This window comes from Vanessa cardui, chromosome 19 (assembly GCF_905220365.1).
Source record: "Vanessa cardui chromosome 19, ilVanCard2.1, whole genome shotgun sequence".
Classification (NCBI taxonomy): Eukaryota; Metazoa; Arthropoda; class Insecta; order Lepidoptera; family Nymphalidae; genus Vanessa; species Vanessa cardui.
Genome location: NC_061141.1, coordinates 8158886 through 8230974, shown reverse-complemented (window position 1 = coordinate 8230974; position 72089 = coordinate 8158886).

The following is a 72089-nucleotide window of genomic DNA, read 5'->3' as shown; positions in this document are numbered from 1 at the left end:
CACCCTGAGTTCCCGGGTTCGATTCCCGGCTGAGTTGATGTAGAAAATTTATTTTTACTTTTCTATATTGACTTGGGTCTAGGTGTTTGTGTACACGTCATTATCAATAGATAAAGCAGAATATCGCTCATACTGAACACACGAAAATAGATAATATTAATGTGACGAACCTTTTCCTACCCCGACTGTACTATAAAGTATAGTAAAATACCTTCAGGCAACACCATTACGCTATTATTTTCACTGAAACCAATTTACATCTAAAATTAAATACCTATCCCTTACTTTTCCTCAAAGTTTTTATATGATCCTAGAATGTCAATACTTCGAGCGTTATATTTTTATCTCCAACAATCTCCGTCCCTTTATTACTTCATTAAAAAGTTGGGTCCAGGTGCACATACTTTGAATTTTTCAGCGACCTCGTGGCGATATTAAATTTCACGACGGGTACATTATTGCGACCCTACTCTTTATACAGGGACTTCCACGGAAAAATGTAATATTAAGGTTATTCTAAGAAGTATGTTTTCAACGATGAATTTTGTTAACTTTTAGTATATATTTGTTTAGGATGGTCATACCGCAAGTGGTCAACATCGGACGTAGACATCGACTTCGTGGAATATATTAATCATTAACTTACCAACTTCATGATAACATCTAGTTCCTTATGCCATACTTCCACTAGCTCACTCTTCACACCAGAAAAGTAATTAATTTGACAGTAGAAATATATACATACCATACCCACACAACGGCACAAACGGCCTTACTACCAAGTGAATATAGTTAAAATTACAGAATTCATTTTATGTATCATTGAAATAATAAATAATATGTAAACCAATTAGAATACATACCAAACCACAATTAGTATAATACCCTCTAAACATATACTTATGCTGCCTATAAACATCCTCACATCAAGTTGAAGACTTGAAACCTCGCGTAAATTGGAAGCCTTACATGATTATACGGAACCATATGCCATTGTTTTATGTATATAGATATGTATAGGGTGGAAAACTCGTCATTACCGAAAGACTCTTTATAAATAATTAGCATGCAGACCAGGTTTTTTAGGCGAGCAGGATTAGGTATAATTAGTGGTTCTACCCACGCTAGCAAATTTTATAGCAAATTGTATGTCCACTTGGGGGCGAAATAAGGTTCAACTTATTGTATTATGATGTATCATAAAATTGAAAATGAAAAAATTAAAAAATGTTGTTTACAAACTTCTCTGTTGCAGAAAGATATTACGCATTTTGTTATTATTTTTACAAAAAGTTTGCAAAGGAATGAGAATGTTTTGAAAGACAACTTCTTATATAAGTTTTATGTACATTGATTAACATATTAGATAGATTGTATTGACCTTCCGCTATTATCTCAATTTATTTGTGGTCGGTGCAGCATATTTTCATCTTCTATACTGCTTTGGCTGACGTTATCTCACAAGTAACATTCTTTCCGGCCATATCGTTTCAAATAATCCCTCCATCGTATCTTCGGCTGACCCTACCTCAATATCCATCCACGTCCATTTATACAGGTATTGATTTATATTATAGCGTTAGGCCTTGCCGATTTCGGCCACAGCGACCATTCAGGAGGGAGGCTAGACTGACAGGATATTTAATCCACAAATGTGTGCGCAAATAAGATGCACTCTACTGCATCACCTTCATAATCCGATGGGTCAGCAAATTCGATATTCGAACTCATTAATTATTCTACCGCTAAACATAAAATGCAATATAACTTTATTTATTATACATATCTGCTTAACAGTCACAGTATGAAAGCTTAAAATTGCTTGCTGCTTAAAATGTTTTTTTAAGTATAAAAACTATTAATTATAGTTATACAGTCAAGAAAATAATGTTATAGTTGTATTCAAATTGAAATAACTATGCCAATATGACATATGTTACAAAAAAATTGTAATAATTGGTGCTTACCACTTGTCATCTATAATAAAATTGGTAAGTCTGTTTGTAATATTGAAAAACCACTTTATATTTAATTCATATGTATATTCTACACGGTATTTATACCAAAAAAAATATTTATTACAACTTTTATTTGTCTGTCTGTTGTTCCTTATAACTTAACTTAAGATACTTTTATTTTAGAATTATACGTAAATAGAGCCAGAGCTGAGTTGGTTCAGTGGTTAGAACGCGTGCATCTTGACCGATGATTGTGGGTTCAAATCCAGGCAAGCATCACTATATATATGTGCTTAATTTGTGTTTATAATTCATCTCGTGCTCGGCGGTAAAGAAAAACATCGTGAGGAAACCTGCATGTGTCCAATTTCATTAAATTTCTGCCACATGTGCATTCTACCAACTCGCATTGGAACAGCGTGGTGGAATATGTTCCACCTCTCCTTAATAGAAGAGGTGATCTTATCCCAGCTGTGGTAAATTTACAGGCTGTTACTACTTATATAAATAATAAAGTCACAGTTCAAACGCGTGCAAAGTCGCGGGAACAGATAGTTAACTAAATAAAATAAAAGATAAAACTAAAGTCGCAAATACTGTTCCTAAAATAAAGATGTCAGAATATTCAGAGATGAAATTCAATTCGAAGATAATATAATTGGACTGATTTGATTTTAAGATTTTATCTCGAATTTGCTCTTCTAAATCGGAAATACGATTCGTGCCTCAGAACAAACGGCGCGATTATTCGTCGATTTGTAAATAATAACATGTTATTCGAGGTAACTTGACGAAGGCTACATTATAATTTATTTATTTATTCAATGAAATATATTTTATGAATACAATTATTGTGTAGACAGCCACGCTTGGCGTGTCTTTCAGCAGTCAATGCGTATAATTACCAGTATTAACGTACGTCATAACGATCAAACGCTGTTATTTCCTATTACATTAAAATTATTTGCATATTATTGTTTCATTTATTTCCCTACTAAGTACATTTAATTTTAAAATAATTACTTCAGTTTCACTTGGTAGGTTAGTAGTTGGTAGGGCTTGGTGCTAACCCGTCTGGATTGGTTACCCACTCTTCAGATATTCTATCACCAAACAGAAGTATCTAGTATTGTTGTGATCTGGATTAAAGGATGAGTGAACCAGTGTAACTACAGGTACAAGGGGCATAACATCGCAGTTCCCAAGGTTGGTCGCACAGGAGCTATGTAAGGAATGGTTAATATTTCTAAGAGCGCCATTGTCTATGGGCAGTGGTGAACACTTATAAGGTAACAATTTTTACACTTGATGATTTATTAATTTTAATTATTTTAGTAATATTTATATGTAAATATTACAGTATATTCGTAAAAATCATATTATATAAATTTAATTGTGTTTGATAAGATGAAACGTATCAACTTAATATGACTAAATCTTTCAAGGATTGATAATTAAAAGTACAAAAGTAAAATATTAACTATAAATCTTATTAACTAGCTAAATTATTTTCTTAAATATTGTACTAGTGGCAGAGCTGTGCAGATCGAAATGGGTATTATTTTTATAATAATAATAAATATATTTTCCTATATAGCTATTATATAGCTGAGATGGCCCAGTGGTTAGAACGCGTGCATCTTAACCGATGATCGTGAGTTCAAATCCAGGCAAGCACCACTATATATATATGTGCTTAATTTGTGTTTATAATTCATCTCGTGCTCGGCGGTGAAGGAAAACATCGTGAGAAAACCTGCATGTGTCTAATTTCATCGAAATTCTGCCACATGTGCATTCCACCAACCCGCATTGGAACAGCGTGGTGGAATATGTTCCAAACCCTCTACTTAACGGAAGAGGAGGCCTTTCTCAGCAGTGGGAAATTTACGGGCTGTTACTTTACTTTACTTTACTTTAATTTTTCCTTTAGTGAATAAAATAATATCTTAAAACGAAGTTTTAAATCACTTCGGCGTCAATTATTTTATACAAACCTAGAAAAACAATAATAACAAAACTAAGCACTCATCCAAATCGTAAATTAAAATGTAACAGTACAATATTCATTAATGTTACAAAGAAAAACACTCTTAAACTTTTTAAATTCAACGAAAACAATATCTAAATACCAGAACAATTATAATTCAGCTTTACTTAACAATTTCTTGTTATTCTGGTACTCTTGAGTCTTGAATCTGAATTCAAGACAAGAGTGAAAGCGAGCGAAAATACGGCTGGTGTTTGTAATTTGAATTGGTAATACATTCGAAATGAAATCTAACGCGGCATGAACGTATACAGGTGCTGATATAACATACTGGAATTATATGTGAATTGTCAAACATTATGATTGTTTTGTGAAAATTTGCTTTAATACGAATGGGTATTCCATGTACTATAAATATACACTTTGTGACGAAGGTATGTACTAATATTATAAATGAGAAAGTATATACATATGTCTGTTGCCTTTCCAGGATTAATCAATTTCGATGAAATTTTGTATGGAGCAAGCGTGAATACAGAGGAACGACAGGCAAATTTTTATGCCTAAAGCCTGACTCAATAAGAAAGCGACGTTTTAGACGTGTACTAGTTTAAAAAGGGAATTTATTTTATTTTGCACTGTGATAATATATAACTTATAATATAAAATAATTATTGTTGATATCATAACAAGTTGGTTGAAATTTCAGACATCAATCACGAATCAATTACAGAATGAAACATAAAAATATGAACTACCAAAGCTGATAATTAGTTACGAAGAAAGAAGTCGTAGTCGAGTATTTTAACAAGTGAAGTCTAACTCATAAAACGCAAGCGTGTCCGCGGGTGACAAATAGTATACAATAGGTATATACCTAAATAACGTATGTATATTTCTGTGCCTATAAATATAACTACTAAATTGTTTACTATACAAATGAATCATACAAGTAAGCTCTGCTGAATTTTGATGTGGTTTATTTAATAATATTAATAACTGTATTGTACCTTGCTTTTACAATACCAGGCCCGACTTTCGGAGTATATATTTGTGTTTACAATATTCATCTAGCTGATCGCGGTCAATTTGTTATTCCAATATAACTGAATAAATACAATATGAAATAAAAATAGACGACCTCCGTGGTCGATTGGTGTGTACACCGGGTTTCAAGGGTACCCCACTCCGAGGTCCCGGGTTCGATTTCCGGACAAGTCGATATATGTAGATTATCATTAACTTCTATGTTGTCTTGGGTCTGGGTGTTTAGCTACTTACATTGGAACCGGAGTAATGTTTGTGATCTTGTCTCAATGCTCTGTAGTATACTACTATAAAAAATTACGATCTATAAAACAACGAAATGCTCAAATGGCCTGTAATAGTGTTTATTTAACTTTACATAGTATTTGTTTGAAATTCAAACAACGTTAATGAACTGAATCTTACTTTGTAGTTTACAGATAAAACATTAAAGTTAGATGGTCGTTTCAACTTTCCTACTTTTATTCAAATAAGCAGAATGAGCTTGATTTGCATAAACTTAACAACAAAAATAAAATTCATTGTTCATTCATAAGTTATCAATGGTTTTTGTGATCGTTTATAAATTTTGTATTGTATTTTAGTGTTCATTTTTCGTTATTGTATAAAATATTTATTTAGTTTGCTGGCAACACAATTAAAGTAAAATAAATATAAGCCTTTTATATCCTACTCATATATTATTTTAAATAGACTATAATTATCTTATCTATATATTCGAAACCTTTTCATATAATAATTTTCTTTGGCTGCTTAATTATAACTAATGGATTAACTGCGAAACTTCGCGTTAATCAATTTTTTTTTTTCTAAACCTATATCATGTTTTTTTATTATTTAATTTTCTATACTAAACTAAACTATTTCAATTGAAAATTTTAATTTGAGTAGTATTGATAGCAATTTTCTTTAGTTTTTAAACATATTATATGTTTGTATAATAAGCCAGTTACTTTTTTCCGCTCTCTAATTTTTTTATACATTTAACCACTTTAATTCTTTTAGCTACTTTACGTATTAACTAAATTAAATTTACAATTTAGTTTATCTAAGTGTCATCACTGTCGTCCAATTGTCCTTAAAATCTCATCATCCCAACGTCAACGGCCTTCCTCTGCTTACTTTTCCTTGGGGACCCTTCCAAAATGTCATCTTTAGGGTTATCTTATCTGTAAGCATCGCGACATGTCCTGCCCATTTGCACTTGATTTTTTGTCTGTTCAATGTCATAAATCAATGTATTTGCTTTTAGAGCTGTTGACCTTATTTTTGTGTTTGGTATTTTTCTCTAATTCATTTGTTTTAAATAAGTAATGTTTGCTAAAACATTATTTTCATTAGCTTAAAGCTGGGTTTGAATATTCTACTCCTGACCAGCCAATTCTTGATAACCATGAGATGTCTTATTTCACCACTCAATTTTTTACTTGTTACATACATATGTTAAGATATTAGATATGTTACTCTTTAAGAATTTTCCCTTTACAGCTGAGAAAGAGAGTGATTTTAAACAATAGTAAAACGTATGAGCTTGTAACCCGCCTTGTTATATAAAAACCCCTGTTATAGCCATTCGATTCGTTTAGTAGTGAAAAAGATGGATATTTTTTTAGTTCTTAATAAATAGGATAAGATCAAGAGAATGATAAACGATGAGAATAGTGATGTCTCTTTTCACTTTTCAAGTACTTTTCCTTTTCCTTACTGATGGTTGACTCGTGAGGGATAATACAATTAAAACAACCCAATGCAAACTCTTTACCAACTTTCAAGGTTACGTAGTACAACAAACAACAATAGCCTGTAAATTTTTCACTGCTGGGCTAAGACCTCCTCTCCCTTTGAGAAGGTTTGGAACAAATTCGGTATTCAAACGCGGGTTGATGGAATATACACGTGGCAGAATTTATATGAAATTTGACACGTGCGTTCCTCACGATGTTTTCCTTCACCACTGAGAAAGAGATGAATTACAAACACAAATTAAGCACATGAATATTCAATTGAGATGCACGCGTTCTAACCACTGGGCCATCTCGCCTCTGAGGTTACGTACGTACGACCTAAATGAATGTTTTTAGTATCCCGTAACGAAAAACGCAATCACTTAGCTATGTATAGTAACGATTATTTCTTAACATTATCATGACCTTGTTTTTTATCTAAATGTAAGTTTTATTCCAAGGTCAGAATATGCATAAAGTTAAATTTTATACGATTGTTTAACTATTTGTCAAGCCATTTGTTTATCTGTATCTGGCAAATTGCCGCATCTGACTCATTTGCGTGCCAAGTTCCTGTTGCACTGCCATTTGTAGTAAGTTATGAATACTGTAAAATTTATATCGAAATCGAATACTGCATATAACATATATCGTCATTTCTATTGAACAATGGAAATAAATTTCCAAATAACATGCTTATATTGAGTCAGTGAGACCATATAGATGTAATAAGTTCATATTATGGAAACCCTCGTTAGTCACAGAATCACGGTAGTAGTTCTGCCAAGTCAAACAAAAGGTCGCCTCTAAAAACTTCATTGTAGTCGCAAATTTTACTAAATGTCACATTTTGAATAAAACAGTCATCTGTTTTATTCAAAATATGATATTTAAGAATATTATGAGTTACTTCGTAACAATATGGAAACCATACGATTCTTTTCTAAATATTAAAATTATTATATTAAAATTAATGATATAATTTCAACATCCGTTACATTTTACAGCTTTTTTGAAAAAGCAAGTTGGGTAGGTACTGTGCATTTGATTAATTTACTCATTGTTACATTCGACTAGATGGCTTAAGATTCGCTAATAATTTCATATCGCAGAATGGAAAGCTAAATATTAAAGAACCAGTGACACTGTAAAGGCCAGTAAGACCAACAGCACAACTACACAATTATTTACTTGGTGGTAGGGCTTAGTGCAAGCCCGCCTGGGTAGGTACCCATCAGTTATTCTACCTAACAACAGTGCTCAGTATTGTTGTGTTCCGGTTTGAAGGGTGAGTTAGCCAGTGTAAATACAGGCGCAAGGGACATAACAACTTAGTTCCCAAGCTTGGTGGCGCATTGACGATGTAAGGATTAGTTAATATTTCTTACAGCGTCATTGTCTATGGATGATGGTGACTACTTACCATCAGGTGGCCCATATACTCGTCCGCCAACTTATACCATAAAAAACTCACACAAAGCGACAAAAAACATACTAAAGATGTTTGTAGGTGACATCTTATTGTTTTATTTGCTACCTGTTCAGGAAGGTAAAAATATCTATTCAATCTGGATTTAAGAATGGCAGACATGTAGAAAATTACCATAACCTCTAAAAACACAACTACGGATAACATCTTGCTTAAAAAATGAATGTGTGTAAGAATTTTAACTTAGAAAATTCGGTGCTCCAACCAGTATCCAGTAATAGTTTATGCGACTTTATAGACATCAATGGTGAGAAAGCATTAAAAAAATAGTTGCCAACAGTTGGACACCAAGTACACGTACTATGTAAAGTAGTTTTACGGGTAGCAAGCACAAGATCCGAAATGACCTAGTAGTTAGAACGTCTTAACCGTTGATTGCGGGTACTAAACCCAGTTAAGCACCACTGAGTCATATGCTTAATTTGTATTTATAATTCATCTGTGAAAAAATAACGTGTGAAAATCTGTATCTGTCTAATTTTAACGCAAATACTGCTATATCTGAATTGAACCCGCATTGGAGCTGCTTCTAATTTTCTCCTCAAAGGAAGAGTTTTCAGCTTAGTAGTGGGAAATTTTGAGACTGTACATGCATATGATTACCTTCTCAGAGGGAGAATCTTTAGCTCAGTAGTAAGAAATTTTTAGGCTGTACATGCATGTGTGAGTGTGAAGCGTGACTACTACGCATTCCGAGATAATAAAATCGACTCATCTGTTTTAGTTCCAGTACGTCACTCTCTAGATATATAAGTAATCTAATCGTTTCTCGTTTGTTACTATTCCTTAGAGCGGGCGATGTTAAACATATTATGCTCCACATTAATTTAGTTACAGCTACCCTTTCAGAAGGTTATATCACACACCTGATACGATAAAGGCGTAGCTCGAAATGCCAATTTTACATAACAGCTCAAAATGTTTTTTTTTTTATTATATTTAATACCAAAAAAAACAAATAAATGTTTAATAACCTCGATTATGATGACATTTATAACTTTTAAAAACTGTCTATCTGTTGCAACTGATTATACAAGGTTATATAATGATCAATGATTTATTGATTTATTACTTTATTTAAAGTAAAATGCACAAAACATTGCTTACATTCATGTACATATGACTTTATTTCATTTAGGATTATCAACACTTGTGTGTATACGCTTTGCTTACACGTTATTATAGTAAAATTAGATATACCGACTTACATTCAAATACCAAATTGGCACGTAGTTTTGCGTTTGTGTTATAACAGAATGTTTCTAAGTGAGCACACCTTCATAATTAGTATTTCTAAATAATAATAGCCCATAAAATTACCATACCATTGATAGTCGTGATTTGTATCTACAAACGTCTATTGCATAAGCTAAGGACAACATATTATATTTCGATACTTTTTATCCGGGAAACAGTGAATACAAAATATGAGGAATATAAATGAGATGAATACGTAACGATCATTCAAACTCATGAGAGTTTCGACACGAAAAGTTTTAAAATACTTATAGATTTGTTGGTATAAAAAATAGCTGAATGTTTTCTTTCACGTGCAATTTGCACAACAGGAACGCAGACGAATACAATTCATTCCTTTTGTAAATAAATAAGACATCAAATTATATAAATCATTGGCAACGAACGAAAATAAACAATTCAAAGAAAAACGACGTTTATTCTCAATAAATTGTAATAATAAAATGACCTTTTTGAAATGAGGATCGTCAAGAATCTTATAAAGAGAAGATCTACTTTTAGACAAATTACTTTTGATCCGACCAGGCACAGAAACATCTTTAACTGATAACCATTTATTCAATAATGTAATATATGAACAATACATAAATCACTTTGTATTTCAATCGTAAAATGTTCGTAACCGATATACGATGCTACACAATTATGGCCCAGTGGTAAGAACTCGTGCATCTTAACCGATGACTTCGGGTTCAAACCCAGACAAGCACCACTATATATATGTGCTTAATTGTGTTTATAATTCATCTCGTGCTCGGCGGTTAAGGAAAACATCGTGAGGAAATCTCCATGTGTCTAATTTCAACGAAATTCTGCCACATGTGCATTCCACCAACCCGCATTGGAACAGCGTGGTGGAACATGTTCCAAACCCTCTCCTTAATGGGAGAGGTGGCCTTAGTCCAGCAGTGGGAAATTTACAGGCTGTTACTGTTTTACTTTTACACAATTATGATACACGTATTCTTCAAATGTTTTATTCCTAGGGTCAATTTCGCATGGTATGGGCTTGTTATGCCGAGGAATCAGGACCATGTTGTCAGTCTGAGCTCTTGAGTATAGACGTGAAAAACCGATGAAACAATGGATAGATTGCGTGAAAGGATGGAAATATCTTTATAGCATTAGTAATCTAGATCTGAACCAGTATTCATCAATAATCTAGACGAGGAAATCGTCCTGATGGTGAGCGGTCACCACCGCCCATTGACAATTTAAGAAATATTATCCATTCCTCACATCTGCAATACGACATCAATCTTGGACCTTCAAATTTTATGTCAATTGTATTTGTTGTTACACTGGCTCATTCACCCTTCAAATGATGTCCATGAATGTTCAATGTCCAGAACTCTTATCAAGATTTTACTTAAACGTACCACGTAATAATTCTCGTAGTCTTAGTAATTTCTTCTATATGCGACCATATAGAACGCAATTTGGTAAAAATTCTATTATTCCGAGGTTATCTTTATTATATATTAGTATTTGTAAGCAAATTAAGGATTTAGACATATGCTATGATACGCGCTCTCTGTTCATTAAAAAAATAAATGAATTTATTTGTACAGCCCAGTTGTAATTAGTGTACTGTTAATGTTACTCCTAAAATAAATTAATTCAGTGAAATGTTTTAATCTAGAGAAATATAAAAATTTATGTTAATTTTTGCTTTAATATTTATTTTCTAATTATTAATTAATAATATTTCTTGATTATTTAATAGTTTAGTCTAATTGTTATATGTATTCGTTTTCACTTAAAAATATTTTATAAAATGTGTATTGTAATGTTATAAGTGCATGCCGAGACTACCTGTAATTAGTAGAACATTTTCCTTGATTCAAGTTCTTATATTGTATGTATTCAATGTGTTATTGTATCTACTGTTGGTTGTCCTAAGTAAATAAATAAATAAATTAATCGAAACACAATAATACTGAATACTGATTTTTGGCGATAGAATATTTGATGTGTGAGTGTTACATATTCAAACGGTATTGCTTACATTGCGAAAATGTCTTTTCCAAGTTATTAATTATATTACAATTGATATATTTCTTTTCTTCTATTAAAATTATTCCAATATTTTTATTAATTACCCGAGGAACCGGTCACCCGGTGTGGCTGCAACATGAAAATATTTACCGAAAATTGCAGGCTTAAGCTCGACAAGCCCTACTGAATTTTCATCTGTTTATAATTCATCTCGTGCTCGGCGTTAAACGAAAACATCAGTAACCTGCATATGTTGATTGCAATCCTGTTACATCAACCAACATGAATTGGAACGGCTTTCATCATAATAAAATTTCACAGACATTTTTAACTTTGCCGTTTCATAAATATAAATCAATCGTAAAAAATACATCGGTAAAGAAGGCATATTTTTCAATACAAGATTAAACAGACGATAAAAAAGCATGGAATTATACTTGTTGACTACCAGGCAGGATATATTACATGCATATATAATTGTAATTAACTAACATGACTGTTTTATTAAATATTCAAAAAGAATAACTACTAACTTTCTTGCCAGTTCTTCTCGGTAGAATCTACTTTCTGAACCAGTGGTAGCTTCACTTAATATAAAAAAGTTGTTAAATAACAATTCAAAAGTACTTGTAAAAGCCTACATGAATAAAATATATTTAGATTTTGATGCCAATTACCGTTAATCCATTAATGGTAAAAAAAATCGCGTTAAACTTACTATCTTAATTTAAACTAAATAAGAAAGCTATTTGTGAAAGTAATGGAACAGCTCCTTTTATTTTAAGAGAAAAGTAGACCAGTGAGATTACTGAAAAATACCTTTATTGCTAAATGTCCCAAGCAAATTTTATTGCTCGAACTTCAAGGGTTAGGGATCACTGTCAGTTTAAATTTAAAATAGCAACCTGCTTTCATCGTTGTATAATCCGCCGTTTGTAATTTGAAGGGGATTTTTATTTTCATTAAAATTGGTTTTATTTTCTCTTTTGAAATATAATTGGAGTTGCTGTAGCTTAATTCCTCACAATTTCTGATTAATTGTAAATATTGTTCGAATAAATTGGTGTCATGACTTCGCATAAGCGAGTTGGTAACGATTATTATCCATTTCGCTGATTCAGCAACATAAAGTGACCCTTGGGGTCCCTTGTTTTGGGTTAGAACTACTAGCATTGCACAATTTCTAACCAGACGTTACTATATCAAGATAGTCCAAGAATGTTCACGAATTATTTTCAACTGATTTTTGATTGACTTACCGATTAAGACAAAAAGAGTTTTTTAGTATGCGAGTTTCATCTGAGTTCGACATTAGTCCAAACAGAATCGAACCACGGTCATCACAATTCCATACAACCAATACAACTTTAAGTAACATATGCTTTATTCATGATCTTGGAAACGTGTAACTCTATTATAAAGAATAAACCTACGAGTAAGCATTTGAATGTAGGCCGTAATAATATTATAAGCTGGTATGACGAAACCTTCAAGTGCATCGGACCTACATGACTCGTGTATATGAGTTTGTAAATGTCCTAGCGCTGGGTCACATACCGACTGTTCCTTTGCTACATAAATAATATAAAACCCCCATCTCTCTTGTATCAATTGCATTAAATCGATATGGATTTACGAAGTGAACAGTTTCATACAATTGCAATGTCTAGTGCTTTTAAAATTTTATTCGTCAGATTGAAAACTTCGCAGCCAAGAGTGAAGTTCGTGCTTTGAAAGGGAAGTAAATTTTTAAGTTATCTAAGTTCAAGCTGACAGAAGACATACTAACTTGTTGGGAAGTGTTTTACTTTCGTATTCTTCGGGATTTTCTTATGTATAGAATTGTGCTCCGTACCTTAAACCGATACATATTATGTATGTGTTATACTCGGCCATTGTGACTGGCTCATTGGTGTATTGGCTAGCTCGTAAAAACATTGGTTCAAATCTTGACCCATTAATTTTTTTTTACTTGTATTATTTGTCTAGTAATACAAGTAAGTGTATTTTTTATTCTATGTCGGAACGTATTTCTAAGTAAAAAAAAATATGAACTTAATTTTATTAAACGGTTTTACTTAGCATTTAAAAGAATCGACTTGAGATAAGCAAGGGTTGCGAGTTTATATAAACGTTGAAATAACACGTTTATTTCTTTTTTCTTTATTTATTGGATTAGCATGCGATTTAGTTTGAAACACGCGATACGTAAAACTTTATTGCGTGAGAAACGCTTTATTCCAATGTTAAATATAGAAAACCTTTACTCAAATATGACCTTGTAATTTTTCATTCATCATACCCGGACCTAAATACTCATAAAATATTTGTCGTCAAAATATTACATTAATATATATCACCGTAAAATTATTAATAAATAAAATAAAAAAATAAAAAATATTTTATTAGGAACAAGTAAAAATTACATAGTAGGACAAATGTGACCATAATAACTGCATTAGTTATTAAACTGTGTCGCAGTTATTAGGCCCTCCGCGGAACAATACAATACGATGTTCCATGCAAAAAGAAAAATAATAAAACGAAAAGAAAAATTATAGTTAAGCTTAAAATTAGGCAAAAACGTGTGTGTATGTGTGTGTGTGTGTGTGTAATACCGTTAGATTATAATAATCTATCTCGCGCAACTGTAAACTGTCCAAAGATTGTAAACGTCTACTTATATAACTTACAATAACCCAAATACAATTTCGATAGTTCATAATATTTCGTTTAGGTTAGTTTAGAGTTTTTATAATTTAATGGAAATTTACCTCGATAGACTATAATCTACCGAAAAGTAATTCGTTAAATTGTAAGCAGTATGTTACGGTTCACAATCTTTCGATAGTTCACAATCTCGCAAGTTAGATAGATATTAATGATGATAAAGATTATAATCTAACGGTATTCACAAATCTCCAGGGATTCTGACAATGTTCTTTTAAGTATCCAACATGTGTGATAATATCACAGAGCTAAACAACAAGCGAAAATAAAACTACGAAAATGTTACAAAATAAAAACAAAAGCGCTTTAAAAATAAATTAAAGCATGCATTTATATACAAGGTCTATAATTATTCTAAGCCTGTTATTAAGGTTTGCGATTGTCGGATAGAGTAAATTCGACAGAGGTTCATCTCTGCGTGCTCGTCAGGAATATTAATGGGCCGGTCGGCTCTGCCTCACCAACGCGGATTAAATAGATTGTCCTTTTAAATTTGATTTTTAGTCGATTTTGGCATTAATGTAGGGCTTTATCTTTCCTATATATTTGTCCTATAAATTTCAAACAATGTATAGATTATTTTCGAGGTGTCAGCGTGTTGCGACTTGCATTCTAACGTTCGAGAATTTGAATAAACCCTCTTCCTATGTTAATTCCTATTGAAAATACTGTAGTATATTACTACAGATTTGTTTTATGGTATAGGTTAGCGGACGAACATATGGGCCACCTGATGGTAAGTGGTCACCATCACCTATAGACAATGACGCTGTAAGAAATATTAACAATTCCTTACATCGTAAATGTGCTACCAACCTTGGGAACTAAGATGTTGCCTTTAGTTACACTAGCTCACTTTCCCATCAAACCGGAACACAACAATACTGAGTACTGTTATTTAGCGGTGGAATAACTGATGAGCGGGTGGTACCTGCCCAGATGGGCTTGCACAAAGCCCTACCACAAAGTGAACTATAGATAGATAAAAGTTTAACTAAATTAAATCGTCACAAGGACATATAGTAGCGAAGATCTAAGCACGGTAATAATGTCTTCCCACGCACAAATGTCTAAAATAATTAAAATTTACATTTCTATCACAAATATTAAAAAAAAAAAACTCAATCATAGATTTCTTTTAAATATTTAATAAATTATAAATATGGAAGATTAGAAAAATAGTTAAACATCATCATCATCATCATCATCATGAAATTATTGGTTCAAACCTTGCTAATTTTGAATCCTCTGAAAAATTGAAGTGTTTCACATTCCATCAAGTATACAATAGTTATTCTTTCAAATCTCATTAAGCTTATGGACCTAGTCATTTACTTAAATATCTCTCCAATCCTTTCAATTATCACCGCAATGGATTATGAAATGGGACTAAATGGATTAGCTGATAAGGCTAAAATGAGAAGTAAAGAAGAACAGTTATTTAAAGCTGTATTTTGATGACCTCCATGGTCGAGTGGTGTGTACACCGGTTTTCATGGGTACGCCACGCTGAGGTCCCGGGTTCGATTCCCGGCCGAGTCGATGTAGATTACCATTAGTTTTCTATGTTGTCTTGGGTCTGGGTGTTTGTGGTACCGGCGTTACTTCTGATTTCCATAACACAAGTGCTTCAGCTACTTACATTGGGATCAGAGTAATGTTTGTGATGTTGTCTCATATTATTATTATTTTTATTATTTATTTACACTCATATATTATTACATTTTTAAATATAAAATACAAAAATATAAAATATATTTAAAAATATAAGATACAGAGGCCAACCAGTGGCGGGAACAGGGTCCAAGCCACCGGTGGTCAGGGCTCCAGAGAGAGGAACTTCCTCACAATACGAGACGTGCCGAGGAGTACTGCCTTCTGCATCAGGCCCTTGACCCAGCTACCTAACGAGAGCCTCTTAAGGTGTTGGTCGAGGCTCTTGGCCATTAGGCCATTCGCTGAAACAACTATCGGCACAATAACTGCTGTATCCACATCCCACATGTCGACAACCTCGTGAGCTAAGTCAAGATATTTTATTTGTTTATCTTTCTCAGCCTTCACGAGATTCTCGTCATGAGGGATGGTGATGTCAACAATTATCGTGCGGCGCTCTGACCGATCTATCACCACTATATCAGGCTTGTTGGCGACAACAGTCCTGTCAGTGATTATAGATCGGTCCCAGTACAGTGTGATATGACCATTCTCGAGAACTGGGTCGGGCACATACCTGTAGTATGGTACCTCTGATACCACAAGACCGTATCGAAGTGCAAGTTGTTGATGGATAATCTTGGCCACTTGATTATGTCTGTGCAGATACTCTCCGTTAGCAAGAGGAGAACAACCGGAAATAATATGTCTAAGGGACACGCCCGACATATGTCCACCGTGCCATCCCTCACAATATACTTCCGGTAATTGTTCGTCATGATAACTTCGTCCATAATCGCACAGACAAAACCTTCGGTTTCACCAAATAGGTTACCGAACCGTAGCCAAGATACGGACGCCATAAAGTCCACATCGGGTCCATGAAGGGCCCGATAGAAGCGTCCGTGTAACTCCTTGCTCTTCCATACCTCCTTGCGGTTCTCAGTACTTAGTACTACAGGTTTGCGCCAGTTCTCTTTGCCTAAGGAGAGCGGAGTTAGTCCCTTGTCCATTGTAACTACATCTCGGTGCATATCCAAGTCAGTGTGGAGAAAATACTCCCTGAGTTTGTATACCTCACGGTTATGTAGGGTCTTGGCATTTAAAAAGCCACGGCCACCACATCTCCGTGGGATGTACAATCTCATCACCGAAGACCGAGGATGATGCATTCGATATGCAGTCAGCAGGACACGGACTCTCCTATCCAAGGCGTCTAGTTCTTTTTGAGTCCACTTGAGTATACCGAAAGAGTACATCAAGACCGGCATGACCCAACCATTGAAGGCGCGAACCTTATTGCCACCTGATAAAAGACTTTTGAGTACCTTTTTCAGGCGACCAAAGAAACGCTCCTGCAATGATTGTTTCATGTCGGTCACATTGATGCCTAACGCTTCCGACATACCCAAGTATTTGTATGATTCGTTTGCGGACAGTGACTTAAAGTTTATGGAATCTGAAAGTTGTAATCCGTCAGATTCCACAATCTCTCCTCGCTTTACATGCATAACCGCGCATTTGTCAACTCCAAATTCCATTCTAATAGAATTACTAAAAGTTTCTGTTACCTTTAGTAACTCCACTAGTTGTGAATCTGAAGGTGCAAAGAGCTTTAGGTCATCCATGTAAAGTAGGTGGGATATTACTTTACCTCCTCTCCGCAAACGATAGCCCAGCCTTGAGCTCTCCAACAGAGTACTTAGAGGGTTCAAGGCTAAACAAAACCACAATGGACTCAAACTATCGCCCTGGAATATTCCCCGCTCAATCCTTATCGGTTCATCATTACTATGAATCGTTCGGCATCCTGGATAGCGAAGGACTGTCCGCCATTGTCCCATACATGATCTCAAGAAACTGCATAGAGTTGTATCTAATTTATACAACTCCAGCACCCTCAAGAGCCATGTATGCGGCACGGAATCATAGGCCTTCTTGTAATCTATCCAGCATGTCGACAGACTCTTTCGAGAACGACGAACCTGTTGGCTAATGGTCATATCAATGAGGAGTAGCTCCTTAGTGCCACGTGATCCACCCCTACATCCATTCTGAGAGACGGACAAAATACTATTATTTTCTATGTGACTATTAATCTTATCTCTCAGAATGGAGGTAAGGAGCTTATAGACCGTCGGTAAACAAGTAATCGGTCTATAATTTTTAGGATCTGTTGCACTACCTGACTTATGGAGCAGGTGGGTGACTCCGGTGGTAAGGAACTGTGGTAGCGACCCAGACTCTAGAGCTGACTGGAACTAAGATGCCAAGCATTCATGCGAGCTGCGCAGCCATTTTAGCCAAAAGCTATGAAGCCCGTCCGGTCCTGGAGACTTCCAGTTTGGAACGGACCGAACTGCAGCGGCTACATCTTCAGAAGCGATGGAAATTTCTCCCATCGCTTCCAAAGGCTCGCACGCTTGCCTGACTTCCCGCATCCAGTCACCTTCTATGTGGTCGACGGGTACCGACCAGATGTTGCGCCAAAATGTATTCGTGGCATCATCATCCGGGCGACACCCATCGCTCACACCCTGGTCGAGTCGCTCCCATGTTCTGTACACCCACCTTTGATCGCTCTGAAACATGCGATTCAAGTAATAACGGTCCACTCGCCGCCTGTACCGACGGATGCGGCTCGCCCATGCATAAACTTTTTGTTTTAGGAAGTCAATACGCTCCACGACATGGGACGGGTATTCTTGCGGACTGATACCAGTCCCCAAGAACGCCCGCTCCACAAAACGCATTACACGTGGACGCGTATTCCCTTCCTTAAAACAACATAGTTTTCCAATGAGCACTCTGGTTTCATTAATACGTTTCTCAATCCTGCTCTGCCAGGCCGGTGCAACAGTCTTTGGTCGTGTAGCTCGTTCGGTGTCTTCAAATGTAACACCAGCTACACGACATGCTGCAACAGCCGCACAAAACAGAATTGAGTGCGTATCCTCGAGATTTTCACTGCTCTCGAAATAATCTGAGAGCAGTGAATCCAGAGTGCACACTAGGTCCCTATTCCGTTTAGTCATGGGTAAACGTGGCAACCATTGCTCGTACGGCGTTCGTACGAAAAGGTCGCGTACAACAGAGTTACTTAGCACCGCGCACCGTGCAAGTGTCCGGTGTATTTGTTTGAGTTATCGACGGCGGTCGAGCTACTCTCGGCTGCCTATTGCGTTGTCAACTTACCCGCATTTTAAATCGTTTATATTATGTCGAGTATTGCATCGATAAGTGATAACGAAATGGCGGAGGAACAACAAAATGAGACAGATGCACAGGAAAAGGCACAGAAAAGAAATAGAGAGGACAGCGAAGGTGAGTGGACAACAGTGGGACAGAGAAAGGATAAAAAACTGAAGGAGAACGATAAAATAGAAATATATATCTCGAGCAATGAAAAGTTACCGAAGCAGTTTACTTTGGCGCGGATTTTTAAAGAACAAAATATTGTAGATATAATTCGTGTTAAATATTTAAATGCCTACAAAGTGCGAGTAGACTTTATTAATGAGTTAAGTGCAGAGAAGTTAGAGACATGCCTAGAATTTAAAAATAGAAACTGGCGTATCCAAAAGGCCATGGAAAGAAATATTTCATATGGTATTATAAGAAACGTTGACCTCGAATTGTCAAATGAAACAATTTTAGAAAAAATTTCGTGTTCCAAACCAGCTCAGTTAATTTCAGCTAATCGTCTCAATCGTAGAAAGTCTAATGAAGCTGGATGGACACCTAGCGAAACGATAAGATTGGGCTTTAAAGGTACTTTTATCCCTCCATATGTCTTTGTTGAGGAAATGAGAGTAAAGGTAGAAAAGTACGAATTTTCTGTAACGCAATGTTCAAATTGCTGGAAATTTGGACACTCAAAAAATCGTTGCACTTATAAAATAGTTTGTCCGAAATGTGGGAAAAATCACGTTAATTGTGAAAACACGGAATATAAATGCGTTAACTGTTCGGGCAAACATATGGCTTTATCCAAAGTATGTCCTTTATTTGTTAAAGAAAAGAAAATTCGAGTACTAATGTCAGAATTTAATTGTACCTATCGCAAAGCTCTCGAATTGTACGTTCCACCAGAATATCAGTTTCAAGAAGAAGGAAAAGAAGAAGAGGTAAGCGTTTTGGATATGCCTGGTGAACCAGAAAACGAAGAGTCTTTAACTTACGCAGACATATTAAAAAAGAAAACTATATCGAACAAAAAAAGTGTACATTCGAAAAAACAGCTAAAATCTCATTTACACACCCAGTATAAAGACGTTCAATTTGAGGATATAAATATGGAGGGCACACATTCCAACATAAGTAAACATCTAGCAGAGAAGGAGAAAAAGGAAGATTCAGAGAAAGACTACAATTTTAACGAATTACTGAGAAAACTGAAAGAAATAGTTTTTCTAAAAGAAATTACATTACAATCAAAAATTTTAGCTATGTTCAAATGCTGCATGGAATGGTTTATCCTGGCGTGTATCGATATTAATAGATCCGACTGGCCGTTTTTAAATGTTCTGCTTGATTTTTTAAAAAACATCAATCTTCAAAGATAAACTAATCAAAATTAACCTAATGCAATGGAATTGTCAGAGCCTTAAGCCTAAATTAATTTTATTAGAAAATCTTTTATATCAAGAAAAAATCCATGTTGCTTTGCTTTGTGAAACCTGGTTAGAACCCGACAGTGAACTAAGACTTAACAACTACAATGTATACCGAAAGGACAGATGCGATTCCTATGGGGGTGTTGCTATACTGACGCACAAATCAATAAAATCACAGGTATTTAATTTTCCTACTCGTAATTCAAGTATAGAAGTTATCTCAGTGAAACTGTTCAACTGTAATGATATTGAAAATATTATATCTTTATATTGTCCCCCATCTGCCAACACTTGTCAACTAGATTGGGAACATATATTCGCTTCCTCAAGCAAAAAAACGCTGTTATGTGGCGACTTCAATGGCCACCACTCAAACTGGTCTAATAAAATTGACTCTAGAGGGAATCAAATTTTAAACGCATTAATGTCAGGTAATAATTTTATTACACTCAATAATGGTCAGGTAACTAGAATTAAAATGGTGAATGACGTAATTCAACAATCGGCACCGGATATTTCGTTCGCATCTTCGGATATAGCTCTCAAATTTAATTGGAAAGTGTTAAACGAAACGTTAGGCAGCGACCACTGTATTATTAAGATTGACACAAACGTCAACATACAATATAAAATTATGGTGCGTAGAAATTTTAAAGAAGCAGATTGGATTTCTTATACGAAATTGCTAGACAACTTATACAAAGACTTCAATTTCTCTAATGATTTGCAATATGATTTTAATAAATTTATAGACTACATTAATATGGCTGCAGACATTCACATCCCATTCACCAAAATTTGCAAACACCCTAGTAATCATTTTATACCACGACCCTATTGGAATCAAACGCTTTCCAAATCTGTAGCTGAGCGCCGACTAGCTCTTTCGCAATTTCGCCGAAATCCAACGCCTGACAATCTAAGTCTCTTACAGAAAAAAATAGGAATATCCCAAAATGTAATTCGGAAGGCACGTTCTCAGACTTGGCAGAATCTATGCTCTTCCTTCGATCAATCGTCATCCCAAAGTGAGTTGTGGAACAAAATGAAATGGTTAAAAGGTTACAAGCCCCAAACTAACTATATTGACCAAAATATAGCTTGCGAATTGTTAAGAAACCTAACCCCAGACTACGCACCAACTCAAAAGCAATACTTTAGATCCAGAAATGACAAATTAGAATCAAAAATAACTTTACATGAATTAGAAAAATCTATTAAGTCAAGGGACACTTCACCTGGAATGGATAATATATCTTACACAATGATCAAAAATCTACCACAAAATGGCAAAGTTTTACTATCAACGTTCTTTAATAAGTTCTTATTAAATTCTTTCGTGCCGCGGCAATGGCGAAACATTATTATTGTGCCAATTCCCAAACCTGGACGTGACCTACAGCACTCTTCGTCTTATCGACCAATTTCAATGATTTCGTGCTTGTGCAAGGTTTTCCATAACATTCTATTAAATAGAATAGAATGGTTTATTGAAAAAAATCACGTTCTGCCGGAGTTTGTTACAGGTTTTAGAAAAAGCCATTCCACTCAGCACAACCTGTCAACCTTAGTTTCCAGGATTCAATTAGGTTTCGCCAACAAACGGAGCACAGTATGTTGCTTCGTAGATATAGATAATGCATATAATAACGTTGATATAAATTATTTACTAAGCACGTTAGATGTATTAGGAGTTGGATCAAGAATTGGCAAATATTTAGAAAACTTTCTATCGGATAGGTGTTTAACAATACGTATGGAAACCTATGAAATTGTTAGATGCACAAGTCGTGGACTAGCTCAAGGAGATCCGTTATCGCCATTGTTATTTAATGTTGTAACAGCAAATATATATAAAAGCTTAACTAATGTATATATTTCACAATACGCGGATGACTTCGTGCTTTATTCTACTTGCGACTTCATCAACCAATCTGTCGACAACCTACAGGTGGCACTTAATCTCTTATCTTTAATTCTGTCAAAAATAGGTCTAAATATATCAAACTCTAAAAGCAAAGTTATGATTTTTAAAAAGAATTTTAGGCAAGATTTTATTGATTTAAAGCTAAGTGGAGTATCTTTGGAGATAGTTGAACATTTCAAATATTTAGGATTGTGGTTAGATAGATCATTAAGATGGTCTAAACATTTAAATGAATTAAAGAACAAAATATTTAACTTTACAAAGATTTTAAAAATGTTGTCAGGTCCAGGATGGGGCATGCACCCGTGCCAGTTAAAACGTCTGTATATATCTCTTGTCAGAAGTAAAATAGATTACGGCAGTTTTCTATATGACAATAGCGCACAGACTCATTTAAAAAAAATTGATGTTATTCAAAATCAGTGTTTACGAATTATTGGTGGTTTTATTAAAAGCACAGCAGTCCATGTGATGGAATCTGAGCTGCACATTGAGCCACTATCAATGCGGAGGCATTATTTGGCAGGAAAGTTTTTGTTAAAATGTAAGTCATATTCTTTTTGTGAGATTACTTCTATAATAGAGGACTTAAAATTAGCCTATCAGAACGCTTATTTTAGAAAAAAGAAAAAGCCTCTGTTAGTATTAGTTCACGAGTCGCTAAAGCAAATACCTATAAAAACTAGTGATAACCAAGAGATGTTCGATTTGGACACCTGGATGAGCAGTGTGGATTTATCCTTTTCAATTAGTACTAATTTGGACACAGTATTGGAAGCTAAAAAACTGTACAAACCACAAATCCTTAAAAGAATATGTAATGATTTTATAAAACTAAGATTTCCACACGACTATTATCTTTTTACGGATGCATCAAAAAGTCGGGAGGATGCGGGAGCTGCATTCTTTGACCCACAAAATGCAAATTTTGTTAAACTCAAAATAGAAGCCAAAATATCAATTATGCATGCGGAATTAATAGCAATTCTAGAAGCTATATCTTATATAAATCATATAAATCATCGTAATTTTGTTATTTTTACAGACTCAAAGAGTGCACTTCAGCATCTATCCCGATGCACTTATCCTGGTTTTCGTGGAGTACCCATTGCTTACGACATTATTAAATGTATTATAAAATTGCTTAAGAGTGATAAGAAAGTAGTCTTGCAATGGAAACCCTCTCATGTTGGCATAACAGAAAATGAAACCGTCGATAAATTAGCTAAAGAAGCGGCAGGGGATGGTATTCCGTTCAGTTGCCTTCCAATTTATTCAGAACTGTTATATATTATTAAATCTAATGTTATACAACTTTGCAGTGAGCACTTCGATGAAAGGTCACTAACTAAAGGAATCTGGTATAAAACTATACAGCCAAGTTTGTGCCAAAAACCATGGTTTGTCTTTGCCAATATGAGTAGAAACGAAGTGATTACAGCTTTTAGGCTTCGTTCCGGCCATATACCACTTAACAGTTTTGCAGCAATGATGGGCAAAGTCTCATCACCTGCCTGCACTGAATGCAATGTAGTTGAGGATATTATTCATATAATGGCGGAGTGCGTTCGGAACGAGGCTGAACGCCTTGATTTTTTTGTACACAATTATGATGTAAATTCTCTAAATGTAGGGGTCTGGAACAGCATTCTTGCCTTTCCGGGGACTGAAAAAGCAAGAATGCTGTACAAACTTGTAATAATAGGTTTAAAGCGTAGAAAAGTAATCATATAGCTTGTATAGTAATAATTTTAGCTCCTACAGGAGTGACATGATCACTATGTGACCAAACTCCTTAAAAAAAAAAAAAAGATTAAAAAAAAAAAAAAAAACGTGGCAACCGTGGCCTAAGCTCAGCGGGAATGTTACGATACTCCCGAATCGCATCCTTCAGTGCGCTCCTCAGTTGATCACTGTACTTACTTGTTGCAATAGCCATGTCACCCTCGCCCTCATCATCATGATCTGGGCCCTGTAGTGTTGCAGGAAGTGGTCCCTGTACCACGGGCTGTGACGGAGCGGAAGTGACACCGCCATTACACTTTTCGGAGCGAATTCGATCAAGCACGGTGTCACTCAGCCTGTTGTTACGCAGAATGACCCGCACCTGATCCGACAGTCGTTGAGCCGAGACGTTGATAGCTGGTTCAAGCGCCTGAAACAGAGAGAGCATCCTAACACGGTACGCCGTGAGGTTAGTTCCCCCCTCTGTAGCCCCATAGTATGCGCGCATGACATTTTCATTAATGGATTGTGTCCATCGCATGCGCTGCACACCACCACCGGAAGCGGGGATCCCGTTCGAGACCGGTTGGCCTCTGGCTCCCAAGCCCGTCGGTGGCCGGCGTCTCCCCGCTCGACGTACAGGTGTTGGCGACGTCGGCGGGGAGAAGTACTCGTCGCTCGAGCTCGACGCAGCTGCAGACATCAGATTATTTCCCTGTGCGGGGTCCTGTGGCTGTGAGGCGGAGCTGAGCGGCGGGTCCGGAGATGGATTGTTGTGCGCTTGTTGTCTGGCTCTTGTCAACATGATCTTAGATTTTTACATTATTTATTGTGTTTTGACACTGTCATTTTGATTTTCTGCATATTGTAGTTATATATTTGTTCATACTGTTATATACGCATATTTTATTACTGTTTTATTTTATATACTGTCTGTATTTTACTTTTTTGGGTTTAAAAATTAGATTTAGATTATTTTAAATAAATTTCTTTGAATAATTCTTTGACAGCTCAATTTTTTGCATGTTGACGTATTCGTTGGTTGCCTGTTATTTTGATTATATTATTATTATTATTATCTTACAAAACATGAATCGTATGAAACATGCATCAAGGGATATTGAATCCACTCCACACCACAATATCATCATTACAAGTCTGGAAAACTTCACTTCACTTCACTTTGTAATCCAGATATATATTTTTCGTATCGACGATACGATATTATCCCATAATCCTTCCGATTAAAATCAATCAAATATTAATTAAATATTAATTATTCACTTTCAATCTTCTGTTGGATGCAGGTACGTTGTTTGCTTTCAATATTCATAATCTGCTCGGCTTATTTCATTTGCACTGCGAACATTGAGACTAATGGCATTATTCAATTATAATAATTTACTGAAAATCTAGTTTTTATCAAAATAATATTAATAAATTGCTCAAAATTGTATTTCTTAAAACTTAATTATTAAACTTTATATAGCTGTGCCCGCGACTTCATGCAAAATCAAAATCAAAATAAACTTTATTCAAGTAGACTTTAACAAGCACTTTTGAATCGTCATTTTACAATTAAGGGAAGCTACCACCAAGTTTGTATGTGCGAGTGCAAGTTTGAATGTAAGAAAGAACTCCTTCTTACATATTTTTTCTGCCAGTGAAAGTACCATCAAAATCGCTTTACCATTCCAGACATTAAAAAAATATAATATAAGAAGAAAAAATAATATTTTGGCATGTATACCGTATATACATATATTATATACTCAGTATTTCCTAAAATTTATTTAATTATTACAATCAATATCGCATATCAGATAATTAATGTTCACGATAAATAAATGGTACAAGAAGTGGAATTAATGTCACTTAAATTCAATGCTGACTAGCAAAGACTCCGATATTATCCGATACATAACTTGCTATCGGATAATTTGTGTCAATAAAGCCGAGGATCAAAAGCAATCAATCCACAACAGACCCATTTTTAAGACATTTTCTACTGCTGTTTTTCCGACTCGATACTACCTACCTATGTTAAAAACAAATATAATTATTCATCATCATCATCTGATGATGATTAAGCTGATGCTTAACAATGAACCCTGAAAACTGAAGATGACAGTTTGGCTTGGTTAATTAAGAAACGAATACATAGCGACATACATCTGTCAGTGATTGGAAAGTATCTTTGCCGGATATATTTCGCTTTGGCGTAAAATCAAGTTAAGCTTTTAGCGTTATTAATAATACTTCAATCTTAATTATATCAATATAAATATGACGTGTTAATGTTATAGCTATTTATTTCAACAATAGACTTGTAGATATATAGTACATTTTTAAAGGATTGGACGGTTGGCGATCTTGAGGCACCTGATGTTAAGTGATCACCATAGCTTATAACCATTGACTCCGTAATAAATTTTAATTATTATTTACTCTACCAATGCATCGATATAATAAAATTCCACAGATATTTTTAACTTTGCCGTTTCATAAATTCAAATCATTTGTAAAAAATACGTTGGTAATAAAGGCATATTATTCAATACGAGAATATACAGTGATGATAGATATATTACATACACATATATTTAACTGACATGACCGTTTTTTTTAATGATAAAAATAATAATTACTAAGGTTTTTTTCTGGTTCTCCTCGGTAGAATCGGAACCGGTGGTTCACTTAATATACTTACTTGAATAAAGTAATTTTTCGATTTTCTCGATTTCAGAACTGATATGTTATGGTCATTATACATATAAGTCCAATCTATATAAAAAGTTACATATAATAATGAAAATAACATAGATGTATATAGAATAATTTAAACGAAGCCACAATCTACTATAAATTGGTGCATGTCGTTGTTGAAAATGATTGTTTTTCAAGCTCGATAAATTATAAATGAATTGTGTTTAATTAACATATTTTATAAATTATATTAAATCATTTACATAAAAAATTATCTCTTAAATTTTTCTAGTTTTCGATAGAATAAAATCACAAATTTACTTATTTATTAAAATTTACTTCTTACTTCACAAATTTTAATCTAATTGAATCTTTTCTTTCTCTATTTCTTATTTTCATCTTTAGTATATAAAGTTTAGTGCCTAGGTTAGCTTGTTCTAATTAACTTATTTCAATAAAAAAAATTAATAATATGTGCCAATTCTGTTCAGATGCAATACTTCGTATTTTTGTGTTCCTGTTTGAAGGACGGCAAGCAAAAGAGATTTAACATCTTAGCTCCCAAGTTAACGCATTTGCGAAATATTAATGCATATTTAAGATAGGTGACTACCAAACATAAGAGAAAAGTTATTTTAAAATGAAAATACCGATATACACCGACAGACCTCGAAGTATACTTCTTTTTGGGACAGTTCTGTATAAATACGTCATTTGGCAGAAAATACCTATTTTGTAACTTTTTATATTTTTTACACCCGGATATTAAAGATAAAAACGTGAATGGAAATAAAATAACTTTATACGTGAATCTCTGTTCGTGTCAGCTGACAGTATTCCTAATAGAAGGCTCGTGAGGCCATACGTGAGGACAATACTGGATAATTTCTGGATACTTCGACATATGTATAAGTGTACCTTAGCGTTTATATAATATTTTTATTCCTTATTTGTTACATACTTTTTCATTTATTTATCATTTAAAATTAGAACTCGCATGCATTAACACTGATTTTAATTTAAATGGATATTTGTCATAATTGACCGTTTTAAATTTTCGTCTGCCTGATTTCAAAATAATAAAAATTAAAATTGAATAAAGTTCTATTTTTTCAGAACAGATGCAGGGACGTCTTTTAATTAAGATTTCAATAACAACAACAACAGCTTCTTCTTACTGCTGGGCTCAGGCCTCCTTTCCCTTTGAGGAGAAGGTTTGGAACATATCCCACCAGGCTGTTCCAATGTGCTTTGATGGAATACACATGTGGCAGAATTTTAATGAAATTAAACACATGCAGGTTTCCTTACGTTATTTTCCTTCACCGCCGAGCACGAGATGAATTATAAACATAAATTAAGCACTTCAATATTCAGCAGTGCTTGCCTAGGTTTGAACCCGCAATCATCGTTTAAGATGCACGCGTTCTTACCACTGAGCCATCTCGGCGGCTAAGGATTTCGTTTCATGTAATTTCTATAGATAATGTAGTCGGCAGTTGTGTAATGTTACATTTTATCAATAAAATCTGTATTGCTCAAATCGCAGATTTTGCTATAGATTAATTTTATTGTTAAACGCCAATATATTTATATTGCAATCTCTCGATGGCGGATGATAATATCCCTTTAATGGGAATGAGACGAGAAGTAATATCGTAAAATTGCCATCTCGTTGCAATTGGAGACAGCATACTAACTTTTATTTACATTGGAGAACGAGTATTTGCCTGATTTTGTTCGTTATAATTCAGATCGAAGTCGATTAACATTTTTTTTTTATTTCAGCCAAGTGTATGTTGTCAACTTTGGAGCACATATTGTAGAAACATTGATATACAAGCGTGGGAGCACTTATCGATCCACTTTACATTTCTCTTACTCTCTGATATAATCTGACGGTCAATGTTTAGATATTGAACCAATTGTTTCACATACTTTCTGAGGCATGCGAAACGTTAACGTATAGGTACACACTTCTTAAACACAGATTCCGGACATTTACAAAAAAAAAATCGTCTTAAATTTCAATACATTTAACGACCCGACTTTGGATCTCAACTTCAGGATATACCAATTGTATCCTACTAGCTACGACGCTAAAATATTTTTTTTTTAATTTTTTGATTTTGAATTTGGAAAGCAATATTTAATTTATAATTTGTTGCCGATTTATTTATTAACATAGGAATTAACAACATTAAATGCTTAATTATATATACAAATATGAACTAAAACTAGTTACTGTATAAATCTTGACCGCGAGGAATGGTGGCAAGAATGCTAGCAGCATTTCCCCGTTGAATCGCAATTCCGATCCTCTGGGCAAAAAACGAACCAGCCCTCCTGTCACCAGTGGAGGCAATGAGGCGAGGTGTTATACTTTTGATGAAACTTTTTGCACAACTACTCCAAGGGCCAAGCGTTTCGACAGCAAATGGAACAAAAAATTAATTAGATATAATACACGAATATTTAGTTATTTTTTATTTTTTTATTTTTTTATTTGTTGCCTAATTCAAAACTCTACTCCATTATGAGGTAAAGGTATTGCTTGGTAAAAATATGTTACTATGTACCCACAATATTCCATCATAATTTATACCTTTTGTCTTCTGAGTTATCTGGACGGATAAACAAAGTTTTGGGATTTGAAAATACTATTTCTAAATTAGCATGCTTTATGCTCAGATCATATGGTTTGCAACAAGCCAGTGAGAAATACAACGATTGTTAAGCGACTTCAATAACTAAATCAATTTTAGGTAGTCGCTTTACCACGGAACAAGAATACTTGGTAAGAGTACTTGATTGTTAAATCTTTGTACACATTCTGTAAATAATAAATTTGCTCATAATAACCAGCAAAATATAACTGCATACTTATATACTATGACATTTTTTAATATTGGGTAATATTGTTCACGAAATTAAAAAATCGAATCTATAAAAGGATTTAAAAGCGGTTTTGGATAATTTATGAGTTACAAAAAAGTTTTAAGGAGTAAAAGGATATTTGGCGCCTCGAAATATTTTACGAGAAATCGCACTTTAAAATTTATTTTCTGGTACCGCCGACAATACTACATAATACATACTACTTAGACTATATAGAAATTATACTATAGACACACACATACACACATGCAAACATATAAACGCACGAGTTGTGGGAAAAATGTATTTTGTGGTAGAGGTCTGGTCCTTGCTGTTCTTGATCACAACATTACCATCTATATCTCCAGACAACATACTGTTATCGAGAAAATTAAGAATATCTCTCCTATAAACGTGCAAATAATATGTCCAGAAATACATATCGCTGTTAGAGCAGGATGAGTAATAGATTTAGCTTAAGTTCGACAAGGATGCAACATACAAAACTTTCTCATATGTCAAAACACTTAACGAGTGTGTCAAATAACAATAATATCGAATGTATTCTATTGTCTTGTGTGTATATCTACACACAAAACAATATGTGATCTTTTCGGTCTTACTTAGTATTTTCAATGAAATCGTGAATGAAATCCTTCACGTAGGAAATGCAGGCCTAGATTGCTATAGTAAGATTCCTGGTTTACGCGTTGGTGGGTGTTAGTTGCTGAATGCCATTTGTGAAACAATTGCAGAAAATATTGTTTATAATTTTTGTCGTTATTTTTTAGTTGTAACCGTGTCTTAAATAAACGTTTCTTATTCTTATTGCGAAAAATATACTCTTCGAAATTCGATTTCTAGAAAAGTAATAAAATGCGCTAAAAATATTTTACAGGGAAGTCTTATAATATCGAAACGTAGCTGTGAGATAAATTTAATGACGAAATTCTGTATCCGCTTTTCGGAGTTTTATTCCAGTTTTGTATCTTCATTTCACGGTATAAATTTAAAGCTACCATCGGTTTTCAATAATGTTTCTACCGAGAAAAATCGAAAAAATTTCAGTATTTACCCTTTTCAGTTATAAAAATTTACGCCGTCAATTCAACGTGGAATCGTTCCTTTGCGTATGTGTGCAGATCATTATGATTATTTATTATTATAATTATCTTTATAATACTTTATAGATATTTATTAGAACGTTTAAAGTAAAAAAATCCAAATCCATTTTGCGTTAATAATTTTCCCCTTTTTAAAAGCTTCTTTTGTTATTAAAATTGTTTTTTAAGATTTCGTAGTTGAAGCGTTAATTTTTCTATTGAGTCAAAAGCGTGTGTTAGAAAAACGGAAGTATATATATCACGAACCTATTAAGCTATTTGTTAGGTACTGGAGTTTGAAACATAACTTATGGGCTATAACTAAAATATGAATACCAATAGTCTAGACTAACCTCGGTATCGAGAATACAACAGCTGCTGTAAATAATTTCGTGTCAATTAAAAGGTCTTTGTCGTAGTATTTATTAAAATTTGACATTTGTGACTCGCCTGATCGAGGGTCTGGCTTTTACTTAAAATAAGTATTTAGGTAGAACATACAGACGAATCAAAGTATGTAGATGAACGTATGGCTCTTGAAGTTGACGTGCATATTAGTTAATAATGTTATATTCATAAATTTGTGAATGTGCTGCATGTAAATAAATGTGTCATTACCCTTTAAATTAAAATAACATATAAAACCTCTTTTATTAAATCAAATACTATAATTACGACCTCCATGGTCGAATAGTGTGTACACCGCTTTTCATGAAGACGCCACTCCGAGGTTCTGGGTTCGATTGCCGTCCGACTCGATGTAGAAAATGTTAATTACTTTTCTTTTCTTTATGTTGTGTTAGGTTTTTTTTTATGACATAGGTGGCAAACGAGCAGGAGGCTCACCTGATGGAAAGTGACTACCACCGCCCATGGACATCTGCAACACCAGGGGGCTTGCAGGTGCGTTGCCGGCCTTTAAGAAAGGTGTACGCTCTTTTCTTGAAGGTTACCATGTCATCGGACATCAAAGTGATGGTGATGATGAAGGTCTGGGTGTTTGTGATGTAGTCTTATATTTATTTAATGATATATAGTTTTTGATATTTATTTCCATTCTATGATAAATCAAAATACTTGTCACTTAAAATTCAACATAGCAAAGATAACTGCGTTTCAGGCCACTCGACTTTAAATAGGATGACATCTATCAACCGACTGGTTTGGATTTAAAAGAATAGCGCCGGACGTAGCCGGATCCCCATTTTTTACTTTTACAAAGGCCAATAAATTGCTTTGGTTAAACATTTTACGAACTGACTTAAATTTATGGAACTAAAGTTTAGTCTTTGGGGTTTTTGTATTCGAGTTTTCGTTGCTCTTTTTAATAGGTGTTTTTGTGGGGAAATCTCAATCATCCTTTTGTGAAGTAAAGTAACAGCTTGTAAATTTCCCACTGCTGAGATAAGGCCTCTTTCATTAAGGAGAGGGTTTGGAACACATTCCACCACGATGTTCCAATGCGGGTTGGTGGAATGCACATATGGCAGAATTTCGATGAAATTAGACACATACAGTTTTCCTCACGATGTTTTCCTTCACCGCCGAACTCGTGATGATTTATAAGCACAAATTAAGCACTTATATATAGTGGTGCTTGTCTGTGTTTGAACCCGCAATCATCGGTTAAGATGCACGCGGCCTAACCACTGGGCCATCTCAGCTCACGCATTCTTTTACGTTATATTATCTACTTATTATTTATTCTACCGCTTAACAGTAATACTTAGAATTTTTCACGGGTGAGTGAGCCAGTGTAATCACAGGCTTAAGGGACTTAACTTCTTAGTTTCCGAGATGGCGCATTTACGACGTCCGGGTGTAATATTACTTACAGTGGTGGTCCACTAACCACTTGGTTAGCCATTTGTCAGGCAACCTATCTATTATATAAAATAGCTCAAGACAGTTTACAAAAACAAAACCATTATTATTAAAAACAATTCTATACAACTCAATAACAATTTGTGATAAAACGTCAAATATATATATGTACTGAGATTCAAAGTTTGCTTCAATTCCAAGTATTACGTCATCAGAACAAATAAAAGTTTCCTTTATTGAGAAGTTTCGTTATACGAGAGCAATGTTTACGAATAGTGTAATCAGCTTATCTGTCGCATTGGAAGATATTGTTATTGAATCGTAAAATTGGTTGCTTCGGTGATCGTGTATTGTGTACTAAGAAATACGTTTCAGAAGATATATTAATACTGTCTTTATTACTTTACTGCAACGTTATGAGTATATATATATATATATATATATATATATATATATATATATATATATATATATATATATATATATATATATATATATATATATATATATATATATATATATATATATCTTTTAAATGTACTTAAATAATTTAATAGGTGTTTAGGTGAGTAGAAACGTATTCTGAGTTCATTATTATCATTACATAGTATAAAACAAAGTCACTTAACACTGTCTGTCCCTATGTATGCTTGGCTTTTTAATATTAGGCAACGGATTTTGCTGTGTTTTGTTTTTGAATAGATAGAGCGATTTGAAAAAAAGGTTTTTGGTTTTTGTATATAATACATGGACAATATAGTAGAGCACTGATAATTTCGAAGTTTCTAATATGATGTCGTATAAAAACAGATATTTATATATATAGTACACACATATATATATATATACAGTATCTGTAATGCACCCGTGAGAAGCCGGGCGGTCGCTAGCTACAAATAAGTTTTCATTATTGTAATCATTTATATTGATTTGGAGGATTTTTATTCTTTTTTTTCTCTTTTAAAAGTAAAGTAATAAAATAAAGTTATTACCCTACAGCGTCACGTCAGAGAAGCTGCTTAAGAATATGGATTGTCTACTCCACCACGCAAAAAAAATGCAGCTTCATGAGGTCGCAATTACAAGCAAACAAAAATTAAAAGAAGATTTGCTTTCTTGAAGCAAAACTGGAATCTTCTGTTCACATTCCACCACTAAGCATGTATGCCAGTGAAATGAATAGCTTTAAATAGTCTATACAATATTTTACTCAGCTAAAAGTTACTTTACCAACTACAGCATCGAATGAGGAACTTACAACGATATATTTCAGGATCTCTGTGTATAAGATTTATCTATGCGCGTGACTAGACTACGTTACGGCGTGGATGAACGTTAGTAAAGCCGGCCGCACACTGAAAGTTTCACACCCATTATCTAAATGATTATCGATGGCGATACCGCTGTAATATATCATAAACTAATCCTATGATCGTATACTTATGGAATATCTATATATATTTTAGAGCTGACTTGAATAAAAGGTTTTCCATCCGGTCTTTTTTATTTATCCGTTTTTGAAATCAATTTGATATGTCGGTCTTTGAAAACGCAGCTAATTTTAAGCTTTCCATATATATGTATAAATTTTTATGTTGGTACTGGTTGGTGGACGAGCCTATAGACCACCTGATGGTAAGTGGTCACATAACATCGAGAAATATTAATATTTTTTTAAAATCACCATTGCCTTGCATAGGCAAGGGACGTAACATTACTTTGAAGAAAGAAATATAACATTTAGCTTAGAAAACAGAAGGCCTTTCAGCGACAAGTGAATCTAATAAGCGTTTATAAATGATAATTAAGTAGATGTCATCTTAAAAGTTAACTGCAAGGAATTTACGTCAGTCGTTAACCTTTGTCAAGCTATTTTCATGTATGTATTTTAATCAAACTCCAACATAAAATATTAAAGATATAAGATTATATCTAATGTAAGCAGACAATTTATTAAATTAAATTTATAAACACTCTTTTAAAATTCATGTAAAACTTGAATCTGTGAGAAAAAAACAAAATGGCGTAAACATCAGACTGTTCTGAATAATGAATGAGTAATGAATGCAGGACCGGTGTGATGAACGAACGAAACGACCTCAGCACATATTACAGGGATAGCTTATTTATTTTATCGTCTCATTTGGAGTCTGGCATGACATATACATTTTAACTATATGTTAATATAAAGAGCACTATAATAACGCGACGATGATACGAAATTGCAGTGGAGGAAAAAACTCCAAACTTTAAATTTAATAATTTCAGAAGATACTTTGACTCAAAACTCAAAAAGAATTGCGGACTATTTTATATATCTTAAGACTTTTTGGAGCAGTACCCTAGACACAACACCTATGTAATTGTCATGACGTTAATAGGCGTCTTCGCTGAATGATTAGGTAGCTTTTTCTGATAAAATAAATATAATTATTATTCGGTGGAAGGTTATTGTGCCAGCCAATCTGGATTACTCGTATCATAATTAGTTCCTAAGGAAGACAACCGTTTTTGTATAGTTCTATTCCAATTTAAAGGTGAGTGAGTGAAAAATTAGGATATATACATTATTATAGACATGGTGGTAGGTTTTTATGCAAGGTACCACTCACTCACAATATATAAGCAATACTATTGTTATGTTCTGGTATGAAGGCTGAGCGAATTAGTGTAGCTACGGAAACAAGAGGTATGATATTTTAGTTCTGAAAATTCGGAAAGTTTAAAATTTAAAGTGTCATTGAGCATCATTCACCCTCTATCTTCCTGAATATTAATAAAATAAATGTCAAAGTAACTCTTTCTGTATCTCTGCCTGTCGCCCTTTCACGACCAAACCGCTGAACCGAATTTCATTAAATTTGTTATGAAGCAAATATGAGCTCCAAGAAAGGACATAGACTATTTTTTTGTGGCTAACACTTGACAACCAATACTCTAAAACGCAAGCGAAGCCACGGGTGACTACCAGTATATACAAGACTTTGTATTTTTAAATGTTGAAGACAAAAAGGAAGATATACAAAAACTACTGAGCTTCTCGCCAGTTCGCCTCATTCGAATCTTCTTTCTAAACCGGTGGTAGCTTCATATAATGTCTTTGTATTTAACAAAGATTCAAAAGTGCTTAGAAAAATTACTTGAATAAAGTTTATTTCGATTTTGATAGATTTAATATTGTTTGAGAAGCTCTGCAAAATTCACTAGAATTTCAAAAACCAACAACTAAGTAACAAAAAAAACAAATACTTGGTACAACAGAATGTCTTAAAAGATAATTCGTTTCAAGAAGAAAACCGATTATATCTGAAAGTTTTCTCTAAAAAGATAAGACAAACTATAAAACTTTTATAATAAAAAATATGCACTCACTTTAATAGAGTTTGCTAAGTCGTTGAATAAATAGTCGTAGTTATAATAAGAACTAGTTCTTATCTCGAATTAGTTATTTAGATAAAAGATAGATTGAATATAAATGTTAATGCTATGAATTCGTAAATGTAAATTGAAAATCTCAAAGTACCGTATCGTGCTTTTGTAGAAAAAATTATGCTCAACTAAATTATTTTAAATGAAATCTGCCATGTTTGGTCGTATGGTACGTACGTGCTTATCTCAGAATCTATCTTTGTGTACAATGTTTTTGTTTTCGCCGATATATAAAATGGTTCTTGAGAATTATATAATTTTTTTAATTTATAAAAAATTGGTTCAACTTAGCTAGATATTATACATAAGGTACACTATAATTTACTTGGTGGTAGGTTTAATCCAAGTCCATCTGGGTAGATACCACATACTCGTCATATATTCTACCGCTAAGCAGCAATGCTTAGTATTGTTGTGTTCGGGTGCTGAAGGGTGAGTGACTCAGTGTAACTACAGTGACAAGGGACATAATATCTTAGTTGCCGTGGTTGGTGGCGCATTGACGATGTAAGGAGTTATTAATACTTCTTACAGTGCTAATGCCTATGGGCGATGGTGATCATTTAACATCGGGAAGTCTATTTGCTCGTCCAACCTATAAAATTAAAATGACATTTTGTAATAATTTATTCTCAATTTCATTTAAACAAATAAAGTTAATCAAAAATCAATATTAAGTGTTAATTAATCAGAGCTGTATCTAGCTGGGGTTTTAGTGGTGATTCTTTCGCGCAGCTACCCGGAATTAATTATAAAATAAAATTTGGCACATGAAAATTCGAAGCTTGTTCGAACAAGCTTCACTCGAGTCAATATTAAAATCCTGAATTAGGAAACACGTTAGAAAATGTATTTCCAATGGAATGACAAATAGCTGAGATGGCCCAGTGGTTAGAACGCGTGCATCTTAATCGATGATAATGTTGTCTTAAGTTTTCGCGATTCAAATCCGTTATAACTAGTTTTAATCGATGATTTCGGGTTCAAACCTAGGCAAGCACCACCATATATATATATATGCTTAATTTGTATTTATAATCGTGCTCGGTGGTGAAGGAAAACATCGTGAGGAAACCTGCATGTGTCTAATTTTATCGAACTTCTGCCACATGTCTATTCCACCAACCCGCATTGGAACAGCGTGGTGGAATATGTTCCAAGGAGAGGAGGCCTTTAGCCCAGCAGTGAGAATTTACAGGCTGTTTGTTTGTTGTCTGTTTGGCTGTTTTTGTTGTTGTTTCTGCAATTGTTTCACAAATGGGTACCATTAAGCAACTAACACCCAGCAACGCGTAACCCAGGAATCTTACTATAGCAATCTGGGCCTGCATTTCCTACATGAAGGATTTCATTCACGATTTCATTGAAAATACTAAGTAAGACCGGCGAGATCACATAATATCTACACACAAGACAATACAATACATTCGATATTATTGTTATTTGACTCCAAACCCTCAACTTAATTGAAGAGGAGGCTATGGCCCAACAGTGGGTAATTTACAGGCTGTTACTTTACTTTTTACTTTATAGAATGACAGCTATATCCACAATATAATAGTAATTAAAATTAAAAAAAATAAATAGAACAGTTATAATGACGCTAAAACTATTTTAGGTATCACTTATATCAACTGCCACGTTTAATTCAAAGTGTCGCAATAAATATTCTCTCGGTTTATATAACCGCAGTCAAATATGAAAATGATGCTGGGTCGACACTAAACATTTACCACTAACAAATATGCAAAAATGTCTATAGTGTAACTCTAGAGCGATCTTATTAGTTTTTAAAGCTGCGCTGCAAATAAATTGTACTGTTAATGTATAAAAACATTATTAGAATATTTTTTATTTATTGAATCTAAGTTCTTTCACATGGCTTATAATAAAGACAACTCTCTGAGGTCATCTCGCAAGGAAAAAGCTTTACACCTCCTGCTCTTTCCTTCTCTCTCTCTAATTCCAACTTTCCCTTCCTCTCTGTTTATGCGACTTTATTGACATTTCTTATTGTTTTATTTACCCAGGACTTTCAATAAGAATTAAACATTTAATTGTTTAATGTAAAATGTCATAAGATACCTCTTCATATTTTCTACCGACTTCAAAAAGGAGGTTATCAATTCATCTGTATTTCTTTTTCGTTCTTTCTTTGAATGCCAAGTTTTATCTGATTTCATTTTCTTCTTTTCTTTTATTATCATGTAATATTTATGTACCGTTAGAACAAACATGTAAGTGAATTTCGTTTGATGGAACAAGCTGTAACGATATTTCTCTAACTTCTGAACACGCGGTGAATTATAATCAGGAATACTCACACGAAATCTCTATTTTTTGCGAGTCGTGAATCAAGCCCAATCATTATTATAGTCAGGTATACTTTTAAAGATATTTTTACTGACGTATATTAAGGATGGAGTCCGATCATAAATTATTATTATTTTCTTATATTAAATTATCGGTTGACTCTATTAATTAAAAAAATGGCCAAGTGCGATTTGAATTCGTGCATAAATGGTTCCATACAATTACCTACAAAAACGGCAAAAAATATATAGTTGTATAAAAGCCTCCTTAAATATTTATTTTACTATCTTTAGTATTTGTTGTTATAACGAGAAAAGAAATACATCACCTGTGAAAATTTCAACTGGGTAACAATCACAGTTCATTTTTTTATGACATAGGTGGCAAACGGCTCACCCGATGGAAAGTGACTACCATCGCCCATGGACATCTGCAACACCATGGGATTTGCAGGTGCGTTGCCGACCTTTAAGAAAGGAGTACGCTCTTTCCTTGAAGGTTCCTATATCGTATCAGTTCGGAAAAACCGCCGGCGAAAGTTGGTTCCACAAAGTGGTTGTGCGAGGCAGAAAATGTCTAAGAAATCGCGCTGTTGTGGATTTTCGGACATCAAGGTGGTGCGGGTGAATTTTGGCGAGATGTCCGAAAAGTGAAATTTAGCAGCCGATTAATCCGAAAAATGATATATCATTATACAGCCTGACATACAGACGGACGGACAGTATTACCAATACATTAAAATGGGTTTATACCCTTTAGGCAAGGAATCCTAAAAAGTATATTAAAATGTAATCCTTTTCTAGCGCCACCGGATTCGTAATGAGTTTAATTACAATTAAATGACAGCTGACAGCGTCCATATTTTATTCCGTAGCTTGAATAGCGCAGTGGTTTACGACATGTCTAGTAATGTAGAGGTCGCAGGATCATTGGTCAATGTTCAGACCATTTGGGCTAATTAACGACTACCACACTTATATTGATCTTAGATATCAAATGTTATTGGATCATTACCACTCGTATACAAACTATTCTTTAAGAAAACACTAAAATCTCACTTCAGAATATGAAATTAACTATAATAATAACATTTTGATACATTATTATTAATGTAGCATATCACGGTAATGATTTTATCATTTCAAAAGTGAAATCAAAAGTGGGTGCTTAGAGGATCTCAGAATACAGAAAATTTCAGTTGTATGAATTTCGTCACATTATAAATATGTATTAAAAATATCCATACCATTTGAATTTATTCCATCTTAATTATTTTTCTGAAGAGATAAAAAAAGTAAAACAATTTGCTTTTCGTAGGGAATTAATTACATATATCTAAGTAAATTGTAATCTTGATTATACAAACCAATCTTGTTAAAGTTTGTTCAGCGTTTGAATGGATTCTTGTGTTATATTTACTATAGATAGTGGAACTACTTTGATGTTAATTTGTGTCGGTCTGTCATTCGTAGCCTGGGTACAATTCCTAATGCATGTAGATTTATGTTTGAACCAATTTGTGTATTGGATGTAATAGTATTTAAAAACATATTGTCGTTTTAGTCCCTTTTTCAACCGACTTCAAAAAGGGGAGGTTATCAATTCGTCTGTATTTTTTTTATGTTGGTTACCTCATAACTTTTCACTGGGTGGACCGATTTTGATAATTTTTGACACCGGCTTCAAATATAACAATAACTATAAATACATTACACAATCATAAATCGAATTTAAGTAGTCTAATATTTTTCATTTCATTTTACTTAGGAGGACTAAAAAGATGTTAAATATGCAATTATTTTTATTACTTTTTAGTGCATATTCATTTGTTTTAAAATAGTGTTTTGATTGAAGTCGGTTTTTCTTTTTGTTAAAATTTTTATTTATTGTATTCTAAATCGCCAGTTGCCGCCTTGCTGCCAGTCATAGCGATCTCCAACCATGTATCGCTAAACTGAAGTGTGATTTCTTAGGTAACAATACCAGAAATGACGCCATATTACCGAGTCTGAAATGACATGATAGGTGCTATGATAATGATAACCGGGCTATGTTATGATAACCCGGGCTTGCACAGAGCCTTACCACCAAGAAAAAGATTTTATTTTTATTTTTTAACTTACCTTTCCGCGTGGTGATCATATTTGATCACATAAGACAGTTTCATCAAAATAATTGGGCAGAAATTTTGCACACGCTTTTGGGTTGTAGTAAAAATCTATTTAATATATATTTATTTTCTTATTTGTTATGATGATTAGCACAGTTTTTGTGAACGTATATAAATTCTACCTATTTAAGATATTAAATTAACATGGTTATTTTATTACTAAAGTTATTAATTGTGGGATATTTACCATCTCGTGAACAAGACATTCGTAGATAATGTCGAATTATCGAGCTCCACCGAATAAAAATAAAAAACATGGTAAATCCGCAATTAATAACTTTACTACCTATTTGTTTTTTCATTTCGTTAAAAAAAAAGTTTTAAAGTCTTCAATTGTGAAGTAATCAGTATCAAATTATACTACACTTAAAAGAGTATTTTATAAGTTAAGGTGTATTATTAATTGTTATATCTTCTTCAATTTATAACCTTCTACTCGAAGGGAGAGGGAGAGGAAGCCTTAACTCAGCAGTGGGAAATTTATAGGCTGTTGATGAATTAATAAACTGAAAGAGATAGCTGTTTTGCAAAGTCTGCTGAACTTTGTGTATTTTATGCTTCTGTTCGTAGTATTTTCTGCATTTTTATAAAATGTATATCAATATTACATTATATTGACTTGGTATAAGGCCCATGATCATGATGGACCAGCGGTTGTTCACTGTACCTACTACTAATTTCCCACTAAACGCTAAATTTAATTAACATTAATTAATTTGAAGTTTTACTTGTTAATAATCCAAGCAAAAGCTAATACCCAATAAAAGTTTCGTATGTTACAGCATTCCATGTTTATAATGCCTTTGATTTACAACGATATGTCGATAGGATTGTTTATGACGCGGGACGCCCACAAATCTTTTTCCTTCGATATTAGTTCAGTTCGAACTAAGTTATCGTATTCAGTTTGAAGATTATAGTGAAATAATGTTATGTAATTGATAGTACAAACTATTAAAAAATAATTTGATAACGGTAATTACAAAAAGTTTTATATACAAAAAAATAAACAGACCAGGACTCATCGGCAATAATGATTATTAACTCAAGCTCACAATAAAATAACATTCTCTTGTTACTTTTGTCTTTTATCTTGGGCGATAAATCAATGGACATTTCGGTGTTCCAACATATGTTTGTGTGTCTTAAACGAATCTAATGAAAGAAAAAATATAAAATGTATAATATAAATTATGTTTTTGTAATATGTATTTGGGTAGGGCTTTATGGAAGCTCATCTGGGTAGATTCAAGTCCCTCATCAAATATGTTACCACTAAACAGCAAGTAAGTATTATTGTGTTCCGGTTTAAATACTGAGCCTTGTAACTACAGGTGAAAAAACATAACAACTCCTTTCCTAAGGTTGGTGGCGCATTGGCGACGTAAGGACTGGTTAATATGTATTTCTCACAGCGCCATTGTCTATGGGTATTGGTGACTTAACATCAGGTGCCCTATTTGTCCATTCACCTACCATAAATAAAATGTATTTCCTATTATACAAAAATTACCAAAATTGGTCACATTTTTACGTATATTCCAAAAAATATTATACAAATGAGTATTTGTTACTATAACGTTAATATAAGAATGTTAATATAAGTGTGTTATTAGTTAAAGTTATTATCGATTTGAACCTGAGACTTTAGTCTCAGGTTCAAATCGATACACTGATATCAAGAACAGTTCAATCCATATCAAAACAAAAACTTACTTTTAATTCCACATTAACAGCTCGAGGAAAACATATAACTATAAATAGTTCTACCATATAACGTAATTGCACATAGTTAAAGGACTTAAGCAATGCTATGAAATCAAACGACGCAAAATCATCGATTAAACTACGGTCACATCTGTGGACCAAGTTTGATAACTATAACTGTGAGAATTTGCAGTTACAGCTTAGTTGCACTTCGATAGCATATAATTATAACCCGTGATACCAAAGAAAATATCATTCACCCATGCATAATATTTGTATCACCATCCGAACGTATAAGAATTGCCCAATTTTTATTATTACAAAGTCAAACGTATAGACAACTGTGTGTCTCTTATTCTAGTAACACAAGACACAAACTTGTACAGTCAGAGTAAGAAAACCTTCGTCAGATTTCAAATTCATTCCTTTATCAAGTCTCAAACTCTTAGTACCTTTTGAATCTAGACATCAAATCACTGCTACGAAAAATGTCATTCTCGATCGGTAAAGCAGATTATCGCTCGTATTGAGCACACGAATATAATATAGATCTTAAGGTGAGGAACTTTTTCGTACCCCGATAATTAGCATTAATATCTTTGTTGCATTCTCCAGTGTTTCTGCCACTTCAAAGCCGAAACACACTTGGGTGTGGGGCTTGAATCGTACTATTGTACGACTCGAGTTTTGTTATAAACGCTCACGTCCATATCCATCAGAATCGTTAAAGACGGAAAGCACACTAGGATTGTTATAGCCTTGTACGATATCATTCGATATACTATGCGAATGGTCACATTCCACTTTTTGATTCTTCATCCTGCTTCGGTGGAGGATAAAAAGTCTATGTGACTGAAGGAACAATCTGTAGAAATAAAACGGGTAGACAGTCTACCCGTGACCACGAACGCTGTAAAATCAAAATCAAAATCAAAATAAACTTTATTCAAGTAGGCTTTTATAAGCACTTTTGAATCGTCATTTTACAATTAAGTGAAGCTCTAAAACTCGGGATAATAAAAATAATTAATACACGCGACTTAAATCCGTTAAATCTATCGTTTTATTTCAATGTGTAATAATCGCGAAAATCTAAGACAACATTAAGCAATCTGTAGAGTATCGATCGCATGACAAAGACACAAAGATGGTGTACTTGCTTCCTCGGTTCACCAAAATTAGACAACAGTACTTTCATGGCACCAACTTCTAGCTTAACCAACAACTGTAACTGATATAGTATTTTTATTGGCCTCATAATTTCTATCTACCAAAAAGTTTTATTACTTATATTTTAATTTAAGAACATTATAAAGTGAATATTTATTTCAAATAAAATAGATCAAATAAGTTACTCCAAATTTTATACAAAGCCAACCGAAATGTTCAACGCGACCATTAGAACGGGCCATTAACTTAACTGCAGTGAGTTGTATACGAATGACGACAGGACCGCTTCGTGACTGATTACCGGCTTATCTTTTGAATAACTAACGACCGAGCACAATATCATGTACTAAAACCTTCGGGAAATGGTGTCTTGGTGTAAAGACCGCATTAACATTCAGCGATTTACTCGCATCGGAAGATCTGCATCTTAGATGATGATAAACCTTGGGAACGAATCGATCGATGCCTAGCCTCTTTAAACCAAAATATTATTGATAAATATGATTAATGAAATAAAAATGTCTTGAAAAAATATACTTGATTATTAAGTGTGAAGATCAACCTTTTCAAGTCAGTTTTTAGTAGATACAATAACTTCTTTTTACAATTGTTTCCGCCTGTCGGTCTGTTTGCGGCTAATCTTTAGAACGGCAGGTCCGATTTTGAAAGGTCTTTTAATGGCAGAAATCTGATGTTATAAAGAGTAATTCAGGCTACAAAAGTAATTTTTATATTCAATTCAAACGCGCATTAAGTCACGGGCACAGCTATTAAATAACAATGTTGACATTGATTTTGACTTGACTACTTTTGGACCAACATTGGACATCAACAAATGTCACTAATATTTTGGAAATTAATTGTAAACATATCGATCAGGCTTTTAAGATGTTATTTTTTTTATAAGAATAACATAAGGATTCGTGTACATCTTCTGTCAATTAAGTGTGTTTAAATATTAGATAGATAGATAAAAACTTTATTGCACTCAATATCATATAAAATAACAGTACATATAAAATGGTTCATTACAAAAAATTGAAGGCAAGGGCGGCCTTTTAACTAAAAGCGATCTCTTACAGGCAACCCAAGGTTAGGTTTAGGTTCCCATCTATTCTTTGTACTTTATATAATGCAATGAAGTTTTAAAAGCTTTGTAATTTATTTTTATTGCGTAACTAATTATTCATGCAGTGGTGCGAATGAATTTAAAACTAACATAACAGCTATTGATATCCAGTTCTTCTAAAAGTTTCCAGACGCAAACGTAGACCATATGTATATATCAATGTTTTACCTAAAATGTATTCAATAAAATTTAATCTACCAGTTTACAATAAAATGAAATTAGCCCTTGTCTATATTTATTACTAAGACCTTGCTAAATATAATTATAGATCAAACATTTATTATACATTTTTCCTGCTAATGATAATACTGATGGAATCGTTCCAAATTATTTTGTAGAAATTTTTTTCGAATAAACTTAACTTAAAAAGAAAATTTGGTAATAAATTGCTCCCAAATTAGAATTATATTATTAAATGAAAATGAATTTTAATATTTCGTGCAATATTGCGGTGTTAGTGGCGGCTAATTTAGAGTAATGAGCACCGGGCCCTCAGCTCAGTGCTCTGGGAGCCGTGATTGACGTCAAAGTTACGGTTTCCACGTGACCTGTCAGGTATCGTAGACTTTAGCTGGCTTGGGACGTTCTGAATTCAAATGTTAAATCCTTAAATATTTTTATTGTTCGTTAAATAAATGAATAAATTTGTGACGTAATCAATCTTTTATAGTAATGTTTATTTTAAATTTTTGATCACATATGATTCGTTAGGGGCACTTGTAAATTATAAATCATTTATGCAAAAGAGTTGTTATTTTATTCGTAGTCACAAATATATAATTATATTATTTTTTTGTTGAATTAACACGAGGATTAAAGATAAACTAATAAAATCAAGAAAAATGATTTCACAGAGTATTTGTATTTGCCTTAAGCTAAAGTATTCTTTTTAAAATAGTAATTATGTTTATAACTCGATACAAGTCTCTAAATATAGATGATAAAAAGGGTACAATTCACAGGTATTTTTATCAAAAGACCTGACGATTGGAAAATAAATTTTAGCTAGTCGTTCATAGACATACACACATAATCTATCATTTTAAAACTTAAGTAACATTAAACTTTAATTGGACCCTTTAACTGAATCTGAGAGGGTATTGAAATGCTCACTAAGGATGTAATTCTATTCTCAGTGTACGTTTCAATGAATATATGTATATATATGTATAAGTCTCTTAGCTTTTGACTTCCAAAGTACTTTTGAGTACCAACATTATATCAACCATGTCACTATATTTATGGTTAACCAGATCGATAAAATATGCACGAAATGTAAATAACTTGTTTGAGGTCTCGAGTATATTCATCCGCTTATAAGTTAATATCATCCAACTTTTTTTGATCCTATTGTATTTTAGAACAAGGATGGAAGTAAAGAGACTTCATCTTGAGATTTGATATTTTGGGGTGTTTCTATATTTTGCACGATAATTCATTATTGGTATATGTCAGAAGTATGAATAAATATTACTTCATCACTACATATTATAAAACAAAGACGCTTTCATTGTCCCTATATCCCTATTTATGCTTAAATCTTTTAATTGATGCGGTTTTTTTAATAGATAGAGTGATTCGAGCGGTTTTGTCATGGACAATATAGTAAAGAAACACTGATAATTTTAGAATTTTCTAATATGATTTCGTAAACAAACAAATTCTGTAGTACATTTATAAGCAATGCATCCGGGCGAAGCCGGGGCAGGTCGCTAGTTTATCAATAAAAATGCAACCAATTCACTTAGATACACACAAGCACAACCTTGAAACAATATCGTTAGTATAGATAAGTATTCACTACAAACTCGATTTTGTCCATCTACACAGCTTGCAGGCGATCCAACTCGCCAGAACAATTTAATGGCAATTTGCGTTTTATATTACAGTATCCAGTCTCCCCTCTGCGTTTGCTTCGAATTTTAAGCGATCGCATTTCCAATTTCCTAAATGTTATCCGCATTTAGGAGGAGATTTTTGCATTTAAGAATTACATAATATAATTATTTATTTGCTCGATGTTATTTTTGCGACCCGTAGTTATTTGAATTGGTCATAATGTTCGTCTGAGTAGGTAGCAACAACTCATCAGATATTCTATCGCCAAACAGCAATACTTAGTATATGTTTGGATTAATAATAAGACAGCTGAATTTCACCTTCGTATCAAAATTCCAAGTTTCAGCTACACCACCTAGACGTCTAAAAATCCATGAAAGCGCGATTTTTGCACTTGCAAAATCACTCTGTGGAAACAGTGGCAGTTTTACCGAACCGTTCAACAAGAAGAGCGTACCAACCTTCTCATCCCTTGTTGTTAGTTGGTGTTGCAAATGCCCATAGGCGGTGGTAATCACATTACATCAAATGAGCCTCTTATTCGTTCGCCACCGATAACATAAATATGTCTGTGGACAGTGCAGATCACAAAAGAAAAATAAAAGAACAATAAAATTATGTTGGGATACAAGTATTATAAATAAATTTTACGAGCGTCCAAACTTTCGATTTTGTACAAATAAATGCCCCTTATCTCCTCTACTGGCAAATGATTTGACGCTATTCTCATTTGGTTTAGTGAACAAACATTATGGCAAGTCATGTAGTAGATTCGGTTCAACGACTTTTCTTTAAACATAAGATGAATTATTACCATAAAATAAGCACATCAAATTCATCGAGGCTTGTCCAAGCTTGATCATCGGTAAAGAATCGCTGTGACACGCGTAGCGAAATTGATTGCATTTTACCCGAGCTTTCAGGAAATCCGTTAGGTGCTATCGCGTACAAGCGCTCGATGGTTACAATTTGCGAGTGAAGTCGAAAGATTGCTATAGCAACCAGCTTCGTCTGATTCACTTGCTTACGTCATTGCCGAGTCTTTTCGAATAATATTCGAACTTATTTCTTGTGCAGTGATTCGTAACTTTCTATTACATTTTCAATTCCTATGACTCTCTGCCTAAGCTGCCTACTGCTGTACTTATTTGTACCTAGCTATTGTTTTATGGACATTTTTGCGAAATCAACAATTCAGTATATCACGTAGTCATATTTTAATTTATACTTCTGCGAAATTAATTCGGTTATCTAGTAGTTGTTATTTTTAATTAATAAAAATAAAACCCTTTTTTGTAAAAGCGTAGATATCAAATTGTGCATTATTATCATAGAATGAGCACGCGAGCTGAATTGAGAACTAGGTCGTGTAATTAAAATTCACTTTTTATATAGAAAAATGAAATGTCAAATACAACGTTCATAGTAATAGAAAATTTGTGGATTTAAGTTGTTATTTAAATTGGTGGGTAGTTTGTCTATAGCCAAAATGCAAAGGGGCCACCAGATGCTATGGTTACTACTCAAAAATATTCATTTTCATTCATTTGGGTCCTGAAAAAATGGATAAAAATTACTTAAAAAACAGGCCTATGACCCATCACGCACCGCAGGGAATAATCATTTTGAAGTCGTTTTGCTGCATAATATAATTACCGATTTATATATTTACTCGGCGAAGCTGGGACGTTCGTTTATTAACTTTCCTTAAGATCTATCGATTGTTATCTTAATAACATTGCATGCGTTGGTGTTGTAAGGAATGATTAACATGTCTGGTGATTGTGACCACTAAACATATTGGGTTCACCGGTCAAAGTTACAGGTAGAGTCAATGTAAAATGAAGGAGTAGAACGAAAGTGTAGCAGCTAATTGACACGTTTGCGTTCTGGCCTTAACCCTTCGGGTGCCTGGTGGGTCTGACAGACCCGTCACTTCAAAAAATCAATGATAACTTTTAAATTTTTGTAGCAAACCAGCTGCACTCCCGAGTAGCTTCACGATATAAACTAACGACTATTTTGACTACTCTCCCGCTGTCCACAACGTACACCCATTCAAACAACAAGCATTTTGTGTGCGCTCGGGTCTCAGGGACCCGTCCAGGCACGCGGCGTAACTTTTAATCTTTAAGCTATTATTTTTGTTTTGTCTCTTTAATTTATATTGGGTGGTAAATTATTTATGGAAAAAATATTGATGCAGTTATAATGACTGGGCGATTACTAAATGATGAAATTCGCCAAGCTTTAGAGATAAATTTTGAAGAAAATGAAGATCAGGATGTAGTTTTTGATGAAAGTGAAGATGAGTCAGATACATAATTCTGATGTTGACAAGGAAGAAGTAAAAGTCTATAACGAACCAAATAACAGGGATATCATATATACAACCATCAAAAGTGATTTATATGTCCCAGCCATTAGGTAATTTTGGTCACAGATCAATATATAAAGCCTTGATTATTGTTTCTGGATTCTCAACACTACTGGCATAAACGCAATGTTAATGCAAACGTTATTCATATGTTAAACAATTCGGATACTAGAAGGAACTTCATAAAAAAATGGGCATAGTATTGACTGCTCTACATGAGACTGAACGACGTAATAGTTGTAAGATGCAAATCTTATCTTACTTTACGTAAGAGAATCAGCTCTCATTTAGGGGAACCCTCAGAGCCACCACCCAAAAAACATATTGCTGGTACGAAAAAGCGTTGTTATGTATGTCTTAACCAAAAAGATCACAAGTCTAAATACATCTATGTGTCTTGCACAAGTCATATTTGCTTGGAACACGCAATTTTTGATTGTGAAAATTGTCACATAAATACAAATTAGTTACAAGCAATACCTTTGTTACTTTTATATCAAAATATAAAAGTTTGTAAGTTGATTAATTAGTGCCTTAAATTAATGTAAAGTTTGATTGTTGACCTCAATTAAAAAAATTAATAATGTCGATTTAAACATAAGTGTTTATTTTTATTACGTAAAATTAGAGACTTTTTAATTTTTTTAATATAACTTTGTAGAAGAACTTTAGTTTAATTTTATTTTTCATTCATATAGCTAAACAGCTCTAAAATAAATATAAACACATTATTTGGCGTTCTGACTAATAAAATAAGTAAAAAACAAGCATTTTGTTACCGGGTCCCACAGACCCACCGGGCACGCCATGTAAGTTTTACCCACCAGGCACCCGAAGGGTTAAATAATTGAGACTGTGTCCAGATAGGTATCCTACCTTGCTTCTTAAATCTTAGTATTTTGATTATAACATATCTACATATCTATATCATTTATAATATCCTTACAGTGACACTAAACTATCAAGCAAAGTATTCTGTATGTCTTATGCCTTTATGTCTTATATGAATATATTATTTTGATTTTTTTCAAACTTTTAATATTCTTAAAACTTACTTCCAAAATTAATACTATCTCGATCTGACCGAAATAAATGTTTTCACCGAAGCAATACTTTTAAAACCTTGCGCACTATGTGCTGAATTTTTTACCTCCAAGTAGATCAAGTATCATAGTAGCAAGGTATCAACTCATCAAGTAAGTGGTTTCCTTGTAAAGCACTATCTGTAGGTACATAATATGTATACTATACTCAGAATAGATTTGTTGATATAAGATAACATTATATAATCATTTATTTGAATAATTACGTGTTAATAACAAAAAAATATATATGTATTGCTAACTATAACCAAACTTTAAAAATATTGAAGTTTTTATATTTTCTTTTAACGTTAGTCTTGAACTATAAAAAATTAAAATATCAGGTTATATAAATATTCTTAATGCTTTTAGTTATGATTACGAAGTGTGTACTATTTATTATTTCATTAATGACTCAATAATTAATAATAAACATAAAATCGCACTTGCATTTTTATTCTCTTTTGATTTTGCATTCGTTCTTTTTGCTTTGAATTTGCGGAATATTTAAGTGTAATATATTTGTATGATGTTTAGTGCGCTCCATCCGTCTTTTGTTTTCTTTTCCATGTGCTTATTAGGATGTAAAATCGTCCGAGCTTCTGTTAAATTTATAGTAATAAGAGTTATATATACACCATGATGTTTGTTTATATTAAGTAGTACATATCAATCACAACGCGTCATTACCATAGGAGCCCACGCGATGGATTTCTTTTCATTCACTATGTGTTAGCGAGATTGCTAGCGTCCGCGGCGAGCGAGACAAATGTGCCGATATTAGTTCTCCTTGCTGCAGTTGCTATTCATCACCTCTACGGGTAAAGCAATGCGATTGTTGCTGATCGCCCTTTTTATCTTGCGGGAAAAACGCGTTACGCGTTTTATCCACAACAATTTGTATGTACAGCTACCAGGGGACCAGAACGCCTAGTGTGCTCTAATATTCATTAATACCTGTTAAGAGTCAGCAGTATCCATTCCGTTTCATCGGGAGAAACAACAGGATCATTCTTTTTACTTATCACCTGTGACAGCCAACTAACCAAAAACATTCAAATTAAAGTTTTATAGTTCTTTATCATTTTTATAGTCGACTCTTCAAAGTAAGAACATCGGAACTGTTTTTAATTACTATCAGGACCTGTTGATACATTCAGTAACAGTAACAGTCAGATACATGACATAACTCACGCTTAATTTTGATCTGCTGGACAAAGATCTGGCATTTCATTTGACATACATATGACCTTCAGTCAATATATTTTTTTAATAAATCAGACTTTCTACAATATTATGATATCTTGAATTATTTTTTCCGTGATATCTATAGCAGAAAAGTCATGCATATTATACATATTATATGACTTCAATCAAAACAATATTTGAAATTAAAAATTACCCGCGACCTTTTCATAAAAATAACTTATTCTACCTCGTTAGTTTGATCTGCGATATTTCATATTCGAAGTTGAATGGAATTATAAATTATTTTGGTAACTACTTCAGGCTTTGATATATAACACATAAACAGTCTTAGTGATACATAAAAGCTTAAGGTGATCTTAGTTTTATACCGCCGAGTTGTTCCACTGAGAAGGTCTTATCATAATTACTTCAAACCCGGGCAAGCACAACTGAATATTCACGTGCTTAACTTGTGTTCTTAAATAGTCAAAAAGAAATCCTTATACTTCTGTAAATACCTATATTTACATTTTTATTTGGTGGTAGGGCTTTGTGCAAGCCTGCCTGAGTAGGTACCACCCACTCATCAGATATTCTACCGCTAAACAACAATACGCAGTACTGTTGTATTCCGGTTTGAAGGGTGAGTGAGCCAGTGTAACTACAGGCACAAGGGACATAGCATCTTAGTTCCTAAGGTTAGTGGCGCATTGGCGATGTAAGCAATAGTTAATATTTCTTACAGCGTCATTGTCTATGGGTGATGGAAACCACTTACCATCAGGTGGCCCATATGCTCGTCCGCCAACCTATTCCATAAAATAAAATAAACAAATAAATAGGTATATTAAGATCATGCGGTACGTATACACAATGTAAACTTACGAGTTCCATAAAAAAATACTGGAATTAATTGCGCAATCGTAAGGTAAATGAAAAGTAAATAAGGAATGCGAATGAAATACCGAATTAAGTGAAAAATTCCACAAAACTTGAAATATGAACAACGAGTATATGGCCGCGTATGCAAATGAAGCCATTTGCATATTAATTCAGAGTGAAATAGAATCGTGAAATGTTAAAACGAATTCTCCGATCTGTTGCAACAGACCTTCGTTCCACTGGCACCGAGTGTCAACGTGTCTGTGAATTCAGCGTCGATAAAGTGCTGCACGGATTTTGCACTTAAGTGAATGTAAATATTGAATAGCGCTTGATAATTTTAATATATTCTAATATATATATTTCATTGGTTGGCGGGCAAATGGTTCAACTGATGATAAGTAGTAACCACTGCCTGATATTGATTCCGTAAGAAATTTTAATCATTCTTTACATACCTCTTTGGTGGCGCATAAACAATGGTAACTAAAAGTTATGTCTCTTATGCCTGTAGTTACACTGGCATTGCATGAGATGGAATATCTGATGAGTACGTGGTACCTATCAAGATGAGCTTGCTCAAAGCGCCATCATCAAACAGGTGTACCTATATAATTTAAAATGTATTTTTAAAAGCATCAAATTACATTATGATAAATACCAAAACTATTACTTGCAAGAAAATTTAATCTTTAAATAGGAATACCCAACAAAAATAACATATACACGCGCACGTACACTCTCGCACGCAGACACACACTCTCTCTCTCTCACGCTAAACACGCACATACGCACATTATCACGCAGATATACGAACACGCACGCACATACACATACACTCACACACACGCACGAATTAAAGTACGTTATCACTAGTTTGTCTTCCTCTCACACACACAAACGAACGGTAAGAATTGAAACTGTGTAAAATACGTAAATTTATCGAATTTCCTTTTCAACGCTTGGCATGTTAAATAATGTGATTGTATCACTACTAAGCCAATGCCACTTCATCGATTACGAAGAAAAATAGAGTATAATCTCTCCACGGCTTTGTCGCTTGGAATCTGTTTCTGATATTTAAAGCAAATTTGGCGCTTGATGAAATTAATACCCGTAGTGAAAATATAGTGTTAGGCATTTGGTTTAAATATTGCAGCATAATAAATTTTTGTAAATAAAAAAAAACCGCCTTCAAAAATGAACTAAAAAGAAAAAATAATCAGTTACATCCATATCCAATTTACGATTTTTTAATCACCTCTCAAAGTCGGTGCCAACATTGCTAATATACCTACCTGGTACCTACATAATACACAATACATACATACAAAAACTAAATCTATTTATTGTATAGATGACACCATTAGACAAACCTTACTATCGATACAAATTAAATGATTTCAATATAGGAATTTATTTACTTTGTTGGCCCCGACTTCAAAAGGTGATTAAAAATCGTAAATTGGTTATGGATTTAACTGATTATTTTTTTCTTTTTAGTTCATTTTTGAAGGCGGTTTTTTTTTATTTATAAAAATTTATTTACTGCTTTTCAGTGTTGTTTTGCTATTTATAATTACAATTGGAAGTGTTTGTCATTCACTTTATTATACTCAGTACATTTCGGCTTTCGACTCCAAACATAACTGAACGCCGTTTCAATACGATGTGGACTGCAACTCAAATTAAGCGTTACCTAAGTTACAATAGCCTAATGTTAACTGCTTATCGCCAATTAGACAATACCATTTTTTCCCGATGCAATGCTGTTAATCATTGAGGAGTTCTCCTGGTAGTCCACCATCAGCTAGACTTCATCATAGGCATGTTTACTAACATCAATTGCTTGACGACTATCTTAAAGAAATAGAACTAAACCCGTAAAATAGTTACTTACTAATAGGTTCTGATTACCAGTTGTGGTCTTCATCATCAGTTCCACTTCATCAAATGTCAATTTTCGTGAGCATATGATCAAGGCACTTCGAATAAAACCGAAATCACTATGGGTTTGCCTATAAAATTTGAGGAGTTCCCTCGATATCTCCAGGATCCCATCATCAGATCCTGATCTCCTGACAATGGGACCACCTGTAAAACATGCCCTTTCAAACAAAAAAAGAATTGTCAAAATCGGCGAAGCCATCTTCGAGTAATTCGGTAACATACATAAAAAATAAAAAAACAAAAAAAAAAAAAGGCCCCGACGAATTGAGAACCTCCTCCTTTTTTTGAAGTCGGTTAAAAAAGACTAGACTTCGAGTTGTCTGTATTCTAAATTTAGCAGGCTGTCCTAGTGCGGATTTTTAAAGCTGTTGGACCAATTTTGATGTTTTTTTTTTGTCTCAAAATTTAAATGATAGTTTATATAGTTTATAGTAAACGATCATAATATCCACGAACGAACTTTATAATCAAGCAATCCCAATTATCACACACATATTTATTCATATTCTATTGAAAGTATACTGTGATCTTGCATTGAATAAGAATTCAGAACGAGGTACTTGTTTGATAAATCAGTTACGCGGATATGAATCTGATCTCATAAATTCTATATTACTGCGTTACTAAGTTATTTATTTTTGTAGGAACTTCTATAAAGTTGAGCCTCCATTGAGTAGTGTGAATTTGATGTGAAAATGAGTATTGTGAATCCATCAACCCGTATAGAGCTGTCTGGTGGATAATGATCCAAACCTTTTTCTCAATGGGAAATTTACAGGCTGTTAATGTTGTTAGCTTGAGCTGAGATGGCCCAGTGGTTAGAACGCGTGCTTCTTAACCGATGATTTCGGGTCAAACCTAGGCAAGCACCGCTATATAAATATGTATATGTGCTTAATTTGTATTTATAATTCATCTCGTGCTTGGCGGTGAAGGAAAACATCGTGAGGAAACCTGCATGTGTCTCATTTCATTGAAATTCAGCCACATGTGCATTCCACCAATCAATGTTCCAAACCCTCTCCTTAATGGGAGAGGAGGCCTTAGCCCAGCAGTGGGAAATTTCCAGGCTATTACTTTACTTTACTTTACTAATGTTGTTATTCTTGTTTGTACTATTGACCGTTCGATAAATAAGTCACTCCGATATGAACCTAATATAGTTCTATATTACGTTCAAAGTAATTTATTTTTGTCGAAACATCTGTAAATCCATTGTGGAATATAATATTTTTCTACTTTTGTGTTATCAGCTTGCCTTCATACCAATATACAATATCGTAATTTTTTGAACGCATAATTTCAATCTAAATCAATCATATTGATTTCAAACGATCAAAATAACAATTTGCATCAGATAAATGTGAAAAGGTATTCAATTTAATATTCAAAATCCTATCAATGCGAATCGCATTTGGTAGGCGCAATTTTCGTAACAGTTTTTTCATAGAACTGCAATATTTAAATTTCGAAATATTGCACTCTGAATATTAAAGTGTTTTCGTAATAACCGTTTCTGTTGTTGAGACTTTTATCTGATTTTAGTGCACACGTTGGAGATTTTTTATTTTGATATTTGAGTTTTGAGTGAGTTAATTTTGAGTTAAGTTAAAATCGTTCTATATATACCGTTCTTCTATAGTTGTAATTTGACATATATAATGGTGATGAATGATATTTTCATTCTTTCATAATTAAGACTGGTGCAAATGCAAGTTACGTAACGTAAACTTAAACGTAGTAATATTATAGTTATATTGAGGAGAGCACATAGCAGATTATTGTCAATTTCCAAATCACTTCCACTTCCTTAAACGTTGATTAAAGTCAGATTTACAAAGCAGTTACTGCTACAATATATTCATTGATCACCTATTCGGTCTGTAGTTCTTCCTGCCATCTGCCTTGTAGATGTTTAGTGACTAGAAATACAATGCTGTAGATATAGGGGCTCCGAGCCGAGATGGCCTAGGTTAGAACGCATGGATCTTAACCCGTATTCATACGGGTTCAAACCCAAGCAAGCAATAATTTGAATGCACTAAATTTGTGCTTATAATTCATCGTGAGAAAACCTGCATGTGACTAATTTCATCTCAATTCTTCCACGTGTATATCCATTGACCCATATTCGAGTAGTGTGGTGTAATATGCTCCAAACCTTCCCCTCAAAAGGAGAAGAGGCGTTAACCCGACAGTGGGAAATTTACAGGTTGTTTGAATGTAATGTAAAAATGTTATCAATTTTGATTTGTAGTTAGAGACTTTATAGATAGATAAATAAGATGTGTCAGGCCAGTATAGTAAGATCGAAGACATTAGCTTAATACCTACGTATTGTATTATAAGTTTTGAATATATCTTAAATTGAAGGAACAATTTATGAAAGATAAAAGTTTAACCTATTATAATAAAACTTTGAAAATAAATTGTGAGCTCTACAATAGAAACAAGACAGTGCTCAGATTTCTCTGAAAAAATGTTTTCAAATCAATTTTCTTATGGGTATAGACTTATATCAATATTCCTCTCGGGTTGCAATTCATCATCTAAACTCAATCCAAAGCGAAAAGGGTACAAGTTTGCGAATCAAAGTTACTTATCTTGTCCGTCCCAACCTTTATAGACTGTCTAAGCAATATGATAAGAATTTGTGTTTTTGTTTCAAGAAAGAAGTTTTTCAATTGAAATACTTGTAAATCAATTAATATTTGTTTTTATTGCCAATGAACAATGTGAATATTGAACTAACGCGGGTGATAGAAAATTAATAAAATCCATTGATAGCACACCTTGGAAATGAAATAATCGCCTCCTGGTTATTTCAATCCATTCAAATTGTTTATATAATACATGAGACAAAAAAAAACCCGCTGAGTTTCTATCGCCGGTTCTTCTCAGGTCAGGGTATTTTCTTTTCCGAACCCGTGGTACTGTTTCAATTGACTATCAGTAAGAAAGTGTTATTCAATATAGAAGATATTGAATAAAGCAATTTTAGTTTGAGTTGAGTTTGAGTTTAATGCAGATGAGTTATTGGAGGAATCATAATGTAAAATATTAAAAAGTTACATTGTGAAGGTGTCTGGTAATAATGAATATTAATCGAACAATGATTTTAAAGACCTTTAGAACTTTTGTTGCTAATTCCACTAATCGGATCCAAATGTGAGTTTGTCGCAGAATTTCGTTAAATTAGACAAATGCAACCCTCGTGATGTCTTTCAAAATATTTCCATTCATCAGCATGTGATCAACAATTACTGATACTTGTCTGTATTCAAACATTCTATAAAATTCATATATCCTACTGACCTGAAACACTGCCTCTTTTGATCCAATTCAAGAAAATTAAATTCATAAATCTTTAAGGTACGCACTAGAGAACAATCAGAGAAACATGCTGGATCTTGTCATGTGTCTTCTACATGAAAAGTATCCATACATGTCTCCGAGATAAGTATTTTTGCAACCAATTGTATCTTTATATTATAATATATATATATATATATATATATATATATATATATATATATATATATATATATATATATATATATATATATATATATATATATTCATCATTAAAAATTGCAACAGCCTCTTCGATTCTGTCTAGAAGATTGCCAACGTAAATTTGAAGATCATAAATAAATAGATGATAGGAGATAGAGATAAGTGGAAAGACAATAGAAAAACCATGAGGAAGCACGTGTGCTAGCTCTCGGAACAAGCAACATATTTCGCGTCACGAAAAAGTGGAAGGACAACGTGCAACGATACAACGTCACATAGATTGAGTGTTGTTCCGAGAGAAAATGTTCACAAGTGTTTTCGTCGCTTTATTTAACATTAAACTTTGTGATTGATTAGTATATTTATGTTGCTCCTTTTTTGGTATTGGTAGGCGAAATATAGGCCGCAATGGTAAGCGGTTACCATCGCATAAAGACACTGGCGCTACCACTTACCTATGAAACTAAAACTAAGATGTTATGTCCATTGAGCCTGACGTTAAACTTTGTCGCTAAACCTTCACACTGAAACCCAACAATACTAAATGTTTTGGAGATATGATGATGAGGGTTGGTGATATCTACCCAGACTTACGCAAAACCCTACCAAGTTAAAACTACATTACCATTTTTAATTACCTTATTAAATAAGGAAACATTTCTATGTCGTCATTTTACAACATTGTGTTAATTTAAGGCTGATTCTACATATATATAAGCAATTCTCATATCTGAATGCTGACTAATTACAGTTACACAAAAAATACTGTGACCAACTGTAACATGAGAATATATATTGTAGAAACACGTAAAAAAGCCATTGTTGAAATATTTGGGCGAGAACAATACAATGTTCGGAACTGTATGCAGACACATTTATACTGTATGTATGCCGATGCAGACAGAACGGCGTAAAATCGAAGCATTGTTCAATGCTCTGAACTATCGATTTATTCAGCTCATAACATTGACATAAAAATTTTATTTAATATATAGGAAAGTGTTTCTACTAAGTCCTTATTGAAACGAGTAACTGTTGACTTTATTGTCGCTTGATTTCGGTAGTGGCTTTATAATATTGTCGTGTAATGACGAAACAAACATATTTATTTCTATAACATTCTCATTTAAACTGACATTATATTTTTTAATTGGCTTTAGGGTGTGTGTTATTACTTAAAATACCGAAATAATTAGTATTGTTGTCTGTGATAGTATATATGATCAATACATATATCGTCATTTGTAATACAACACTATTGACCACTTATTTCCACCTTATTTTTACGTCCAAAATTCCGCTAAAACTTTCGTCGACGTTCATAAGGCCATTTTTTGCAAATCCATAGTGAATATCATAGATTAATCAAGCCCTTGACCAATGATATCTCGTCAATTTGCTGTCAAATATTTTTATTTGGCTTTTTTCCGTTATGGTTTGAGGACAAAACATTTGTGTTTCGTACGTTGGTATATTGACGATGTATAGATTAGTACACTCATGTAGAGGGTGCTCTAAATGGTCACCCATCACTTACTGTTTGCTCGTCCAAAAGTTTTAAACCAAATTAATATACAAACACTCCATAAATAATACTCCGGCTTAGTTCCTGAGGGTAATATTTTTTTTATAAAAAAAGTTTTGTTTCCTGTAAATATGTTAGAGCGCTAAATTCAACCAGTTTTATTTACGTTTTTTTTTAAATAAAATATTTGTTTGAGTGGCTTCATTTTATATTTATGGAATTTATTTTAATATAAAAAATCTAGATCTTCATATTTTACCATACCATATATATATATACCATACCGTAAAATGGAACTCTGCATTACATTACAAGTTACAAATGTACTGTTCTCAGCAGAATGACAAACCAAAGTCATAATATGTCGTTTTTGATATGCATATGACATATGACTTTGTACCTCTAGCTATGCAGAATTTAACGCATTCAGAGATTCTTCAACATGGAAATGTTACGGGACTAACGGATTTCTTGGAATGGAAGTTTATGTCATGAAAACTTTTATGATGGAAAGATTTCTAACTTTACTGAAATTGTATCTTATTTTGTTGACACTAAGGTCGCTTGTTCAAAAATTTCATTACACATTAAAAATTGATACATGCCCATAAAATAAATTACAGTGTGCTTTTTCATTTAAGTAAAGTTTGACCTTGACCGCAATGCAGACCCAATCGTATGTTTTGTTAAGATGTGGTTGGCTTTGGAGGGAACACATCCATTGCCTGCCGTTTCTCTCAAAGGAAATAGTGACCAAAAAAATTATCTTAAATAAATACTTACTGTTTTATACATATAATTGTAAAATTAATGCGAATAAAACCGCGAGACCATTTTTTAATATGATAGCGTTCAATTAAAGTTTCAAACACTATAAATAAATTTTAGTCATCTTTTTTTAGGAATCTTTATAATTGTTATATGACCAAAGAAATTTTAGACTTGAAATCTTGTCAAGTGAATAATTGAAAGGCTATGAGAACAAAAATCATCATTTTTGAGGAGTTTTTCACCGCATACATACTAACTTATGTGCTATAGTTATGCTTTATTTGTGATAGCCACGTCACGTCACAAATAGATACTTTTTTGTTCTGGTTTAAAGGCTGAATTAGTCAACGTATAGTTCGAGGAACATTAGCTCCGCAAAAGATGTATGACGAGATTCGTAGAATGTAGTTCGTTAAAAGTATATATAATAAAATGATAATTGATACGATTTATTAGTCTTCAAAATAAACCAGACCACTAAAAACGTTTATTCCAAAAGTAAGAAGAAAATGTCGATAACACGTACACCGTCGCATATGTTGTTAATACGATATATCAATTTGCATTAAGACGGGTCCCCCGGCGTCGACGTGTTTCATTACATAATTTGGATTCAAGATTTAGTCCCACGAATATTCTAATAGACAATGTCAGTTTTGTAATCACGAGATAATCTTTCCTTTGTTTTATTATAATAATAATAGATACTCATGTTAATACCCTGGACAGTAAAATGATCACAGTAATGTCTGTAACTAATAGGTTGAGAGGGAAATCTCTGTTCAAGCCGTCTTCGTAAAATTCACCCATTTACGATCTGAATTTGCAACCTGTGGTAAACCAACTCGTTTTCTATCAACTGGGATATGTCAGCTCATTAACGAAGACACGGAATTTTAGTAATGCCAATATTATACATGATTTCTTTTGTATTAATAATCAAAGTACGAGCCGGTATGGCCCCGGCAAGCACCGCTGAATATTCATGTGCTTAATTTGTGTTTATAATTCATCTCGTGCTCAAAGGTGAAGGAAAACATCGTGAGGAAACCTGCATTCGTCTAATTTCATAGAAATTCTATCACATGTGTATTCTACCAACCCGCATTGGAGCAACGTGGTAGAAAATGCTCCAATCCTTCTCCTCAAAGGGAGAGCAGGCCCTTAGCCCAGCAGTGGGAAATTTAAAGACTGTTGATGATTATGATAAATCAAAGTATTTAAGATATCAAGATGAAAATCTTTACTCGTCAAAATATCTAAATTACAGTGGATTTCAGAAGAAACAGTTCTTACATTTTAATTAAAATCGTTTTATTAAACGTTCCGACGTTCAACTTACTTAATTTCACCGAAATATGCTAATATATCTCCATTAGCAATTTTTGGTCAAAAATCTCATTTTATTTACCACGACACGGTGATGTTATAAATTTTAATAATAAAAGTAAATCATTCATATTAATAATAAATGACAAAAAATAGCTAAATGTTTCCATATCGCTCGCGTTATTTTATTATTATTTTATTATTATTTTACGTAAAGTTTATTCTAATTTTACGTAAAGCTGTTTTTTCATTAATTATAAGTATGGCGGATAGCCAGCAAGATTGGTTTTCAATTTGGTTTGGATTTGGTTCGGGGTCATCATCTGCGACGTACATATTCACGAAGTAGTACAACAAATCTATAGCTGGATTTTACATTTTTTTTTTAGCAACGATTTATCTATCTTATCCTTCTTGACAGCTGACATTTCTTGTTTTTCTAATATGATTCTCATTGGCAATCCAGAATCAAATCTCTAAATTAAGTGATAACAATCAAAGTATTTAATCTATAATAGTTTTTATTTGAAAAAGAGGCACTTCTTAGCATTGCATAAAATAACCGTGCAAGTTCCAATCCATTCCATTGTACGGCAAAGGGAGAGAAACTCCGAGAAGTTCCCGACCCAACCCGAGTGTAGGTTCAAGGAATCCCTTTTGCAATCAAAGCTGAACTTTATTTCTAGTGTTGTCCTCCTTCCTAGCCAAATTTCGTATTCGAAATTTCGGTTTCGATCGCGTTTTAGAGGTTTGGTTGTCATGTGTTAAACAAAAATCGTAGCCTTTGTTGTAACTTAAAGTTCAATTTTGCTTCAAATCAAATTTCATCAAATTCGTTTCATAGGTTTGCGAGCGACAGGCAAATCAACAGACAGAGTTACATTCCCATTTATAATATTAATATAGAATAATAAAACTAAGCCATGTTTAGTTAGCTCATTTGTAATACGTAATGAAATAAGCCTCGTAACCTGTCTAGTATCCAATACAGTAAAAAAATAAGAAGAAACTTTAGATAAATCAAAGAATAATATACAATAGTGTTTTATGATTCATCCATATTGTATATTTGTCTTATAAAAGCGATTCCGACATCAGTTGTCGATCGTATAGTCGGTTAATTGAATTGCTCACTATGATAAATAGTATTATGTACAGTCAGAGTAAGAAAACCATCGTCAGTTTTCAAATTAATTACTTTATCGAGTCTCAAACTCTTAATGCCTTTTGAAACTAAAAATCAAATCATTGCGATGCAACATGTCATTCTCGATCGGTAAAACAGATTATCGCTCATACTGAGCACACGAAAATAGATCTTAAGGTGACGAACCTTTTCTTATCCCGACTGTACTCATACCAAAAGTTGATTCAATATTTATTTTATACAAACCGTTTACCAGATTTTCAACCACAGTTCCACCCTCTTAGATGACGAGTTTGATATTTGTGTTTTATTCATAAGCACGAGTCCTTAAATCGAATTAAATTGTTGATACATTAAAAAACAACAAATTTTCAGACAATCTTTCAACGTAAGTTTGATCCTCTTAGGTAATGTATGTCATAAACGCTTTAGACCACTGTCTTAATTATTATCAAAAGTATTAATACAGTTTTTAATACTTCTAATATCTTTTATTTTCATACAAACTATAATGTAGTGCATCGAGTTATATGTACGGGATCGGATGTACAGAAGAGACTAATTTTAAAAATTGATTATTTAGGAGGACCAGCTTCATTCACCAACCAGTCATTTTCAAAATAAGGACATTTAACCAAAGAGATCAGTATAAAAATGCTATTTAATAATCTGGATCACGATCGCTTTAAATTGTCTTAAAAAATAAACCTTTCGCACATGACATTTGATTAAAAAAATGTTAATATTTTTTAACTTAACGTGATGTTTTTGGAAGTACAAACGTTTACTTTATTAATTAAATGTTAATAAAGCATATCATTTAAAATATTTATTTTCCGTACCTTTTCTCTATGTAAACTTTAACTGTACCAATTTCACCCTTCCATCCGCGTAATTTTCGTTAAAAGAGATACAAGGTTTTGGCTACAATTTAAAACAACATAGTTATAAAATCCATCTTACATCCAGTATTTAACGAAAGCATTTCACTTCGCCGCTGTTTCTACAATCTTATTACAAGAAATCCAAGTTCTCGCGAAGTACTTGGACATCTCTCACAATCAAACTTAAAAAGAACTCCATTTATTTTTGCCTTCAAACAGTTACTGCATATTGTCGGACTAGTGACTATTTTCTCGCTGAGTTTCTTTCAGAGATATTTTCACCGATTGTTTTTCGTATTTAAAGTGTTGATAACTAATGATCATTTTATTATTATATGAGGTCGATTTACCAATAACATTAAAAAATATATTATATTGAAATATTAGTTCGCTGTGCGCACACACCGCCTTTCGCGCGCTCCCATTTTTATTTTCCCGCGCTTTTGCGACATGTGTCACTCGAAATAACAGGTGCATAACTACACAGATAATATACATTTATACGAAGTATAAATCTAATATTCGTTAATGTGTTATTATATAGATCTGTGTATACTACAATTATCATTAAATTTGGAAGGCTGATCATTTCTGTCATCTTACTCTGATTGAACGTTTTATAAGTTGTTTAATTTTAAATAAATTATCACACTCATGCAAAACAAACATTTATTTTAATCATTATTGGCCGGAATATTTAATAATTCCTCGTATTTTCTGTGCTTAATTATTCACTAATTAGCTTGTGTATCGAACATTAAAAATTAAAATTTTATTAAAATTTTCCCGAAATATCATTTGTGTTTTGAATTTATGACAAGTAGTCCTTAAAATGCCTCTTGAAAATTTGAGCTCTTTTTTATTTAGGAATTTATTTTGAGTACCCTTTAAGATAAATTAAGGTTGTATAATAGTCATATAATAAATTATTTTATTTCATTTAAATTATAACTAGCAACCCGCCCCGGCTTCGCGCGGGTACAATACTCATACTAAATATACTACGGAATTTATTTATTTACGACATCACATTACAAACTTCTTAAATGCGTAGTTTTAAAGATTTAAGCATACAAAGGCATATAGGGGCAGAGAAAGCGACTTTGTTTTATACTGTGTAATGATAACAAAAATTAATTTATTCGTCAGCAAAGCATGTGAATATTCAAATATGATGAGCGATTACAATGGAAAGCTAATTATTTTTTAGTATTTGTATATGTACTAATAAGTATAAAATTGCAAAATAATCTACGCAAATTTAGAATCTAAATCTGAGCTATTTCCAATAAATCAGACCTGCAAATTCTTGGTATGAATGGCAACAGTGAGCATGTAGTTCTGGGGTTGTAGAAGTATGTAATATACTACTCAAAGCCTGCGCTTGAAGTGCATGGACAATGTATAGCACTTCTAATACTCTTGAAATTTGCATAGTTCACGAACAGAAGTGACCAACTGTCCTTATGAGGTTTCTAAACGTTCACGAGAAATCTTCAGTAACGGAAATTAGTTAATTGGTCAAATTCCGCTATTATTAAGGCAACAAAGTCTTGCAACAGATTTTGAGCAAAGATTATGTTGTCGATTGCTGTAAATTGTTTAACATGTTTATAATGTTCCTTGTGCCTGCAGCTCATCTGCTTACTTACTCTTTAAGCCGGAACTCAAAAATACTAAGTATTGCTGTTTAACGGTATAATATCTGATGAGTGAGATCATGGATCATATTCAAAGTGATCTGATTCGCAACGTACCATAAGTTCTTAAACGACTAACTTTATTTAGACTTCAGACTGTGTCTTTTCAAGTAACAAGTCTTTTAAAAATATATCAATTGTATAATAAATAAAACAACAGCCTGTAAATTCAACGGCTGGGCTAAAGGCCTCCTTTCCTCTCCTCTCCTTTAAGGAGAAGGTTTGGAACATATTCCACCACGCTGTTCCAATGCGGGTTGGTGGAATACACATGTGGCAGAATTTCTATGAAATTTGTCACATGCAGGTTTCCCCACGATGTTTTCCTTCACCGATGAGCACGAGATGAATTATAAAGACAAATAAGCACATGAATCAGCGGTGCTTGCCTGGGTTTGAACCCGCAATCATCGGTTAAGATGCACGCGTTCTAACCACTGGGCCATATCTGCTCGATTCCTTAATTGATATCAATTGACGTGACCTTTCGAAAATGTAAACTAAAAATACTAGATTTTTCTCCCATTCAGTTACGCCTCTCTCTTAACGGTAGTATTAACTTCTAAGTTAGAAGGAAAATAAACAAGACTTAAATGAAATACAAAAAATGCCTGTAGTTTGAACTAATTTGCTTTTAACTGTAGGAAACTGTTAGCCTGTTTTATATTCCACTCGGTTTTATGTGTACTTTACAAGAGAATATAGGTTTTTGTTCTCTAAGAAGTAATTAAATTGTGTTTAAATAAATCTTGACATCAATCTTACAAATATACAAAGTATTTAAAAGATCTTTCAACACATAAAAAGTATATTATTCGAACTGGACATAGGCTATATGTGTAAAGTAAAGTACGAGACAACTTAGATGTGGCATCGGAAAATTCAATAAACCCGATTACTGCCGATTTATACAACCAATAGCAATAGCTCCCTATCGCGCCATTCGACGCTATTCGTCGCTACAGAGTCTCGCGTCAGTTCAACCCGAGACAGCAAGTGCATGTAAATCTACGTGTCAAATTGACGAATATATTAGGTAATATGACATAACATGTTATTACAGCAAATTCTCATAAGTAATAAATATTGATAATTTGGGATGAGCAAACTCAATTCGGATTTGATCAGCTTACGAATTTTGCCGATTCTACATCTAAGTTGTGTCGTACTATACTTATATAATAAAGAGGTAAAATTTGTTGATTGTTGGTTTGTTAATAATTCATATTTACGTCTAGAGATTAGCATGTGGCTAATCTCTAGACGTAAATATGAAATATATTTTTTATTTCTATATAAACTTTGAGACTGTGAGAAATTTATTCACTTAAGAATTATTAACATAAAGGTACTAATTACGTATGAGAAGCATAAATAATAGCAGTCTATTTTGTTTGTGATTTACAGTGTTTACAACATTTTCATAAAATAATTCCAAATTCCTTTCAGGATAATTTTTAAGATATTTAAGATATGAAAGTCGGTATTAAGGCTTTTGTTAAAAACAGTTCTTATAGAGTTTTGAAAAAGTGTCTGGGTGATACTTTACGAGGAATAGATGAGGATAATATATGTATGGAAGTTCGCCTTTCTTCAATATTATGATAATATGTTTACCGGGTACATCGCTAGTTCGAGTAAAAATATTACATATAAACTAATAGCTTATTCCTATGTGTGTATTATCTTAATAATGTCGCTATTCTTTTTCAAATTCGTCACTTGTTTTCAACAAATAATTAAACGTATCGATGTGTGGGTGCGTGTATATATGTGGGACTTCGCATGTATTTGCTGTTAATTCTATTCAAAGCAACAAATTTCACTATTCATGCAGTTAAGTCCCTGCGCTAACTTGTTCAGACAGTATTGCTGCTTCACAAGGTATACTCGTAATGTTATTAATTGCTTGCTGAAACTCTTTTCATCGCCCAAAAACTGAAGTCATCGCTAACTTTCGCATTTTATATTTTTAGAGGTTGACTGGTATTATTACTTGGTTTGAAAAAGGAACACTAAAGGAACACTAAAGGGTCCCAATTTAAATATCCAAGGCTCCAGCCACACCCTATCTTTTAGCTATAATATAAGCATAACCTTAAAATAAGACTAAGTCTTCTATCGTCACCTTAGCCATCTTCGCCGAGTAGTATCAACTCTTTCCAGTTCTAATTCTGCCGTCTACTTGTAAATCATAACAGTCTTACGATTCCTTCGTCTAGGTTTGTGTCACAGGAAAAAGATATCGTCGATCCATGACTAAACTTTTACAGGCATTTTCCAAAACAACTATAAAGGATCAATACCTACTTAAGTCGAAGGATGGCTCATCCTAGATAGCCCTGACAGCGTACCGTTCAAACCATTCCGCATGACTACAAACAAAAACCAAAATGGACTAACGTATAAAGAGCTTTAAATGGCATGCAGCAACAGCAGTCTGTAAATTTCCCAATCCTGGGCTTCCTCTCCCTTTGAGGCGAATGTTCGGAACATATTCCACCACGCTGTTTCAATGCGGGTTGTGGAATAAATGGCATTATTTAATGAATATATTTTTAAATCTATTACAACAACAGAAATCATAGTATCATTATATATAAAGATCAAAAACAAGAGTCATTGCTAGGAAGAAAATTACTGAAAGGGAAATGAGGCTATAATTTAATTAGAGCTAGTTTAGGCCTAAGAGACCTATTCAGGCGTATGCCACCCACTCATCAATAAGTGATGTCAAAGTCACAAGGAACAATTAATATTGGTTTCCTAATTGAATTTTATATTATTATTATTACAGTATCCTAGTATTATTGGGATAAAGGATTTACTTAGCATCAAGAATATCATTTGCAAGTCTGCTTTTCCAAAAAAAATTCAATACCTATAAATCTGAATCTGACCACTGATGAGTAATTACCGTATTGTCATATTATAGTCTGTGTGGATACGTTAACACCTATTACAGAGCTATGGAGCACCTTTTGGATATATTTTGATCCAAAGACAGACATTTTTTAATTGGTAATACGTATATTCTTTCAAAAAGTAAATTCCCTATTAGAATCAAATACAAACGAGTCTAAACACAATTGTTCTGCATTTGCTTTTATCTCACAATACCCATCCAACTTCAGCTAACATATTCGTATTCCACTGGGACTATCAAGTCAACTGAGGGTGAAGTAAAATAAATTATATGGGTCACTTCATTAGGAGAAGACCAAGCAATCGACCTACATATAGAGCATGTTTGGGTTCGAATTATCCGAGTAATGTCAATAACTATAAGTAACTTACGTACAGTAGACGCTGCTCAATTATTATAATTTTCTCTTATAAATACAAGTTATACACAATACATTTAAAACGAGGAATATATTCTAAGAAAATTTGAAATTGGAAACATTCCTGTCCATATAAATTCTAAATCTAAATAGATAATAGAATAAAATTATTCGTATCCAAAAAAGTCACAATTGTTTTTTCAAATACTAAATTATCAAGTCCATATTTTAAGGCATACTAAAAATTAATGTTTTGGCGAAACTAATCCAACGCTTTAATCTGCAGCAAAGTAAAGATTGGTTTAATTACCTTGACTGAGCTGAAAAGGAGTTTCTTGTCCAAGGATTTTTTATACCCGGATTTAACAGCTTTGTGAATTAAGTCAAACCTTTTAATCAAAAAACTTAACGAAGTATTTGGACATTATATTCTGTTACTTGTACAACTGCAGCCTATAAATTTCCCACTGCTTGACTAAAGCCTCCCTTTTGAGGAGAAGGATCGGAACACATTCCACCACGCCGTTCCAATGCGAATTGGTGGAATACACAAGTGAAAGAATTTTTATGAAATTAGACACATGCAGGTTTCCTCACGATGTTTCCACCACCGCCGAGTACGAGATGATTTATAAACACAAATTAAGCACATGAATATTCAGTGGTGCTTGCCTGGGTTTGAATGCACAATCAATGGTTAAGTTGCACGTGTTATTACCAATGGGTCATATCGGCCATGTACATTACTATGTACGTTACTGGCACATCATACTGTATAGTGCACATTATACTATATAGTCCACTGTAATTTTTTTATACGTATATTGAATTCAATACGTTATATAAAAGCGAAAAGACTACAAAGAACCATCTTTCTACTTAATGATTATAGCTTTAAAGTGATAAATCCCGCAAATTCTTAGCACTCTTTGAAAGTATTGCTTGAGGAAAAGTAGTTTTAACCGTAATTTGTTGTTCACTAGCTGCGCAAAAAAAAAACTAAAGGATTTACACGGACGTTTAAAAATCCAACAAAGCTGCTTGATTTTCTTTTAAACAAAATAGTTTGTTATTCACAAAGCCAAGTTTATTTCAAGAAAATAACTTCTTTGTGATGATTTATTTCTTAGATGCTATTGTTTGTGAAATTTATAGAGTACTTCCCTCTATATAGTCAGCCGAGGTAAGTTGGGACATTAAGCTACTAACTGCGGCATTTATATAAAAATAAGGACAAATTATTAACATAAGAATTAATAACATTAAATGCTTAAATCAAAATCAAAATCAAAATCAAAGTATACTTTATTCAAGTGGGCTTTTACAAGCACTTTTGAATCGTCATATAACAATTAATTGAAGCTACCACCGGTTCGGAAAGTAAATTCTACCGAGAAGAACCGGTTAAAACTAGTTACTGTATAAATCTTGACCGCGTGAAATGGTGGCAAGAATGCTATCAGCAGGGTATTCGCTTCTATGAAATTCCGCAGACATTTTTAACTTTGCCGTTTAGTAAATTCAAATAGTTTGTAAAAAATACATTGGTAGAAAAAGCATATTATTCAATACAAGATTTTATAGACGATAAAAAAGCGAGGAGCTAATATCTGTTGACTTCCACGCAGGATATATTAATTTAAATAATTGTATTTAACTAACATGACTTTGTATTTTTTAAATGTTAAAAAAGAGTAACTACTGAGTTTCTTGCCGGTTATTCTCGGTAGAATCTACTTTCCGAACCGGTGGTAGCTTCACTTGGTTGTAAAATGACGATTCAAAAGTGCTTGTAAAAGCCTACTTGAATAAAGTTTATTTTGATTTGATTTGATTTCCCCGTCGAATCGTAATTCCGATCCTCTAGGCAAAAAACGAACCAAGCCTTCTGTCACCAGTGGAGGCAATGAGGCGAGGTGGTATACTTATGATGAAACGTTTTGCATCACACTCCAAGTATATATTTAAGCATTTAATAAATTATATAAACCATAATATTACACTGTGAATTGCAAAACTCACATATAAGATTCTAAATTAACATGGTTATCTTTAATATTGCAATTATTTAATACGAGATTTTTAGCATGATTTTTTTTTTTGGTGGATATCCTGTTCAAAAGTCTGGGGAAAGAGACATACAACCAAATAACTGTAAAACTCACATAGTTTAATAGGTATGTTATCTTAGTTGCCGTATCTCCGTTGTGATTGTTAGTGTCTCACTCACTCACTGACTCATTCAATCTCACAGTAGCATCCGACTAACCCACACAGAACCTTCCCATATTCGTATCATTAATAAATTTAATGATTTCTGTCATGATATTAGTCGTGAATCGGTGGACATGTTCCTGGGATAATATAGTTTTCAACATCAAGTGGACTATTTAAATAGGGTTCGCTAAGTGTTCATAATAATAATAAATATTAACATTCCTTAGAGGGCATTTCAGAAAACTTTTAGTATTGCTGCTATATCATGTCTGACATCTACATTCTACATCCAAAATTTAATCAAACTATTTGAGAGCTAAGCGATCAAATAATTTATTACGTTGAATGAGAACGATGACGCAGGCCACGCAGCTGACAGTGAGGCGGCGCCATTTTGAGGTCTATTGCTGCATCAAATCATTTCTATTTACCCGAAATTTTGTCTATAAGAAGCTGTAATAGCTTCGTATAACTATATTTTTATATCTTTCGTTAATTAATTAAGTAAATATAATAAAAATCTTACACTGTAATTTATTGTTTAACTTATTTCTTTCTTGACGTCAATACAAAATGTTGCCATCAAATAAAACATGGAAATTCGTCAAGCCCATTTTTATTAATAACAGACTTACGCTTGATCACAAATATAATATACTGTGTTACCTAGAGGATAGCTTTACCCTGTCCTATAGATAGTGTAGTACTTGGAGTACAAATTCACTGTTAAAACTGGATAGTTATTTTTTATAGATATATTTTGTGTTTTAATAAAATGTTCAAAACATTATTATTATTTTATTATTCATATATTGTGAACTGTTTAAAAATTATACATCTACAATAATAAATATTAATTATAATTTTATTAAGACCTAATAGACCTACTAGGCCTTACCTAAATATCCAAACTACTTCTTTACTGTAGTATCAAATTTCCGAAGCGATACTTCCTTAGGTTTTTAATTTTCTTGCTCACGAAGACTTACATATAAACGGAGCAAATGAATTCCTCTATTTGACTATTCCGTATTGGGTCGGCGCCTGAATTTAGTTCAGTCGAATAATGCGGAGTTCATTCCATGCAGTCGACAAACATGGGCATATGGACAAATCTGTTCTGAATACCAATTCACAGCAAATGAACGCCTCATACATTATCTTCGAGAGAACTTTATACAAGTGTGCAATAGATGTACTGTTTTAAATACATAATAATTTAGTAATGGATATTATAAAATATTTGGAGTTTCGTGTAACAAAAACAAAACTAAATAAGAATTGATTTGACATGTAGATTCTACTATTTAATAAGCTTAGTGGATACTATTTCATTTAAAAACAACATCCACAAATAATTAACACAATCAAAAGATTTTATTCGTGAATTTTCAAGGAATACAAATATTTGTTTGTATTGAACATGTTATAGAATTTCAAGGTTCAAAAACTACAACGCGGAAAGAGTAGTCACAAAACCAAGAAGACTATTATTATTATTATTATTTTAGTAACTCGCATAATATATAAAGAGTAAAACATGATCTGTGAATATCTACATCGTTTTCTTAGACAGAATTGTAGACAAACTTTTGGAATAGTCCAGAAAAATAAATTTAAAAATATTATGTACTACAAATGGAGAGATATATAAGAGATAGATAAGAGATAGATAAGTACCTAAGAAAGCTACCCGTATGATTTAAGAATTTCAAAGACTTACATATATTCAATTAAATTCTAATATCATTTTATTAACCCTAAGTTGAATCGAATGAATAAATAATTTAAATTGAAAAATGTTCAGTCATTTAGAATGACAAAATCGTTATTGGTAGTTTGGATTAAGCAAT